Source organism: Amblyomma americanum, chromosome 9 (assembly GCF_052857255.1).
Source record: "Amblyomma americanum isolate KBUSLIRL-KWMA chromosome 9, ASM5285725v1, whole genome shotgun sequence".
NCBI classification, from domain to species: Eukaryota; Metazoa; Arthropoda; class Arachnida; order Ixodida; family Ixodidae; genus Amblyomma; species Amblyomma americanum.
The window spans coordinates 62,119,034-62,190,565 of NC_135505.1; the positions used below are offsets into that span (position 1 = coordinate 62,119,034).

Here is a 71,532-nt window from a genome sequence, read left to right on the forward strand (position 1 = left end):
ACTGAGCTACGGCGACGGCTGTCCAATCTGCTGCTTTCGTGGGTATTTATGTTTTGCGTGTAAGCGAACCTTGAGAGTGTTCACCAGTGCCACCCTCGTCCATAGCGGTGGACGGAGCACATCCTGTAATACCGCAAGTGTGACGTAGAACGTCTTGTACGGCGAGGGCGGAAACTGTGCGAGAGCCCTCTTATGCTACCTATGGCATCAAGACTGCCAGAACCGAGACCCCCGTTAAGCTATTAGCAGACAAGGCAAATGAAATGAGGGGCTCGTTTGACAAACATATTAAGGAAGCCAACGGTCACCGAAACCAAGGTGCATAGGGGAATGTTTTTTTTTTAAATTTCTAATGCCAATCAATTGTTTTAAAGAAAGTTACTTATAAACCAGCAGAAAAAACAACCATGCCGCCGGTGGGATCCGAACCCACGACCTCCGAATATTTCGACCCAATTCCGATACAATCGAACAGCGTCAGTCGCACTTCGCCTGAGCTAGGCAATAAAAATTGTTTTCAAAGATCAACGTGTCATTTTAATCCACAGATCGTGCCACGGATGCTTATGCAGAGCTGTTTGCAAGGCTGTAACGCGTATGCCATACACATGCTGTCCGCCACCGCCGGTCACCGCGTTCAGTACATGAAGGCTTTCCGTTGTGGCGTACATGGTACAAAGACGGCCTGGTTTGCTGCAGCTTGTTCACATAATTAAAATCATACACACGACAGAGCAAGGAACACGCAGACAAAAAATGGGCCCGCATTTACAGTATACGACCAAACACGAAACCACGTTTCAAGAAAACACACGACTGGCTGTGGTTGGCTTTGGCTATCGTTAGCTTTTCGCGCAGCCATAATGAAACAAGCGCATGTCATAAGCAATCATCAGAATAAAAAATAAATTTATTATATTACATTAACAATTTTATGTTGCTTTTTGCTGGCATTTCAAGTAATGTTCTTTTTAATGGTTTTAACTACTGATCGTCACTAGGTGGTTGGTTGCAACAGATCGGCACCACGTGACTGCATCTTGCGCGCACTTTTTTCGGTTCCAGCGCTTGAACTAGGCTCCTTTGTTTCTGCGCGGTCAATGTCATTGTGAGCGAGCAAGTGCTGCGTTACTACCGCGTTGTGTGCGACGAGTGAAGGCAAGTGGAGGCGCTCGTTACTCCTGCAACACCTTGTTTCCACGTGTGAGTAAACGTGGTCCCATAGTTTCAGTTTGGCCAATATGTCCGCGGTCTCACATATCACACGTGCAGTATGGCCTTTGAAAGTTCAATGAGAGGAACTCTGTACGCCGTTCTTTTTTCTCAGCACTGCCTTTGTGTACGCTGCTGAAGACGCAATTTATCTTGTTTATTTGCTGTCGCCGCTAAGGCTGTCCTGGCCGAGAAGTCTCTTTTTGAGTGAGTTGAGGTTACGCAGCAATGGAAAGAAAACGAAAGGCCATTGACGCGCTTTCGCGAACTCAGATGCATCGTAGACTTGATGCCCTCATTCAGCCATTAGTTCTTGAGATCGACATAGAAATAACCATACGAGAACAGAGACCTTCTTGTGAAGCAGCACAACATAAGCCAGATGATCGCTCTGCTTTGGTTATTGAATTCGGCGCGAGCTCCTCAGGAGATCGTTCCAGCATGGACCGCAGAATGGAATGTGTAGACACACCACTAGGACAGAGTGTGGTCACTGCTCATGACGAATTGGAACCGCAACCGGGACGTTCAAAGGCTCTGGTAGTGTCAAGTGACAGCGAGTTGAGCGCGCATGAGTACGATAGCCGATATTGTGTTCACGAAGAACCGGGTAGATCAAGTGTTGTGGCACCTAGTCGTAGCGGGAGTAGTGAGAGTGAGACTGAATGCCAGTTTTCTGAGCAGCGCGCCGATTCTGCAGAACAGATAGCTGATCTTTTGGGAAATTGGTCGTGCGAGCACAATGTTACACAGGCAGCCCTTTCCTCACTTCTGAAAATATTAAAAACGCATGAATGCTTCGCGAGCTTGCCATCAGATGCGCGGACGCTACTGAGAACCCCACGTTTTGCCGAAGTTGAGACTTCAAAAAAAGGGTCATATGTCTACTTTGGTATTGTAAAGAGCCTTGAAGGCATGTTGGCAAAGTATTCCAACTTGTCTTGGCTACATGCATTGGTTTGATGTTCTATATTGATGGGCTTCCAGTCAGCAAAAGCTCCCAGAGCCAGTTCTGGCCCATTCTTGCAAAGACTGATGACATTCCTGGCACTGGTGTGCTTTTGGTTGCCTGCTACCATGGTAACCAAAAGCCTCCATCACTGTGTGATTTCCTGAGTCCTTTGATCAGTGAATTGCTGCAGCTCCTAGAGAGGGGACTGTTCATTGATGGTTTTTACTTCGCTATAGCTATTAAAGGGTTTGTATGCAATGCACCTGCTCGTGCATTTGTTTTAGGCACAAAACTACATTCTGGTTACTATGGCTGTGGGAAGTGCCAACAGAAAGGAAAGTATGTTGAAGGTAGAGTTGTGTTTCCAGACACACATGCATCATTGCGAACAGATGTGAGCTTTGCTGACAAAGTGCAGGAGGAACATCATGTGACAGAGACACCACTTTCTGCACTTCCAATTGGCCTTGTATCTCATTTCCCACTCCACTACATGCACTTAGTTTGCCTGGGAGTCACAAAAAAATTGATACTGCTGTGGATGAGAGGCTCACTAGAATATCGTTTGCCTTCATCAGCAGTTGAAAGAATCACAAAATGGTTACTAGAGCTGGCAACCATTCACTGCGAATAGTTTGCCTGGAAGCCACGCTCCCTGAACTTCTGCATGTGGGAATCACCATACTTTCCAGTGATGCTATGTGCCAGGCTATTGTGACTATGCCAAGGAGTTGCTCATCTGCTTTGTCTCATCGTTTAAACCACTTTATGGTGAGCACAATGTCTCTTATAATGTGCATTCCTTGGTTCATTTGGCTGATGATGTGGCCAAGTATGGAGCTCTCGACAACTTTAGTGCATTCCCTGCAGAGAATGTTATGCACCACCTGAAGAAGCTGATAAGACACTCACAGAAGTCACTAGAACAGCTTGCTAATCGCATTGCTGAAAGGACGGCTGCTGGCACATTGTTCATGACCAAGGAGCCTACTTACCAGACAGTGCTGGATTCACAGATGCACTGCCGTGGCCCCTTGGCCAAAAACTGCTGTGGGCCTCAGTTCAGCATTGCAAAGTTTCCTCTCTTCACTTTGGAACATCACCAGGAAACAATGCTTGCACCATGAGAGATTCAACTGCCATCATGGTCGAAAATTTTGCATTGACTGCCATGGTCACAAGGTTGTAGTTGGCAGAAAATTGGAGATTCTTGGCGACTTCTTCACCACGCCATGCACATCTTGAAATCTTGGCATTTTTATTGTGAAGGAAACTTCTGGCCCCCTTCTTTCATTGCGGCTCTCTGATATTAAGTCAAAGTGCATCTTGCTGCCTCTTGAGTGCCTGGAGTCTCAGTATGCACTTTTTCCTCTGATCCATTTGACTCTTTCATCCACTCAGCATATATAATACCCTTGGCATTTTAGCAGCTCTGCTTGCTCATGCATCCATTCTTCATATACATCTTTCATATTTTAGTAGCTTTTCTTGCTCATAATCTACTTTGTGTGTTGGCTCATGCATCTGTCATGCTTATATATCTTTGCATTTTAGCTACTCTGCTTGCTCACAATGTGCCATGTGTGTTGATAGGAAATGTATGCTGTTGTGAGGTTTGTCGAAGGCAACAGTGTCGCAGTGGTGGCTACCAATTGGCTTTTGGACAATGACACAAAATGTTCCAGGCCAACCTCAAGCACAAACATCCAAAAATTAGTGCGAATGCGGTCCCAGCTGGACTCTTCTGCAGATGTGTACAGCATCGAACTTCTTGAAAAAACAGGTATGCAATGTCTAGTGCTTTTTGAAAATCTTAGATTCTTTGTAGTGGTTTCAGCAAAAGTTAGCGCTGTGGCACACATACTTGCAGTGTACATTCCAGTTGTGCATATATGCATGTAATCAAGTTCCACTGATGCAGTGTCCTTCACAATGCAGAAAAGACATTTAAGAGGCAAAAAAATATGGAATGCCTGCAAAAAACATGGGAGTCTATGGGCTTTGCATTGGAAGCATACATGCACAGCATAATAGATAGGAAAATGCACCAATGCTTATGCTAGCTTGGCTTCTTGTGTAGAGACGTGAAGAACAAGGCACCGGTTTAGTTTGGGAACCAAAACTTTTATGTGACTCAACATCTTGCCCAGCATGTCAGTAATAGCTGCTAGCTTCCTTTCAATATGTAATTAGATATAATGTGTTGGTATTACAATAGCTTGTTAAGAGCGTCATGCCTAGCAGTAGTCTGCACTTCACGGGGCACCCATTTTTCCAAGCATTTCACCCAAAGAACCCAAGCACCAGGCGAGAGCAAGACTTGTAAATATTGTAAAGCCAGTGAGTAGGCAAGGTCAGTGGGTCAAACTTAGCACCTACCTCATGTGAATCAGATAGGCAGACCACTAAGCCATTGCTGTCTGATGCTATAGTAGAATAAATTGCTCGTAATTTATAGCAAAGTGTTTGTCAGTACACTACTTGATGAAGGAAATGAAATGCTTTTTTTTAGAAAAGTATGACAAAGCACGACAAAAACTGCGTAAAGCAGAAGATACAGACCATTTGGAAACGTCAACAGATCAAGGTATGTGCTTCTGTTTTCTTCATTTGGAGTAAATTTTTTTCTCACTCTGAATGTCATTTTGATAGAAAAAGGGTGAGGCAAACGACGAAGATTCTTGCTGCTGTCCAGCTCATCTGATGACGACGAGACTGGAGCTCAGTGTTTTAACCTTCCGGAGCCACCTTTTCGTCTCCAAAGGTAATGGTTATTTTGTTCTACTGTAACAATGGCACCTATTATGGAAACTTTTCCAGGAGTCCACAGACGGAAGAAAGTGACAGCATGGGTAAGTTCGTAACACATCTATGAACGTTTGTCATATCTCTTAAAATAAATTAAAATCAAATTGTTGTTACATCACATTCATTGAAGCCGGAAGTTAAAGAATACTGTCCAGTGTTCTGCTTACCTGTGATGGGACCAACGAAAAGAAGACAGGAAAACATGGAAGAGAAGTACACAGAACAATGCTGGACTAACAATCACCTGTTATAGTTAACAGCATGCTGCTTAAGTACTCATGAGATACCAGTACATGGATGAGTTCGATTCCATCCTTTCGTTTGTATTTGTTTCATAGATATTCTGGCTCTTCGCACAGTGCCCAAATAAGGCCCTGTAAGGCATTTCAGTTGTCTTTGTGTATGAGCATATGCAACATGTGCTCAGGACCAAGGAAAGCATTTTGCTGAAGTCTTTGTACCTACACTTTGCAGGGAGCCATTCTTACTCAGAATGCCATTCTTACTGCATAGCCAGCCAAGCCAACCTGGTAAGATCTCGTATGGCAACTCCGTGCTCCCTATTAGGGCAATGAGAGTATACACTGCAGGGATTTTTTCTTCATCATTTAAATCATTTTGATGCCTTCGCATTTGTGTTTCTTTGATCCAGACTTGACACGGGAGCTTGTGCAGAGTACCCTTGGTAAGCTATTGCCGGCATATTGGTTTGGAGAGCTGGTTCGCTGAAGCCTTAGCGCATTTGTTCTTATGCTTTGCAGAAAGCCACACTCATTCACGGCTGCCACAATGTTCTGGTAAGATGCAACGTGTCAGCTCCCTGGTTCAGTGCAGAGGAATGTAGCATCGCCTGCGTGTCTTTTATCTCATTCATTCCTTTGAATTGTTTGATGTCTTTCCATTTTTATTCTTTGATCCCCCCGCAGGGGGGCGCCTGCAGCTTGCAGGTGTCGCGACGGTGAGTGCCGACACCGCGGGTTCCCGAGCATCCGCAGGGACATCCCCGCAAGGGGATGATGGTGAACTGTGCATCACCACGGACCCGAGCACCCGCGCCTCGCCGTGCGTGGCATCGCCGTGTCCGGGGAAAAGGGGATCCTGGTGGTTGAGCCGATGCCGAGCGTTTGGACCCTTAAGGCCCCTTGGCAAAGGCAACACACCACTTTGGCCCCAGCTTCCTGCAGACGGCACCTCCGGCCTGACCCGACCGGGGAGAATCGGCAGTCGCCTTTTCCTATCCTCCTCTTCATCTTTCACTTTCCTATCTCTGTCTCACAACTCTCCTATATCCTACTCACTTCTTAGTTTTTCCTTTTTTCCTGGCAGCGAGGGTTAACCTTGTGTGACCAACTACCCTGAGTTGCGTCATATTTGGTTATAGTTGAGGTGTACAGCTGGCGTGGGCAGGACTTGCTATCAAGTTCCTGTCCCGTCCCCTTGTTGGACTCCGTGGTGGGTGGCTGGCACCATGACCGAAAAACAAAGTTTTTTTTATGGCTCCCCAACTTTCAAAACCTGATCGCTCTCTCAAAAGAGGGCGGAACGAGGCTGACAACTTCTTTCAAAAAAGAAAAGTAACTTTCCCCAAATATCATGTGATCCACAGTGAACAACAAGATAAACAGGCAAGAATAATATCCCCCTTCCTTGTGTCAAAGTGCTTGACTTAAACCCTAGGCATTGGCTATAAGCTGTCAAAAATGGCCAGCGGCGACTTATTGCTCGAACTGTGTGACAATGTCCAACATTCTAAGCTCTCCAACCTAACGTCCATAGGAGAAATCCCGGTCTCCGTGACTCCTCATCGCTCACTAAACACTGTCCGAGGCGTAATATCGGAAAATGATTTTCTTCACATAACTGAAAAAGAAATGCTCGAAGGGCTCATCGACCAAGACGTCATAGATGTCCACCGAATCAAAATCCGGAAGGACAACAAGGAAATAGACACAAAACACATGATCCTGACGTTCAACACCAGCACCCTGCCCGACACAATCGACGTGGGATATTTGAAAATCAATGTACGACCATACATACCAAATCCTCGCAGGTGTTTCAACTGCCAAAGGTTCGGCCACGGCTCACAGAGCTGCCGCGGTCGTAAAACTTACGCAAAATGTGCCTCTAACGATCACCAGTCTGATGTATGTGATGCAGCCCTGTGCTGTGCAAACTGTGAAGGAGAACATGCTGCATACTCCAGGGCGTGTCCGTCCTGGAAGAAAGAAAAAGAAATTATCACCATAAAGACCAAAGAAAACATTTCTTTTAAAGAAGCAAGAAGGCGTTTTGCGCTTACAAACACATTCTCCTTCACAGCAAAACAAAACTTCGCTGATGTGGTGCGCAGGGGCGTAGCACCGCACAGCACTCCGGCACCTGCCAAGGCCGCTCCCACCGAGCCTATGGCAGGGCCATCCACGCCCCAGGCAGGGTCAGCGAAAGCTGCCCTGTCACTGCCAAAGCAGGGACCGCCGGTCTATGGGTCGGCATCCCGCAGGACCTCCCCCCGTCGGGAGAGGCCTGAAACTAAAAAAAAAACGGGGTTGCGTGGTCCTCCAGCACCTCTGTTGAGGTGATGGATACAACACCCACTCCGCCTCCATTACAGCGGCAGAACAGCTCTGTTGAGCGAAAAAAAGACAGGCCCCTCATAACGGGCCCACCACATAAGTAAAACTCCTTTCATTTTCTTTTAAAAACACAAGCATGGCTTTTTTAATTCAATGGAATTGCAGAGGACTTATGCGGAATTATAGTGACATAACACATATTTTAGGGTCAATGTTACCCATAGTTTTATGTCTTCAGGAGACCAATCTTGGTCCACAACATGTGCATATCCTGAAACATTATCAAACTTTTAGACGCGATCGCGAGCAGGCAAATCGACTCTCAGGAGGCGTCGCAATTGTCGTCCAAAGCGGCATCCCTGCTCGAGAAATAAAGCTCAATACAAAACTAGAGGCGGTTGCAGTCAGCATCGTCAGCTATAAAACACTAACAATCTCTTCCGTATACATTCCTCCACATTTTACATTAACAGTCCATGATCTAGAAGAATTGATAGTTGAACTTCCAGAGCCATATCTGGTAGTTGGGGATTTTAACGCTCACTCCCCTTTTTGGGGAAGCGAGCACTGCGACTCTAGGGGGCAAACAATCGAAGATTTTATCCTCTCAAATAACATCTGTCTTTTAAATACAGGAAAAGCAACTTATTGTTGCCCAAGCTCAGCAAAAATGAGCTTTCTCGATTTAGCTTTCGCATCACCATCGCTTTTTACCGATTTTAAATGGGATGTTTTAAATGACCCTCTGGGAAGTGATCACCTACCTATTATCATCAGCCTCTCATCGTCTACTGCAGTCATTCCCACAAGACCACGGCGCTAGAAACTTCACCTCGCCGACTGGTCACTTTTTACAGAAAGTGCCACTCTAGATAAAGAATTTTCTGAAGACCTCAGCATAGATGAAATTAATGACAGGTTTACTACATGCATAATATCTGCTGCAACACTCGCTATACCACAAACAACAGGACTCGTACAGAAGAAACACAAAGTATGGTGGACACAAGAATGTACATTTGCAAAAAAACAGCAAAATAAAGCATGGGGCACCCTGCGTCGGTACCCCACTGCAGAGAACTTACTCACTTTTAAGAGGGCCAAGGCGAGAGCGCGGTACGTGTGCAGGAATGCTGAGAAAACCTCCTGGCAGAAATATGTGTCCTCTATAAATAGTTCAATACCATCAAAGAAAATGTGGGACAAAGTCCGTAAATTCACTGGTGACCGTACTTCCTTCACACTTCCACTTTTGACAACACCCGGTACACAAACATCGTTGGAAGAACAGGCCAATTTATTGGGCGAGCACTTTGCTGAAGTCTCAAGGTCGTCCCACTACGCAAACGCATTCCAGAAACACAAAGCTATAGCTGAAAAACAAAAACTTCCATTCGGAACAGGCATGCAGGAAGACTACAACCAGCCCACTACGCTCCAGGAATTAAATAGTGTATTATCTTCCGGTAAAAAGACGGCACCAGGCCCAGACAATGGGCATTACAATATGCTTGCCCATCTCTCTGATACAGCCGTACAGGCACTGTTAAAATTCTTCAATAAAATATGGATGACTGGCAGAATACCTGAGGAGTGGAAGAAAGCAGTAATAGTACCTTTTCTGAAACCCGGAAAATCACCAACAAGTCCTGTCAATTAAAGACCAATAGCCCTCACCAGCTGCATTGCTAAATCCTTTGAAAGTGTAATAAACATTAGACTCACCTTTGTACTCGAATCTCGGCAGCTATTAGATGTTCATCAATGTGGATTCAGAAAAGCATGCTCAACCACCGATCACCTTGTCCGCCTAGAGAACAACATACGGGAGGCGTTCATCCACAAGCAGCAGTGTATCGGGGTCTTCTTCGACATGGAGAAGGCATACGATACCACGTGGAAGTTCGGCATCCTCCGCGACCTAGCAGAGCTAGGTATCCGAGGCAGGATGCTGAACTGCTGAAACGACTTCCTGGCTAACCGCACATTTAGGGTCCGCCTAGGAACAACTCTCTCCATGACTTTCACCCAAGAGAATGGCGTACCCCAAGGTTGCATTCTAAGCACGACACTCTTCGTAGTAAAAATGAATTCGTTAGCCAAAGTAATACCCAAGTCCATAATGTATTCGGTTTATGTAGATGACCTACAGATAGCATGCACCTCCTCCAGCATATCGTCCTGCGAGAGACAAATACAAATCACACTAAATAAACTAGCTGCTTGGGCAGAGATAAATGGGTTCAAGTTCTCTCCTCAAAAAACAGTAGCTGTTTTGTTCTCATTGCAACGAAGCCTACAATTCAATCCCAACCTATACTTGAATCAAGCCACACTACCAATTAAACCAGAACATAAATTTTTAGGACTCACTTTTGACAAGAAACTCCCATTTCTACCACACATTAACAACCTTATAAAGAAAGCATCCCAAGCCCTCAATGTATTAAAGGTGCTCTCGCAAAAACGGTGGGGGTCCGATAGAACATGCCTATTACACATCTATCGCTCTCTGGTACGCTCCAAGCTGGACTATGGGTGCATAGTATACGGTTCAGCAAGAGCATCCTACTTGAAAAGACTGGACCCTGTTCATAATCTTGGTCTGCGACTATCAACTGGAGCATATAGAACATCCCCGGTAAACAGTCTTTATATTGAAGCTAATGAGCCTGCACTAGAGGATAGAAGAGTCACACTGACATGCGCATACGTCCTAAAAACCCGTACTCTTCCTAAACATCTCTGCCATCCCATTGTTACCAAGTGCCCATCCAAAAGATTATTTAACAATAAACCACAATCCATCCGGCCACTAATAATGCGCTTTGAAGATAAATGTGAAGAGTTAGGAGTACTGGATGCCCTGCCGAATATTGCACAAAAATATGAAAATTTACCACCATGGTACAACCTGCCTTCAGTGTGCGACTTCACACTGACACACTTACATAAAAAGGAAATGCCACATCAGCTCATACTACAAGAATTCTTTGAACTACAAGAAAAATATGACACCTTCACTGAATTTTACACTGATGGCTCAAAAACAGAAAGTCATGTTGGATGTGCAGTAATTCAAGACAAAAATGAAAAAATGATACGACTGCCACAGTATGCATCGGTTTTTACTGCCGAGAGTTATGCAGTCTTTGTAGCCGTAGACCAAATAGTAAAAGAAAACATTAAAAATAGCGTCATTTACACCGATTCACTGAGTATGCTCAAAGCGCTGCACTGTAGAAACGCCGCTGAACCCATTATAGGAAACATCATACATAACATAATTAAAATAAAAAAACAAAATCATAACAATATATTCTGCTGGGTGCCCAGCCATGTTGGAATTGTAGGTAATGAGAGAGCAGATGCATGCGCAGCACAAGCTCGAATTGATCAAATAAAACAAGATAACATACCACACAGAGATTTTTTGAAACTAGTGCACAGTAAACTCAGAATTAAGTGGCAGGCCGCATGGAAAGAACAGGCAAACAACAAACTGCATTCTATAAAACCCATTTTAGGAGAATGGAAATCATGTAGACATCAAGAACGTTTTACTGAAGTTATTTTATGTCGGCTATGCATTGGGCACACACACCTTACACACAACTTTTTACTGACAAAACAAGACAAACCTCTCTGCGAAATGTGCGGCGATGTACTCACTGTAAACCACATTTTAATTTCATGTGGAAAACTGGAACAACTGAGAAAAAAATATTTTACGACACTCTACAATGAATACATCCCATTGCACCCCAAGTTGCTTTTAGGTGATCAAGCACTGGTTGATCTTTCAAGTATTTTTAAGTTTCTTAATGAAGCCAATGTTTTAAACAAACTATAGGTATAAAAAGTGTAACATTTAACAAGAACCTAACCTTGTGTTTGGCGCATCATAGCCATAGTTGCTTTTGTGCCATTAAAATCAATATAACTAACTATTCTTTGATCCAGACTCACAAAGGTCTTCATGGGCTGCCTCGGATAAGTTCTTGCTGGCAAATTGGTCTGGAGAGCTGGTTCGCTAAAGCTTTAGCGCATTTGTTCTTTTGCTTTGCAGAAAGCCACACTCGTTCACGGCTGCCACAATGTTCTGGTAAGATGCAACGTGTCAGCTCCCTGGTTCAGTGCAGAGGAAGATTAGCATTGCATGTGTGTCTTTTATCTCATTCATTCCTTTGAATTGTTTGACGTCTTTCCATTTTTATTCTTTGATCAAGACTCACTGCAAAGGTCTTCACGGGCTGCCTCGGGTAAGTTCTTGCTGGCAAATTGGTTTGGAGAGCTGGTTCGCTGAAGCCTTAGCACATTTGTTCTTTTGCTTTGCAGAAAGCCACACTCATTCACGGCTGCCACAATGTTCTGGTAAGATGTGACGTGTCAGCTCGCTGGTTCAGTGCAGAGGAAGATTAGCATTGCACGCGTGTCTTTTATCTCATTCATTCCTTTGAACCGTTTGATAGCTTTCCGTTTTTATTCATTGATCCAGATTCATCCCAACTATCTCTGCAAACTGCCTTGGGTGAGTTCTTGCTGACAAATTGGTTGGAAGAGCTGGTTCACTCAAGCCTTGGTGCTTTTGTTCTTGTGCTTTTCAGGTCATGCTCGTTCATTGCAGTCACAGCGTTCTGGTAAGATGTGACATGCCAGCTGATTCATGGCAGGGGATTAATACCACTGCATGATTGTCCCGTCTCATTCTTCAATTTTCATTTCTTGATGTCTTCTTGCTTGTGCTTCCTTGGTGCAGATTCTTTGCGGGGCCTTGTGCAAAGTGGCCAGGGTAAGTTTTAGCTGGCATTTTAGTTCCTAGTGCATAAGTTCATTACCGGAGAGCTGGTTTGCTCAAGGCCTAGTGCAATATTCTTGTTCTCGGTAGGAAGACTCTCGCTTGCCACAAGACAGCCAGCCAGGCCAATACGTTATGATGCAGTGTGCCAGCACCCTCCCTTATTACAGTGAAATGATGTCAAACCAGCATGTTTTCTTTTGTTTATCCCATTGCATTGTTGCATTTATTCTTTCAATTTGTCTTGCAGTCACAGTTTCACAACAGGGAGTGGCACAAAGTGCATGAGGTAAGCCTTGAGAGGAATGTTTAAGAGTTCAGCCATGTGTCTGGAATGCATGTAGAGATCTGGTTCATTGTTACTCTACAATTTTCTTTTTAAGGAAGCTGTGCACATGAACTGATGGCTGGACCTCACTTTCTTGGTAATGCAATGCCTCAAATATCTGACCCCATTTATTTAAATTCTTTGGAAAGAGACCAGTTTATTTTTCTTTTAGACGAAGCATCAAGAGACCCCTTAACCAATGTTTCATCCGAAGGAGGTAACATACGCATCCTAAGCACTGAATTTCTGCACTGCTTTAATCAGTATTTATTGCCTTGGTAAAAACAACTTGCATGATATATGTTTGTTCTATTTTATGCACAAGTCAGCATTCTAAAAATGGTGTAGAGTTTGTTTTAAACTGCATCTTGCCTTATTGTACTGAGATGTTCACTTGCAATGCGAAAATTTGTATAGGTCCTGGTTGCATCAGAGTCACCGCAGGAAGTCAAATGTTACTTTTTAGCATGTGTCAATCTTTTCTGATATTGCATTATTTTCTTTGTTCAAATTAATAATAGAGTGCTTGCTTTCTGCCTGTTTCTTATACTTTCAGGATATGATCACGAAAGCTTGGCAGCCATGATCAGAACTGAAATATCAAGTGAGGGCATTTCATTAGTGCATGTTCCCTGCTCTATTCAAGCAGTTCATTTAAGTGGCCTGTGTAAGATTTTTTTGCTAATAGTTGATAGTGTAACTGTAATGCTTTCACTTTAAGTAAATTCAATTTTCAGTTATTAGCAGTTTGATAGGTCTTGTTTAAAATGTTTAATATACTGAAAAAGCTCAAAACTGTCAGCGAGTTCCTCCTGGCAATTTTCCTAATCACTTCAAGCAAGTTACTTAATGGCTGTATCACTTTTTTTGGGCCGATTAGATTTTGATGTCAGTGAGGCATAACTTACTTGATGAAAATAATAAATTTGGTTGATGTGAAAAAGTACAAATAGCTGTAGCTAGGTCATACTAGTGCATACAAAGCTTTCATCAAAGTTATTCTTGTAGTCGAGTAAAAAGAGATCGCAGCCTTAAAGTTTGGTATGTTTTAAATGTTTCAATTTTTCTTTTTCATTGCCAACACGTACAATTCTAAAAGAAATGGCATTTCTAAAAGCACAAAATGAGGTCATAATTTCATTATTTGGTCAGGGTGAGGTTGATGTTAAGGAGCCTGCACAGTACAGTTACCCTTTGATGACTGTAAATGATGTGGAGGAGGTGGAGAAGAGCCTGAAAAACTCTGAGGCAGCTCGCAAGCAACTGGTAAGCAGGGCATGGATTCCTTAATATTGCACAAGGTAATGCTTGGTTATTTTGCAACAGTGCAAGGTTCTCTCACACATCGGTGGAACCACTGTGCGCAATACTACAGCCAATATGCTGAAGCATCTTCTCCATGACTCCGTGGGTGTTAACTACAATTTATACGGACAGAAGGGAAAGAAGGCTTTAGTGAGCATGGAGCTCTTCAAGGTTATTGTTGGTGAGTGATTAAATCTGCACTTTACAGTTGAGAGCAGTTAGGAGCATTTGTCTTCAGTGCAGCTTTAGGTAGTGGTATTGAATTTTGCTCCTTTTTGTTGTCCTTTAACTATACAATCAGCCAGTGGGTATTGTTTTAGTTGGTGCTTCAGAGCCGTGCAGAGCTGCTTGTAGTCCCTGTTATTGTGTCGTATAGTTGGTGACGACTGTTGAGCTGGTATAAAAATAGCACAACACTTCCTAAGAGGAACAGATCAAAGGTCGATAGCTGCAAGTGCACTTAATGCGAGTCAAGAACAGAAAGTCGGTCTCAGCCATGCTCAGTTTAAAGAGAATGTCTATCTGAAACATGAGTCATTATACTAAACGTAGAAATTGGCATACACTACCATGATTTGTTAGGACATCCCTGCTCGCATCCCGTGTAGCGGATAGTGATAAGGCAGTATGCTGCAGGCAACAAACAGAACACAAGTGCCAGAAAAACTCTGGCAAGGGCACATTACGTTTTAGCTTTGTGCACAAATATTATTAAAAGGCTTCTTGTAGGATATGTTTATCTGTGTAGTTGAGTTATTTACCTCGCCAGCTGCTCATATTAAAGAACATTATTTTACGGATATTAAGAGTTTTTACTGTTCACTTTTGGTGGTATAATGCATTTTTAAGGCTGGAAGCCCTACTTTCTTGTAACCTGATTTAGTAAAAAAAATATCAGCAGGGTAACTAATCTAGGCTAAAGTATGCCAATTACTTCTGCAATATCTGACTACTGCAGAGTGAAAATGAATAGATGAGGAGCACTTGTTAATCATTTCTACGGATTCTTCTTTTCACAGACAGGTTTCATCACTACAAATGCAAGAAGAGTATAGTAGGACCAGCTAGTATTCCTTTTGTCTGTCACTTGTGCAGTGAGGGTGAACAGTGGGCTTAGACATACATACGGAAAAGCACAACAGAGCTGAGAAAAGCAGAATGGGCAATTCATGACAGCTGCATGCAATCTATATTTTGCCTGGCGAAAGCTGTGGGGTTAGTATGTTACGAGAGTAATCTGCCTGTATGATTAGTTTTTCATGTTTGTTTTGCCTTTCTTAAGGCAATATGAAGATATGTTACAGCTTATAATGTGACGTACCTATTGTAGAGTCTGTCCGGAAAAATCCCAACACGCATTCAGCATCAGACATGGATGTGCGTTCCGCAGTTATGGCTTGGCTCAATAACTGCCAGGCACGTTTGAACACCACAACGAAGAGGTAACTGCTTCTGTGTATCATAATTTATTGCTCATCTGTCCGTTTTTCGGGATTTGTCGTGGCCAGGCTGCATTTAAAAGTGTTCGGGATAAACCTGTTCACAATATTATGCACTGCTCAAAATCGGGGATATCTAGATAATTTATTATTTGTAATTACTGCAATCCCACAAGAAATTTTTCTAGGGTGGGCACAGGAATACAAGGAGAAAAAAAAAATAGAAGTACAGGTGTCAAATGTTCAGACAATAATCAGAAGTAACAATAATAAACAACCACTCATTGGCAGTAAAAAAATAAAATAATAATATAAAGAAACATACAGCTTCAAGCAGTCAGTATCAAATGCGTTTTAAACCAAATGGAAAAATATAACGTAATACAGCAACGAAGTAGTTTTTAGCAAAACTTAGACTTCTAGTCAGTGATGCCAGAGATTGCTGTAAAATTTTGTCATTATTAAGCCAATTCCACTCTTTCACTGTGCTTGAAAAAAGGAAATATTTAAAGCAATTACATGGGTAAAAAGGGGTAATGAACCAAACATGGCTCATGTGCATGTTCATTGGAAAAATAGGCATTTATTGTCTTAGTGGGATTTTAAATTTCTAAATGGAAAAAACTGAACATAGGGTACCACAGAGCACATAATTAACTGCCATTTGCTACTGCATAAAAACTGGGTTAATACTGTTCTTGGCAATTTAAGCAATTTTCAAAAAAATTTCCAGACAAATTGGTGACTTCCGATAGCTCTGCGTCACATCCAGTTGTGTGCTGTACTACATTTCGATGAAGTATAACAAAAGGCAGGTTTGCTTCTTCAAATATGTTTCTTTTTTGTTTTGATATAGTGAGAGTTTATTGAAGAGAATTAAAACGTGTCCTGGTTTTGTTCATTTTAGTTATTGCTGACTTAAACAAAAGAAATACCTAAAAAGCTGCTCAGTGTAAAATTAAAATGACATAAAAAGAATATTACGTCCAGTGTAGTCGTTTCAGCCATTTAAACAGGATGTGAGCAAAGCAAGATGCTTGTCTCGAGTTCCAGTTAACAGCAGAGGGCAGTTTGTGTGTTTATGATTAGCTATAGTCAAGACCTGGTATTTTCGATGTTCCCCCCCCTTATGTAGTGCCTCTTCCAGGGGTCTTTAAGGGTCAATAAATAAATGATGATGATGAACCTGGCTACCTGTGATGCTTGGTGCTTTGTAGCATCTGCCTGTGGGCTGTGCATACTAAACATCGCTTTGTTGAAATGCGTGCAAGTTGCCTTCCTAAGGACACAATAACAAGAAAAGTCTTTCACATTCCACAAAAAAAATATCGTGTCAGTCTAGTTTGGTATTTAGTAAGTGGTGTTCATTTGGACTTTTTCAAAGTTTATTCTTATTTGCTTTAGGACTTCCAGTTTCCAAGTGGATGAGTAGGTGCCCGACAAGGATGTACTGCAAGGCAGCAGTGTCATCGTCTGCACAAGTAGTGCAATTGCAATTCTTCTTACTCCAACATATACTCGACAGTTGCAGCTGAGCTTCACTTTTGTTTACATCAGGTAAACCAAATGTTTCAAATGCTTGTCATTTTTATTTATTCACACTCTTCCGCATCTAGGCAGGCATCGGGTTGTATTGTCGGCTCTGTGCCTTCATTTCCTTGTGGCTAATAGTGGCCTGCACCATTGTGCTGCTGTAATGAGGAGAGTTGCCTGCTAATTCTAATGAGCATTTTATAACGATCGAGCAGTGAATGCGTAAAACGATAGCTTTTTTTGCCACTTTGATATTTGCTGTGTGTAAATATTTTTTGAGTGTCCTAGTGGCTGTTCCAGAGTGCTTTTATAAGCATACATTATGCATATACTTGCTAAAACTATTTTTCTGCTCTCTCAACAACAGATGGTTTTCCATGTGGTGTTTTAAGGTCTTTTAGAATAGTGCTTGTCGGTTTCGTTTATTCTGTAATAGTGCTTTTTTTCTGTCATAAAACTTGGTTGTATAGTCAGCGATTTTCGTACTGAAGTGAGAATAAAAAACATTTCTGTAAGTAATTTATGGTGCTGTGTTTTACATGTTACTGAAAGGGATTGGCAGTTTGAAGTTTAATGCCATCGGCTTGAGGACCATGGCGCATTACTCTCATTATTCTTAAAAGTTCTGCTTGAGATTGTTTTAAAAAGAGTAGAAGAAAAATAATTGGGCCTTTTAACCGGTACTAGCCTTAGATACCATGTATTGAAAGGGCATTGTAGAAAATGGGCTGATGGTAGAGATATAACAGAAGCAAGCTTCATGTTCTTCAAGACAGACAAAGGCCAAGGGAGTAGGCATAGATCAATCTGCCTTTTTCACAAGATGTGGCACCCTCTGGAAAGTGGCAAAAATTTGTCTGCTAGTGGTTGAGAACAAACGCACGTTGGAGAAGCCGCGATCTGGTTCCACCAGGCGCCAACTGCACCTGAGTGGCATGAGTGTGCTTGACAGCTGTCGCCTACGCCTGTCACTAACATAAACTGTTCGTGCACGATAGGAGCCAGTGGTTCATTTTCAACCAGTGGGAGCTGGAGGAGGACAGGGGCGCATGCACAGATCGGCCTTGTGAAAAAGGCAGATTCCATCAGGGAATTTATGCTTTAGCTTTTTGTTCCACCTGTTTGGGTTGCACCTCGTTACTGTGAGACTGTTGTCTATGACTATATTGTGCCCATTTTTTTAATGCAGGTATTCCGATTCTTCCAAGGCAGTGCCTGCTTAAGACCATGCAGTGCAAGCCTCCAGTGCAAGTTTGTTGCATCGTGGACTGCTGGGGTGTCCAAGATACGAGCATCTCACATTAAGTGGGAGTCTGCATCTATTGTGTTCAAGCTTGCTAATTCTGCATCAGTGCTTTTAATTAAAAGTCTAGAACTTCTTCTTCTTGCGTAGTCTTTTAGGCAATAAAATTTGTTCACAAAAGTTAATGCGATGTGATAGTCTTCTTACCATCAGTCACACATAGAGCAATGGCTCCACTGGTTGTACAGGTCGTCATTAATTTGCCATGTATTGGTTAGTTTTCAGTTACTTTGCATGTCTACATAAGTTGTGACTAAAGCTGTTCTGCCTTTGCCAGGAGCCCTTGTGACAACACTATTTTTCAGGATAGCGTATTCAAAGGCTCTTATGCAAAATGATTTTAATTGGGATTTTTTACAAGTGCCGATATTGTACAGCCACCTAAATCGTTAACTAGCTAGCGTGATGGCCATTTTTCTGCGCTCCTGCATGTTACAAAACAGTTAACCTGTGAGGAGATTAATCAAAGGCTCACCAAGCCCTTGCCTAATGTTGACCTATCCACAAGTTTGATCCATGCAAAGGCGCAGCTACGGCAAGGAAAATAGCCATCGTGCACGCTAGTTAGAGATGTAGGTGGCTGTACGCATGACTAAATTTGTCATATATGCCTGAATGGCCAATATGGTCAGGATCAAACCTTGCTTGGTTGCAGGAATGCACCAAATGGTGTATGTATAACAAAAAAACGAATTCTAGGGCAGGGCTTGAAGAGGGCTTGAAATGTTCTTGCAAGATGTTTTTTAGCCAACTTTTAGCGTCACGTTAGCACAGCTACAGGGAGGCTTCAGGCTTTCCACAGCTAGATAACATCTACACCTAGGCGTCTACAAGACTTGGGCGTGGTCTTGCTGAGAGGTTTATTAGACCTCACCTAGTTCTTTTTGCGTTACATGGGCCGGGCCAGAACTGGACACCGCAGCCTCCCATCGCTCGAGGTCTCTGAGTTGCCAATCGGCTGGTGGAAGGAGCTCAGAGCAAGAATAAAGAATGTGTGCAAAATCCGCTTTCGGAGCGCCGCAGAGGGTGCATACTGGCGTGAACAGTCCCGGGTGAACCAGGGCTAAGTGGGAAGGGGAGAGTAAGGTGCGGGATTGTAGCTGTCGCCACGTCACATGCTGCAATTTAGTGAGAGACTTGTGCGGAGGGGGATACGTTAGCCGTTGCTCACGGTAGTGTAGAGTGATCTCGTGATACGCGACCAGTCGATCTCGAGCGTCTCCCCAGGCTTCGGCGGCTCCTGCTCGGCTGACGAAACCTCGAGCTAAAGAATGAGCCGCCTCGTTACCTGGGTGACCGGCGTGGGGGCGGGAGGCGTATTTCCGTTTGCTAGCTGCTGCAGACAAGCTCAATGTTGCCCACGCCAACGCGCGCGCGGAGCAGCTGTTGCCATGACAACTATGTACAGTACTCACGGATTGAAATAGGACATTCGGAGCGCAAGCCAAGAAGTGCCACGCAGGCATGTGGTAAACCACAGGGCGGCTCGTTGGCAACTGGAAGGAACAATTCTGCTTTGTAGATGTTCTCCCCCTCGCGCCATACCACAATGCACCACCTTGGTTCCATGAGCATCTACGGGCGGCGCTCCATGAAGCGACGGCCACGCGCTCCGAATGTCCTATTTCAATCCGTGAGTACTGTACATGCCATGGTTGCCTACGCCAACGCGCACACGGAGCAGCTGTTCACATGGCAAAGTGTGGAAAATAGACGCGACGCCGGTAATTGCAAATGACGGCGCCACTTGCGGCGACTATCAGACTATGAGAGTGCCGTTTGGACAAGCTTAATTCAAGGTGGGTATTTTTTTCGCTTTCATTCTTTGCCTCGACGCCGGTGAGGCGGTGAAGCAACGATGTCTGCCGAAAGGGTGGTATGGGATAAGTTTAATGAAGCTGAGTAGTTTATCTGGGACAACTGTGCTGTCCGTTTTTTTAGTGCGTAAGAGACTACATGGATGCATGGCGTAAAAGAGTGCTGTTTGGGCAATTTATCTGGGACAACTAGGCTGTCCGTTTTTTTTTTTAGTGCGTTCCACGACCACAGAACAGTTTACCCTGTGGACTTCCTTCTTAGAGCGGAACAGAAAGAAGTGAAGAACAAGGTACCGTGAATGGTACAGGTAAATATTGTTGCGGGAAAGAATATATTTAGTTATTTACAAAAACGAATTAACAGCTACGGGCGGCACTCAGAACGCAGCCAGAGATGAGTTCTCGTCTTCTTCCTCGTTCACTCGCTCAATGTCGTCGTCGTCTACCCGCTGCAGGACCCCCGGCTGATGAAACGCCGTCTCGGCGTTAGAGTGGTGGCGTAGGAGCGTCGTGATAACCCAGACAACACTGAAATATCCTGAGGACATACTGAGGATGTTTTTTTGAGGACATTCTTTATCCTCAGGACATCCTCAAATGGTCCTCAAGATGTACTAGAAAGGTCCTCATGTCCGGCCTCAGGACATCCTCAGAATAGCCTCAAAAGGACAATTTCTGATGTTTTGAGTACATTCTGAGGAGGTTATAACTGGTCAAGCTGCATAAAAAAACGCGAAAATTTTGTGCAAATAATTTATTCATTAAATTCCTCAGCTGCTTGCTGCCATTTGGTGTTATCTCGGTGTGCTTCACGGGCTCCTTTACTGCTCTTCGGAGCTGCGACTGTCTTCTGTGGTGCCTACAGAAATAGAGATGGAAAATCAGAGATAGAATATGCATTTATGAGGACACACATTTACAAAACCAAAACAAACATAGTAGAGCACCGGAGCAGAGGCAAATCATGTTATTATTTTGCATGTTGTGCATCCAAAAAGGAAATAATTCATGCAAATAATAAATACTTGCACATAAGTAAAGTGTATATTTGGGAAGAAAGGCACACAAACATCCAGCCATATCAAGGTGTGTTGTTGGGCAAGCTGGTGAGATATTCAGAGGGAAAACAGTGCAAAAGAAAACACACAGGACAAGAAAGACAAACTCGAGCGCTGACTAACAACTGAGTGTATTTCGTGCGAGAGCGAAATAAATACTTGGAAAAAATGACAAATGCGCAGGCGCAGGAAAGGAAAAAAATCAGCCATAGGTGAACTGGTCAGTCGATCATTTCGTTAAGCTATTCACTCCCTTCCTCTTTACATTTATGTTTTCATAAAAGGACTCCGCACCAAAACAGGCAGCAAACAATACAAGACAAGCGCTTGTTCCTTCTCTCTTACTGCATGCTGTCTGTTTTGGCACTAGGTCCTTTTACGAAAATATGCACCAACTAGCCCCTCAGCAAGCATTACATTTCTCTTTCACACATTTCCTAAAGTAAATAGAGAATTTCTCGTCTTTTGTGTACAAATGCCCCACTGACATGAACCAGAAAACTGAGAAAACCCTCAGTAAAATTTAATAAAATCCCGCCAATAATTCTGTAGCACACATAAATAGTACTGGCCAAGTTGAAATGCAATGATGAGAGATACGGCTTGAAAGCATCCATTTGGAGTTGGAAAAAGATAACATGCCACCCGCCATAGAAAAAGCCTTCAGCTTCTGCCACTGTGGCATAAACTCATGGTTTATACAGTCAGTTATGCTGATATTTCTGAATGAAAGAGGGGAAAAATAATGGCATCGCGTTTAAAAAAGAGTTTCAAAGCTTTGCGTGAAACATTCTCTAGTGGCCAGGCACGCAGACTAGACAGTTGTGATGCTCTATATATGCCAAGCATTGATGATCGGCATGGAGAGGAGTACAGGTCCTCGAGCTGAATGAACTTTCTTCCTAAACGCAAGGTGGTCCAGTTGGCAGATGTGCAAAGTTCTCGATGACAATTATAGATCCATCTTGCAGAATGCAGCAGCTGTCCTCTTGCCAGGGGCAAGGACTACACTGCCTGGCAGCTTCACTTTTTTGAACTGAGGCCCTTGACATGGAGCAATAAGGGGCCCAGACTCATGTTGTCCAGTGAGCAGTGGGAAGTTTGGCATCTGCTGAGCCTCCTTCAGTACAGCTCCTTGCTGTGATAGTCTGTTAGAGAGCTGCTCAAGTGGTCGCTCTGGTTTTCGGAGCAGTCTTTTCAGAGCAAACATGTGGTTCTCAAATGGGAACGCACTCCATGAATCCAATGGCCCCAGGTGCTCAACATCGGATGCCAGATGGCATAGTCCATGCACATTGTGCGAAGCATGCTCCTTGCCATATATCTTCGTAAAGCCTTTAACAAAATTGTTCAGAAGCTGCCCTGCATACTGCACTTCACTTTTTGTGCCATTAGGCATTGAAAGAATGGTAATAGCAACATGCAAAGCTAGAAAATTCTCTTACATCTGTGATGGAAGAAGCGATGACAGGAGCACGGGTCCCCCATACAGCAAAAAGAAACGAAACTCTGTGGCCTTCCAGCGATCCAGATCTGTGAGGCTACGAGGCTTTCGGTTAAGTTCACAAGGAACAAACGGTGCGGCCTTGACATTTCTCACTGACAGTTCAATGCGGACTTTGCTGCCAAGCCTTATAGCTTTCGGGCCACGGAACCACAATACAAGCAATTTGTGCACCACGCCTAGGCAAACGAGGTGCATATAATCTAGCGGGACATCCCTCACAATGTCTATTGGCAGCTGCTCTACAATACTGCTTCCAGTATGATACTGCTCCTGCGACCTCTGCCTAAAACTGCAGTCAGTTCTCAGCTCACTGCTAATGTTTGGAAAACAGACTCTTCCTTCAATGTACGCACCCTTAACAGTGCACTTCGTGCAGCTGTAATAGCCCGTGTGGTTTTTGACTCACAAAACAAATGCCTTTGCAGGCGCATCACACACAATGGCTTTTAGCTTTACAGGTATTGTGAAAGCTTCAACAGCAGTTCCTGTAGATAAAAGAACATTTAGCTCTTCAACAAAGCTGTATAGGAACTCATTTGCATCTCTCGGCTTGCTGTCACCGAAGAAAACACTCGTCACAAATGGTGCCGCATGATTGAGGTTGCTTATGCGGCCGAGAATTGTCCAAAACTGGCCTCTAGAACTTTTCGATAATGGTAGGCCATCAATATGAAAAGTCATATTCAGTTCCGGCGGCAGGTCTCGACACTGTCCCAGGATTTCCCGTATTCCTGCTTCTACACCGAAGTGGCGGTACTGGCCTTCCGAAATTTCGGAAAGTTCATTCGATTTTTTCGGTGTCTGTAGCAGCGCTCTCGCCGATGATGGGAGAGAAGAAAAACACTTGTGGCTGCGGAGCACTTTCAAAAGTGACGTGACAGCAGCATGCGATGACCCAGACTCCACTGCCCAAGTTTGAAGCTGGTGGCGGAAAGTCGCTACGTCCTCGTCAGCGCGTTCATGATCGGCTTCGTAATCAAACCTGCCGTCAACCTGAGGACAAAGGTCCTGATCGGAGCTTAAATCTACAAAAACCGATGAGGTCCCAGCTTCAGCATCTTGACTTGTGAGGTCTGGGGTCGGCACATCCTCAGTATCGGGCACAAAACGTTCGGTCACACACACATCACGCTGAAGCTGGCTGCACTGTTCTGACAATGGATCAGCACCAGCTTCGGCACACGCGGGGAGCTGCAGGCTAACGTCAACCCGTCTTTTCCTAGTGCGGCGAAACTTTCGCGCACGACTTTCCGTTGACATCGTGCAAATCTAAAAGGCGTCACTCACTTTTCTGAGAGGCATCCATCGCGGAATAACACGCACGTGCGAGTAGCGTGCGTGCTTCGCCGTCACGGTGATCGATCACGACGTTGCGGATGCAGGCTTGGCTTGGCTTAAACGAGAAGCGGCAACACACGGTAATGATGATGTTGATCGTGCGATGCGATGTTAAGAGGCAATAAATATTGCGGAACGATTGACTTTTTGAAAAAGAACATTTTTTACTGAAATAAAAAACACTGTAATTTGCCTACCCAGCAACACACAGACGGGCCCCCGGATTCAAGCCCGCTTTCCGTGATCGGGCTAAAATCGTGCTCCTTCGCCAAAGGAAAAGCTAGCGGCATTGCGTACAACACGTAGCCTTGCATGAAGGAAAACGATTTGCAGAAGCTTTAATTGTGCGCGATAGCGTCGTCACATGAAAAAACGGCAATCACAACTACGGTAGACCAGAACTCATCGATTTTCTCAGGACATGAACCAGCAGCGATGCGGGTGGCTGAATACGGCGTTGCACGAGCCTTACCGAAACCGCACCTCAAGCTTTTTTCTCTGTCGTTGGCACGCAGCAAGCGTTCTCTGGGCTGCAGTTAGAACAATCGTGCATGCGCGGTAGTCACCTAAAGGCGGTGGTTTCTCTCGTTTCCGCGTGCAGCAATTTGCGGTCTAAGCGCGCTGTCGTTGAAAAAAACTGCATGCATACTGTCAATGGGATAAAACTTCAGAGCGCCGTCGCAGTAATGCATCACAAATAAAACTTAATGGAAGTAAATGCTTAGAAATCAAATTTCACACACACACACACACACACACACACACACACACACACACACACACACACACACACACACACACACACACACACACACACACACACACACACACACACACACACACACACACACACACACACACACACACACACACACAAGCATTATTTTTCTGATAATTTTCATGCATGCGTGTTCACAAACATATGTCCTCAAAATGACATTTTGAGGACCACGAAGCCGCTGGTATGACCTGAGAACATCATTCTGCGAACGTTCTGAGGACAATCCAACCTGGGACATTATGAGGACATATTGAGGATGTTTTAGAGGCCCCGAGGACGTTTGGACCATTTGAGGACGTCCTCAGGATGTTTGGTGTTGTCTGGGAAGGTTTGAGGTGGCATACATGGACGACGTCGGTAGAGGGGCCAGAGGACGATGGCGAGGACGCAAGGGGAGCAGTTTCATAGTTCACGTCGGTGACTCGGCGCACTACACGGTAAGGGCCACGGTAGTGAGAAAGGAGCTTCTCGGAGAGACCGACGCTGCGCGACGGCATCCAGAGAAGGACGAGTGATCCGGGGTGATATTCGACGGCCCGGTGCCGGCGGTCGTAGGCGGACTTCTGGGAAGCTTGAGAGGCACGGAGCCGACTACGGGCTATTTGGCGAGCCAGCGTGGCCTGGGCGATGGCGTCCTGAGCGTAAGCAGTGGTGGGGACTGAAGAAGGCAGCATGAGTGTGTCTAAAGGCAATAGGGGGGGCCTACCAAACAAAAGGTAGAAAGGGGAATAGCCTGTTGTGTCATGCCGTGAAGAGTTGTACGCAAATGTCACATAAAGCAAGGCTGCGTCCCAATCGCGGTGGTCCGATGAGACGTACATGGCTAACATATCGTTGAGCGTGCGGTTGAACCGTTCCGTAAGCCCGTTGGTTTGTGGATGGTAAGCTGTCGCGAGCTGGTGCTGCGTGGCACACGAACGAAGAATGTCGTCAATCACTCTGGACAGAAAATAACGACCGCAGTCGGTGAGCAGTTGACGAGGGGCGCCGTGGTGAAGAATTACGTCTTGGAGAAGAAAATCGGCGACATCGGTAGCGCAGCTGGTGGGCAAAGCACGCGTGATGGCGTACCGAGTCGTATAATCAGTTGCGACAGCGATCCACTTGTTACCGGAGAGGGACGTGGGAAAAGGGCCAAGGAGGTCGAGGCCAACACGGTGAAAAGGTTCCGGAGGTACGTCGATGGGTTGTAGAAGACTGGCAGGCAAAGTGGAGGGCCTTTTCCGGCGTTGACACAGGTCGCAAGTGGCAACGTAACGTTTGACGGAACGATACACACCAGGCCAAAAGAAGCGGTGCCGCACTCGAGCGTACGTGCGGGACACGCCAAGGTGGCCGGCTGTCGGCAGATCGTGCAATTCCTCAAGGACAGAAGAACGTAGATGTTGGGGTATGACGAGGAGCAGCGGAGGACCGTCGGAGCGTAGGTTGCGGCGATACAAAATGCCATTCTGGAGCACATAAAGGTGCAGAGACGGAGACCGGTTTGCAGAGCGGAGGCCATCAAAGACAGGTTGTAAAGATGAGTCGTTGCGCTGCTCGTTGGCGATATCGGTGAGAGCAGTGATAGCTAGGAGGCAGGGTAGGGTCTCAGCGTCTTCGAGGTCAGGTGGCTCCACAGGGTATTGGGATAAACAGTCAGCATCCTGGTGGTGACGACCGGACTTGTACACGACAGAGTATGAATACTCTTGAAGGCGCAAAGCCCAGCGACCAAGGCGACCGGTGGGATCTTTTAGTGAAGACAGCCAACAGAGAGCGTGGTGATCAGTGACGACAGTGAATGAGCGGCCGAACAGATACGGGCGGAATTTAGCGACAGCCCAGACAAGGGTAAGACACTCGCGCTCAGTAATGGAGTAATTTTGCTCTGCGGCGGAAAGTAGGCGGCTGGCATAAGCGATGACGCGATCTTGGCCCTGTTGACGTTGGGCTAGCACGGCACCGATCCCATGTCCGGAGGCGTCGGTGCGAATCTCTGTGGGAGACGAAGGGGTCAAAATGGGCTAAGATGGGCGGAGAGGTTAGCAAATGAACGAGGGAGGAAAATGAGTTTTCTTGAGCAGGGCGCCGGATAAAGGGGGTGTCGTTCTTAAGAAGGTCGGTGAGGGGGCGAGCGATGCCGGCGAAATCTTTGATAAAACGTCGAAAATACGAGCACAAGCCGACAAAGCTGCGCACATCTTTCGACGACCTAGGAAGAGGAAACTCCTTCACGGCTTGAATTTTGACTGGATCTGGGCGTACACCAGAAGCATCAACCAGGTGTCCAAGAATAGTGAGTTGGCGGCGACCGAATTTGCATTTCGATGAGTTCAGCTGGAGTCCGGCGTTACGAAACACTGTCAAAATACTGGAGAGGCGTTCGAGGTGCGTGGCAAAAGTAGGCGAGAAAACCACAACATCGTCTAGGTAGCAGAGGCAGGTAGACCACTTAAAGCCGCGAAGAAGGGAGTCCATCATTCGTTCAAAGGTAGCCGGCGCGTTACAGAGTCCGAATGGCATGACTTTAAATTGGTATAAGCCATCAGGCGTCACGAAGGCGGTCTTTTCACGGTCCTTTTCATCTACGGCAATTTGCCAGTACCCCGATCGAAGATCAATTGAAGAGAAATATTTGGCGCCGTGGAGGCAATCTAATGCATCATGGATCCTCGGGAGAGGATATACGTCTTTTTTTGTGATGCGGTTTAGGTGCCGGTAATCAACGCACAAGCGCCAGCTGCCGTCCTTCTTTTTTACCAGGACAACTGGACAAGCCCAAGGGCTTGACGAGGGCTCGATGATGTCTTTTGCGAGCATCTTATCGACCTCTTGATTTATGACGGTGCGTTCAGCGCTGGACACGCGGTACGGACGTCTGTGGAGAGGAGCGGCATCACCGGTGTTTATCCGATGCGTCACCACAGAGGTACGAGTCAAAACACGGGCATCAAAGTCGAAGATGTCGCGAAAAGATGATAAGAGGCACCTAAGATCGTGAGCTTGCATCACTGGTAGGTCAGAACAGATCATGTCGGCGTAGTCATCCGTTGGTTTCTCTGGTGATGTTGCCGCAGGCAACAGGCATTGATGAGTGGAAGGTAAGCAGCTGTCCACCACTGATATGACACATTCGGCAGCAGGGCACAGCGTGGCGAGTGAGATGCCTTGCGGGAGCGGTTGGATAGATGAGCCAAAGTTCAGAACCGGAAGGTACGCACAGTTTGCCGACATTGTAAAGACAGCGTGCGCAAGCGCAATACTTCGCGTGAGGGCAACGTCAAGGTCCGGAGTGACTACGTAGGGGCCATCAGGGACAGGGGGAACAGATGAGAAAGAAATGTAAGTTGCGGCTTGAGGCGGTAGACGGACAAAGTCGACAGCACAAAGACGAGGTACAACTTGGGACGGCGACTCAGCAGAAAGAGGAAGGTCAAGCTGGACAACACTGGTGGCGCAGTTGATGAGGGCTGAATGCTCAGACAGGAAGTCGAGGCCAAGAATGACGTCATGAGGGCACTGGTCCAGAACAGAGAATAGAACGGCTGTATGGCGGCCGGATATGGTCACAAGGGCTGTGCATAGTCCAACCACAGGAGGCGTTCCGCCATCGGCAACGCGGAGAACGGCTGTGGGTGCAGGGGTCAGTACCTTTCTGAGGCGTCGTCGTAGGGTGGAACTCATGACGGACACGTGCTCGCCCGTGTCGATCAGGGCTCTCACAGGGACTCCATCGACATGAATAGCGAGCAAATTTTGGTGTGCGTGAAGGGCTAAGCGAGGATTTTGGGACTGGGGCTGTACTGCAGCATCACCTCCAGACACTGCAGCGTCTAGTTTTCCGCTTGCGAGCATCCGTAGAAGCCAGGAGAGGAGCGACGGCGTAAAGGCGAACAAGACTGCCGACGCAGGGGGGACGGGGAGCGGCTGGAGCGGGAAATCTGGCCGTCAACGGTAGCACTGTGCTGGGTTGGAGGGGGCGTGAAGTGGCGGGGCTGGTCATCGTTGCGGTGAGAGCTTAGATGACTGTATGTGCTACGACGAGACCAATAATTGCGACAGTGACGGGAGATGTGGCCAATGCGGTGGCAGAGGAAACAAATGGGTTTGTCGTCGGGTGTCCGCCAGTCGTTAGGGTTACGGCGACGTGGACCGAAGTAGGAAGGTCGTTCAGGAGCAATCGCAGTGATGTCGGGTGGTGATGAAGGATGCACAGGGCTGACGGGCTGGAGACCAAGGTTTGCAAGCTCTTGACGGATGACGGCTTGTACTATCGAGATGGTGGGCAAGTGGTTGTCGCCATCACGGAGAGGCAGGGAGGCAGGGGACATAGCTTTGAGTTCGCATCGAATGATGCGGGTCACATTTTCTGGAGGCGCAGGAGTTTGCCGGTGCAGCAGGTCTTCACATGAGGAAGTCGCAGCCGTGTTGGGGAGGTGTGTGTACGGCTGACTAATACGTCTGCTTTTAGCTTCCTCGAAGCGGCGACATTCCTTAATAATGCCGTCGACTGTAGTGCAGTTCTTGCAGACGAGCAGGTTGAAGGCGTCGTCGGCGATCCCCTTCAACACGTGACCCACTTTGTCAGATTCGGGCATGTTATTGTCAACTTTGTGGCAGAGGGCCAACACGTCCTGAATGTAGGAAACATAGGATTCCGTAGACGTATGAGCTCTGGACGCAAGCTCCCTCTTAGCGGCGAGCGTTCGGCCGAGCGGCCGTCCAAACAGCTCGCGCAGTTTCTGCATGCAGACATCCCAGCTGGTCAAATCATCTTCGTGAGTCTCGTACCAGACGCGGGCGGTGTCTTTTAGATAGAAGATGACATTCGCGAGCATAAGAGTCGGATCCCAGCGGTTGTACATACTCACGCATTCATACATGTTGATCCAGTCGTCCACGTCAACGTTGTCGGTGCCAGAAAATGTCCCAGGGTCACGAGGGGAAAAAAGAACGAGCGATGGCATTGCCGATTGTGGTGTTTGCTGGGAGGCGTCTTCGGTCATGGTGAGCGAAGTCAGCTGGCGGCCGCTGCGGAGCTCCGTCTTCGGTAGGCGTAGAGGAAAGCCGCACCTCCACCAAATATGTTGCGGGAAAGAATATATTTACAGTTATTTACAAAAACGAATGAACAGCTACGGGCGGCACTCAGAACACAGCCAGAGATGAGTTCTCGTCTTCTTCCTCGTCCACTCGTTCAATGTCGTCGTTGCCTACCCGCTGCAATATTCTAGGTAATGCTTTGTTTTATTAGAAATTTTCCACAACTTGGGCTATTTTCATCTTGTTCAATCATGCAAATGTTTTAGAACCTCCTGGTATTTTCTGGCTTTAAAAGCCGTGAATAATACAGGTAAATATTCTGGGTAATGCTTTTTTTTTTAGAAATTTGCCACAACTTGGGCTATTTTCATCTTGTTCAATCATGCAAATGTTTTAGAACCTCCTGGTATTTTCTGGCTTTTTTTGGATATGCCCAAAATTTGGTGCCTACGCACGCATGCAGTTTACTTACAAAATGAGCTGGTGATGACAACACCTGTAGTTCACCTTTTGGCGTTCTCCGTCTTATTAAAGCTCAGTTTTCGGCGACAGCAGTTCCTTTGACATTAGAATATCATAGTCTGCCGAGTAGCAGGTCAACTTTAATTTATCCTCAATGTTCTTTTAAGTTTTGTTTGATTTGTGCCCAATCATAACTGAAGCTTATATTGTGTGTAGTTATGCAGCATTCATTTGGGGGCTGAAATTTTTCAGAGCACTTTAAAATTACTCTCAAAAGTGCACTTTCTCCTTAAATTATTTAGTTAACATGAGGTTCACGATTGCTATGCACTGAGAGAGCAATAAAACTTGTACATTGTACAAAGATTTCTTTTAGATGTTGATTCTAAAGCTGTGTAAGTGAGGTTGTATATTGACTAATAATAAGCTGGTCCATCTAAAAACCAGATCTTTCATATGCGCAATTTCATATTCCAGAGAGCTGTGGCGTACAAAGTTTCTGAACGGCAAACACTGAAATATACACCTCATTAGTGTTGCTCCCAGCTTCAGTGTATGTTGACTCGAGATAGATTGTTCGAAATGTAGGTGCATGAAACTATATCCGAAGGGAATTTAGTGAGGAAACCACTTCTCGGCATTTGAAAGGGTCATACACATAGTGTAACGCTGAACAAACTTGCAAAGGCTTAGTCCCGTTTTGAGCTCTGCTAATTTCCCTTGCAATTCTACATGTATGAAATTATATGCATTTAAAAAAAAGATGAGGCCATGCATGGTGTCAGTGAGGTCATTAATTGTTTCATTCTTGCTGAGATGGCCGCTTGTGCTGCTAGCTAAGCTTTCTCCAACCGCTACGAATTGCAAACATGCTCATGACAGAAGAAAGTTGGCACATTTTGTATGTGCCAGTCAGAGTCCTTTCATACATTGCACAAGCAGTGTACTTTATTACATAGATAAGCTTCATGCAGTTACTATAATCTGAACTGCATGAAAAGGTTCATGTATTGTGAACATGGTTAAACAAGAATAAAGGGAGGACAGTAAATGTCATACTGTCACTCACTTTCGAAAATGACACTTAATTTTAGTTACGTCTTGTCTTCTCTGTAGTGAAACATAAGATATTAGAATACACGGATCACCACATGGTATTTAGCTAGGCCTGCTATGTGATTTAAAATTCAATTTATTTTCTCATGCTGTTTCGGTTTAGGCAGCCGAACAATGGATATGACATCAAAGGTCGTATAGGTCACTGCTTCTTCATTTGTAGTCATTCTCGCTCTTGAGACAGGTTGGTTTTAGCATTGCAGTTAATGAAAACAAAGAAGGAGCAGTTATATTGCAGTTTTTTTTATGCCGCATGTGGCGTACACCGACCTTTGATATCACAACCATCTCCTAGCCGCTGGAATCAAAACAGCATCAAGAGGAAATTCGATTGTAAATTATTTAGCGACTCTGATGTGTATGGGGTGATCCATATATACTAATGTCTAACGCATCGTTTCAAACAAGAAAACATGCAAGCAAAGATTTGGTGGGTATAGTCCTGTAAAAAAAAACAGTGAAAAAGCAAGAAAGGAAGGAGGAGAAATGAGAACTACACACACACACACACACACACACACAGCATTTGAAGAGCAATGAAGAGAGGAAGCGAGTGTGTTCCATGCCTTACCTGCATTATGTTTCTCACGTCAAGAAAGCTTCATGGCACTTTTCCAAATACACATACTGACTATAAATATGAGAAAAATGTGGAGATAGTGCAAAGACAACGACGACATTCTTGAAAGAACAAAAATGAACAAGGATACTGTACCATTTTCACTATGAGTTCAGGCTCTCCTATTGATTTGTTGTATTCCAACAGCATTTTGTGAATGAAGATTCATCTAGGACCACTCTTTATTTCCAGAAATGAGACCACTGCCACTCGGAACAGTGAATTGCAAAAGCTACAAAGGAATAATTTCAGAGCATATTAGGAAAAATAAAACTGTCGCAACAAGAAACACACTGACATCAATGGCAAATATGTTGAGAGATGTTTAAATGAATAGACTCTTTTGGTACAACCTTTGTCTTTCGTTCCATCAACTAACGGCCACAAATTTTATACCTCCTCTCGTAATCTTGCCAAGGAGTACCCAAGGTTGAGATTAAGAGCTGAAAGAGTTAACAAAAAAAGACATAAGCAAACACAATGCGCCTCACGGCCATCAACAAGGCCCTTTATTCCAACTTGCGGCTCATTCAAAAACATCCCCTTTGGTAATACTGTCTGTGGGGCTAAGTTGGTGCATGGTTTTGAAAACAGACGTGCAAAACAGACAACGCTGGGGGAAGATAGACGAAACAAGTGCAACTGTTTATTGACCTATTGAAGCAAGTGAATATATAGACAAAAAGGCAAGAGCAGAGAGGGACCTACACATGCGCACAAGTAGAAACAAAAAGGTAACAAATGGCTATAGAAAAAAATGTGCCTCCGCACATATCTAAAAAGACACTTTCTTTTCTTCTGTCAATTGTAAGCGAGGGTGTGCTCACATAATCTCTTCCGCCTTTGTTGATGTGGAATGCCTCTATAAGTTCACAGGCTGTATATCTTTGCCCCTGTTTAGGATTCTTGTTTCCTTCAGCTTCGCCTGGCATTTTTTTTTCTTTTTTCCTGCAGGCTTTACAGTAATGTTGTAATTAAGAACCCGTGCCATTCTTTAATGCGTGATTATGGTCAGCAAGGCTATCATTAATACATCAGCCCGTTTGGTCAATGTAAGATTTCCCACATGTCAGCGGGATCTGATAAACTGCGCCCGCTACACATTTCACAAATGGCGTCACATGCTTTTTCTGGCATTCTGCTTTTTTGGTTTGTTTGAATCCATTTTGCCACACAAGGAGAACAGCTTCTTGGGGGTGGAAAAACTACACGAACTTTAAACTTTGCCGCAACATGTTTCAGATTGTGTGCCATCTTATGAATGTAAGGAATTATCCCAGGTTTAGTTTTCTGTTTGGCAACATCGTTTTTTGCACTGTTATTACACTTTTCTTTTGTTAACCTTTTTCAGTAACTTTGGCAACTGAGCAGAGTAGGATAGCCAGCTTGAAGGGACACAAATTGGAATACAGGCCGATATTCGCCTACCGTGTGGGAGTATGCCCATTTGGCAATGCACTGTAGTATATGCAAGAAACATGGCTGCTGCCCTGCCCTTGAAAACACAGTGTTCTTTGCAAAGGCAGGAGGTAAAGCTGAAAGGAAGGTAACTGAGGCTTTCATATCGCCAAGAATGCCGACAAAAATATATGCGCATGCCATCTATCTTCATCATTATCATCATCAGCATGACTGCGCCCACTGCAGGGCAAAAACCTCTCCCATGTCTCTCTCATTAACCCTGTCCTTTGCCAGCTGCAGCCACCGTATCCGCGTAAACTTCCTAAACTCATCCGCTCACTTAACTTTCTGCCGTCCCCTGCTACGTTCGCCTTCTCTTGAAATCCACTCCGTTACCCCCAAGGACCAGCAGTTGCCTTGTCTTCGCATTACACGCCCTGCCCAAGCCCATTTCTTCCTCTTAATTTCGACTAGGATGTCATTAACCCGTGTTTGTTCCCTCACCCACTCTGCCCGCTTCTGGTCTCATAACGTTACACCTAACATTTTTCTTTCCATGGCCCGCTGTATTGTCCTTAACTTAAGCTGAACCCTTTTCGTTAGCCTCTACGTTTCTGCCCCATAGGCGAGTACCAGCAAGATACAGCTGTTGTACACTTTTCTGTTGAGGGATATTGGTAAACTGCTATTCATGATCTGAGAGAACCTGCCATATACGCGCCACCCTTCTTATCCTAGTTATATCCCTCTCATGATCCGGATCAACAGTCTCTGCCTGCCCTAAGTAGACATATTCCCTTACCACTTCCAGCATCTCGCTTCCAATTGTGAACTGCTGTTCCCTTGCTAGGCTATTGAACATTACTTTGCTTTTCAGCATGTTAATTTTTAGACCCACCGTTTTGCTCTGCCTGTCTAAATCATTGATCATGCTTTGCAATTCATCTCGTGAGTGACTCAGCAAGGCAATGTCATCAGCAAATCACAGATTATTTAGGTATTTTCCATTAACCGTTATCCCCCGCTGTTCCCAATTCAGGCCACATGATGTTATAACCCTTTTTTTTGCTGTAGTATGCAGTCTCCCCTTCACATTTTGTGCATATACAAGGTGTCCGATTTAATTCAATACAAATGGTTTATTAAACATTGCATTTGCTGTACACCACAGCTTTGGAAGTTGAATAATCAGTGAGGCTCATGCCTCAGTCAAGTGCAATGTAAATAATAAATGCTTATCCATATAACACTTTCAGATTGGCTTTTTAAATCCTGCATTTAGGTCATATCTATAGCGAATAACATGGCACACCCTGTATACCATGAGTATTCCGCCCAAACATATTCTTTAAGAATAAATGAAGACAGTGAAATGGCTCCATTGCGCCATCTTCTGACAATATGTCAATGCTAATGGCAATTGCTAGACTTTATCAAGGCCGGAAATAACAGCAGCATTTTACCTGACGGACCATAACAGGTGCTGGCACCACATCGCTGGAACTCCTTTATAAAAATTTATTTCTCGCCAACAAAATATATTTTTCTAGTTTTTTTAATATGTGAAACTAAGTGGGTTGACTATTTGGCTAATTTTTTTGTCTAGCACCGTTACCCACATAGCGTTTTCTGGTCCTCAATGTGGCCGTTTCCGCAGAAATCTCTGTACTTTTTACTAAATTACAGAACAACGCAAGGTTCAAGTTTAATTCAAACAGTGCTAGATGAAGGTTTCAGGCAAAACTCCAAAAAAGTTTGCTTAACTTTAGATTCCAAGTTTAGTTTAAAAAATGCGGAAATCTTTAAATTTTTCTCCTGTTAAGCACTTCCATTTTAAATCAAAATGGCATCATCCATAGTTTATTTTTTGAGGCATGACGGCATCTCAATACCAGACTATGTGCAGAGATAAACTTTGCCGACAAGGACCGGTTCCTGAACAATAATTCTTGCAAAATGCCAGATGACGGTGATGTCTTCCACTTTGGAGCATGATATATGGAGAAAAAATTTTTTTCTTTGAAAGAAGGTCTCTACACTTCTGTTGGGACTGGTCTTCCATGAATTTTCTCAGCGGAATCTAAAATACCAAGAATTTGGTGCATCTCCTTTCGCATGGAATGACTCTGCTGTCCCCAATTTAATTCTTGAAATCGACTGGGAAGTACTGTAAAAAAAATTGTTTCATGAACCTCGGTGGATGTGAATAGTGACGAAACATTCAAGAAACGGGCAATTTTCTCTGTTAAGGTTTTCTGCCTAGATACATGCCTTACGGAGCATACTTGTCCCCAACAGTTTTATGTTTTCTGGGCCACTTGTTTCGTTGCACTCCTAGGACCGCAGTGCAGGTCTAGACAACCGTTTTTTCAAATTTATGAATTTTAAACTTGTATGAAATTGTCTTCTCACTTTAATATGTCAACAAACACTGAATGTCAAAAATTCAAAACAAAAATTTGAGCTTTGCAAAACAAGAATTACAAGAATGACTTCACCCTGCAAGAACAATAAATGTTGAACTAGCCTTCTGCCATATATTTTCTTAGGTTTGCAGGTTTTAAGAAAAATATATTTAGGAAAATATTGTTCTGCACATAAAACAGTGACATTTGATGAGAGCAGTCATAAAATTATTTTTAAATTGCTCAAAAAATTTCATGTAAATACAGCTAGAAATAAACTAAATTTTGTTGAAAGTTGTGTCCCTTAAATGGAGGTGTGGGACAGACTGCTGGACATATCATGCTGACTTGAAATCCTATTGTTTACATCGAGTGCCGTATTGCTTGCTGCATTGCCTTTCTGACTGCTTCTCGCATTTCCTTGACAAGTGCGAGTGAACATTGAAAATGGGCAAGGTGCCACCTCTTTTTGACGCAGAGTGGCACATGACCAGAAATGTTGTTTGAAGTAATGGCCATTTGGCAATCACTAAGTGCCAGCAGACTGGTTGGAAATATGCAGAAATCACTCTTGCTTGACACTTCAGCAGCCGACCATGATGCAGGAATACTTTACTGTGAGACTGTTTATTGCCATGGGTGCACTCCAGAAACGCCACTTTGTAGCACTCTGTATGTAGCCACTGTCTGCAAGTTACCACATCTGTTCTTCTATCGCCGAGATAAAGGTGACCCCCTGCCATCATTTGTATCCAAAGAGTCTCCCTGTGCATCACTCCCACTATAGGGGCAGTGTTTATCATGCTGTTCGTCTTTTGATACAGCCACATTAGAAGATGCATGCAATGTTAGTGGGCTTCCTCATAACAGGAACATTGAAAGGACTCTCAAAATGAACACTGAAGCTTGTTTGGCTGGTTGCTGTTTACTTCAGAAAATTTTGCATAATACCTTTTCTGTGTGCTCAACCTACTGCCCTACCATTTCTGTATTTTTTTTTGTCATAGCAGGGATGGGGGACGTTCCTTAGGAAGGCCATGCATATCATGCGAAACCAGGTGGTGTTTTTCGAATACTGCATGGTTATAGAGGCATGCCTCGTTAATATGGTACTTTTGTCCCCCGTCAAAACTGTCCATAGCAAATTGGGAGTAAAAATAAAAAGAAGGCATTTATTCAGATATATACACTGGGATTACAGTGTGCTTTTCTGCATAACAACAAGCAGTGAATTGCAAATTATAATCTTAGAAACTTGAACATTTTCCCGGTCGCAAAAGTTGTACTGCGGTGCGAAGTGCCTCATAGGCCGTGAGAGACATGATGGCAGGATTCGCACTGGGTGTCCGATTCTGTGTTTGCTGTTGTATCCACAGTGGCCCTGTAGACAACTTGCTTGTTCACCAGTTGTTCATCACTTCCTGGTCTACTGCATCAGCTGCAGGCATTCCTGAAGACTCGCGAGGAGGATGTCATTGAAGCACACATTCATTTGCCTGTGAGGAATGCGATTTCTTGGCTGCTCTGTGACAACGATGGTGAGCCAATGTATATGTGGGCTTTGTTGGCTATGCAGAATCTTTCCAGGTTTGTGTGCGTTTGCACCTTTTGTACTGGAGTTATAGGTTCCCTGATTCACCAATCTGTTTGCATATGGTTCTGTGTTCATGTTAGCTCCATTTGCATGTTCCCTAACGAGATTCCAATTCTTGTGCAGGATGTCTGCACAATGGCAAACACTGCACTGCTGAGTCGAGCCGTTCCCGAATCTGGCAATATCGATGCTAGAGTCTGTGCGTCAAAGCTGAGGTAAAGTGTTGAATCTGTCTAACTATCAAAGTTTAATTTCGGTTTCATTCCTCACTGGTCGGACTAAATTAAATTGTTCTTGCTGCTTATACTTGTAAATTTAGAGCTTTGAACTGCTGTTAAGCTCAGTTTCTCTGCGCTTAACCGCAGTCATATCTCAAGACCAAATACCGCTCAATTTTCACCGCAACTGTTTTTCTTGTGGGTTTTTTTTTCACGAGTGGTCATCACACTGCAAGTGAACAGCTTTGTTTTCATTATTTCTTTAGTGGCTTTGTTTTCTTTGCAGGCGCAGGTTGGTGCAACAAAGGTTGATGAAGCTTCCATTCTTTTCTTTGCAATGTTGAAATGCTTATAGAGGTGATCATTTGAAAATTTATTTATTTTCACATCCTGCAGCCTCAGGTGAAACTGTGGCGTGAGGAGCGGAAAAAATATGTACCCCAGTGTGTCCTTCTGAACACCTGCCCGATGACAGCAGGGTCTAATACACTGAATATTGTGCAGTGGAATTTTTTCCTTGCATATTTCTTTACACTTTTTTCCCAGAAGTGGTTGCCCTCATCCTACAAAGTCATGCAACTAGTGCTGTGCAGAAAAAAAACACTGACATTAGTTTGCTGCCAGATTTTCAAGCTATGCAACAGCTGAAATGCCCTGGGGACTATACCATGAAGCTTTCAGCAACACCCGCCGCGGTGGCTCAGTGGTTATGGCGCTCGGCTGCTGACCCGGAAGTAGCGGGTTCAATCCCGGGCGTGGCGGCGAAATTCTAGAGGCCCGTGTACTGTGCGATGTCAGTGCACGTTAAAGAACCCTAGGTGGTCGAAATTTCCGGAGCCCTTCACTACGGCGTCCCTCATAGCCTGAATCGCTTTGGGACGTTAAGCCCCCATAACCCCTCAGCAACATTGACCGAAACGTAGTTAAGGTACTGTGCTTCTGCTAAGTGTGCATTCTTTGAGGACCTGATGCCAACATGGTGTGAATGTGACATTGAAGAGATGTCTTCACGATAGCTGTCTTGACAAGTTTACGGTGGAATGAATTGTATGGAAGCAGTCCTTTAACAAAGGCACTGTCTCCTCATTGCTCTTCAGAGCAACCAAACTGCCATATATATTGCCAAGAGAAAATCGAACAGCGATTCAATGTCAAAGTAGTTGTTTTCTGTGCCAAACTAGCTGCAATCGTTGTGCCAGATGCCTAGGCCAACCATTTCTTGCACGAATAGAATGCGGAAAAAAAAACATAAGATCAGATTTTTTCAGTGCACAGGATTCATTGTGCATTGGATCCCGCTGTCTTAGGTGCGGTTTCTTTAACGGCAGACTGGGGTACATTTAAATGATTGTAAAAGTCAGAGAATGGTGGCTTCCTTAGCTTTCATTGCAGAGTATGCAGATGCCAACATATCTTTGACATATTGTAATGGGAAGAAGCATATCTGATAACCCGAGAAATTGTCTGAACAGAAATAATTCAGTCTGAAAAGAGAAAACTGCACATTTACTCTGGCCGACATTTTACTGCAGAAACCTGCCGTCATGATGATGATTCTTATTCATTCACAGTGCTAGCACTCTTTACAGCATAAGTCTGTGCAAGAGTGCGAACAGTAAATGGCAAGCAGCAGCAGCAGTGCATCATCCTTTCCCCTGTATTCATTGTCTGTGTACTTAACCAAAAATGAAAATTACGGTTACTGACGCTGCAAGACCAGGCCCCTTCTCATCAAACAAGCTATTTCCTACAATGTACTTCGCACCAAGGCACTGCGAGTTTTCTGTTCGAAACATAAGTTAAGGACCTGCACAACAGAGTCCACACAACTTTCTGCACAGTGCGGATGTCAGACGAGTGATGTATTCCTTCCAGTCCTCATAAATTAGCAGTCAAACCACACCTTCGGTCACATGCAGCGTCACACTGATGTGGATGTTAGTTTTCTGTACAGTATGGTACACTGTTAAAGGGAACATGCGGTCGCGTGAAGTTGACTTTCCGTGAGGCGCTGCTGAGGAAAGCCGGAAAGAATGCCGAGCTGATTATGGTCTGGAGTTTTTTTTCGGCATTCTGTCCCCATGCATGGATTACCTCTTCGATTACCTCGATTACATCGGTTACCTCTTCTTGCTGCTGAATTGGCTTTTTCCTATCTGTGGTCCGTTTCGTGCGAAATAAGCAACATTTTCTGCAGACTAGATTATCCATGCAATGACACCATTTTTTTAAACATCAACCGATAATCCTTATCGCATGCTTTGTAGCGTTTCCAGCACTCAGCCTCTCTGTAAAAGCGTTTTTTCTTATTGTTTCGGCGATGTAGGTGCCGATTAAACCAAGGCGCAGTGTTAGTGCATGAAGCTGTCAATAAGAACAGCATGTTTATTACTGTTTATCAACGTGTACTGTACGCGTGAAGTGGCATATGAACCAAGTCACTCACACATGGATAATCTAGTCCGCAGAAAATGTTGCTTATTTCGCACAAAACACGACCACAGATAGGAAAAAGCCAATTCAGCAGCGAGAAGAGGTAATCGATGTGTTGTGGGTGTAAAAAATGAGATCCATGCATGGGGACAGAATGCCGAAAAAACTCCAGACCATAATCGCGTTTCGTGCGAAATAAGCAACATTTTCTGCGGACTAGATTATCCATGTGTGAGTGACTTGGTTCATATGCTACTTAACGCGTACAGTACATGTTGATAAACAGTAATAAACATGCTGTTCTTATTGACAGCTTCATGCACTAACACTGCGCCTTGGTTTAATCGGCAGCTACATCGCCGAAACAATAACAAAAAACGCTTTTACAGACAGGCTGAGTGCTGGAAACGCTACAAAGGCTGGAAATGCTACAAAGCATGGGATAAGGATTATCAGTTGATGTCTAAAAAATGGTGTCATTGCATGGCATCAATTTTTTGGGAAGGAAGCATTCGAGTATTTTTTATTTATTTACACATACTGCTGTCTCTTCTCATAGAGGCATAACAGAGGTGGGCTACACAGCATTTGATTACAATAATGTCAATAACATAGTTAGGCAGTTCTTTTTGAAATTGATTATTTAGCAATGCACGCAGATCACCGTCCAAGTTATTCCATAATTTAACATTCTGTGGACCTTGATATGCCGGCCTGTTGACATTGCAGATCTGCAAGCTTGAGCCATTTTTGCAAGCCACCCAAGACAAACACATTAGGTAAAAAATTGTGAAGCGTAGTAGCGATGTCATTGTTAAAGAGTGCGGGAAGACGGGACACATGAAAGGAAGACAAGCAACACAACCACTGAAGCAACTGAATCATTACCAACTTGCACAAACAGAAGCTTTAATTTAGTGGTGATATGTTCACTTTTTCAAGAACTGGTGAGCGGTTTCAGCAGCTTTACATCGTACCAGTCTTTTTAGTTTCCATTTACCCACTGCAGTATGTTTTTTCACATTCACACTGCTCTGATATAACTACCAGCCCTTCTGACATGTATGATCCTTACAAAACTCAGTGAAATTTGGGTGCACAGAAAAACCCATATACATGCGCGATAACCCATAGCAACATTTCCAAGGCAATCATGAGGGAACATGCACGCTCTGTTCACTGGCATAATGCCAGGCAACTGGTACACAAGGCACCAGCACACCATTGAAGTTTTTCCTACACAGCCACATTCTGCTAACTTTTGAGGCTGACAAAACAGAAGATAGCAGTGCAGCACAAGGTCATGACTGTGACTCAACATTTCTGGATGATAGGATTTAAAAAAAAGTGGCCATGGAAAAAGCTGTCAAACATGCACATAGCTAACATACAACAGAAGAGAACCATACATTGGTGAGTTGTTGGTATACCATGGCAACAGCAGCACCACAAGGCAATGGCACAGGATCAGCACAGCCCCCTAGTTCTTCTGTCGACATCTTTTGTTGCTTCTTCGACCACAGATTGAATATTCTATATCCAGTACTTCTCATGATAACCTGATATCTTGCAAATACTTTAAAAAAATCTATATTTAGAATGAACTAAAGCACTTGTACCCATTCTTGAATTACTCATAACATGCTTCAAGATTTTTTTTTTTTCTGGGAAGAGGGGGGGAGGCAAGATGCTGGCAGAAAACTTCAAACATGTTTGTTACATGGTTTTTCAGCAGTGCAGGGGACAAAGGACGTGACAAGTGCACAGACACGGCGCTGAACTTGCAACTGGTTTATTGAGGTGATTTCCACTACTTAAATAAAGTGGCAACCAATCTCAAATGAAAAGACAGATACACAAAACAGATCGACGAAAATGACAATTCCTGAGCACAAGTCTACAGTGGCAAAAGACCAGCTGCGCACGTTTTTCTATTCTCATCAAGGAAACCTAGTTCTTTATCATACAGCTATTGATCAACGCTTACACATTCATCTTTTAATTTATGGATTTCACGAGTGATTTTTGTTCTATTACCCGACAGCACTCGACACAGATAATAGAACAAAAATCACTCGTGAAATCATTGAAGCTCATGAAATCCATAAATCCATGAATTGGGATTCGATCAATTTCGCTGGCCTGTGCACGAGAGCACTATGCTGCTGCCGCAGACGAACCCGGCTCGCGTTAAACTGCAACACACGCTCGCGCTGTGCATTGCATGTCGTCGTCTTCCATCAACTAAAACTACTATAGAACTAATCTCGTCGCCAGAACTGCCGACGACCTAGCAAAGCAAAACCATGAGACAACCAGGCTAAACACGTGCTTTCACACATACACTCGGTTTAACTACGTTAAAACCCTACCATTTCCCCCCCCCCCCCCCCCCCCCCCCCCCTGTGTGGCACCCGTTTACTATACAGGGTCACAGTGGCTGAGCAGCTCGCGCACTGCGCTCAGTATTTCTAAGAAAATTAACTGTGTGAACTCGCTTAATTGAACAGGTCAGGCCTGAAGTGATCAATTTCGAATCGCGTCACACGGAGGTACTATCGGCAGGCAAAATTTACGAGGTGGGAGTGTACGGGGAAGATTGGTTTCTGTGGAAAAGAAATGGCGCAGTCTCGCATCTTGGCGGACAACTGAACCGTGCCGTAAGGGAAGGGTAAAAGACGGACTGAGAGAAGAAAGGAAAAAAGAGGTGCCGTAGTGTATGGCTCCGGAATGATTTCGACCGCCTAGGGATGTTTAACGTGCACTCACATCGCACAGCACAGGGGCGCCTTTGCGTTTGGCCTCCATCGATAACGCGGCCGCCGCAGTCGGGTTCGAACCCGGGAACTCCGGCACAGTAGCCAAGCGCCACGTAAGCCAATCGCTCGAAGTGTCTGAATGAGGGGACTTGTATTCGCCACACGCTGGTAGCATTTTTAAAGCACTAGGTCGCGAGGAAGCCCCACAATAACTTTTCTGCCCCGAGAACACGCACCCCAATAACTTTTGCTGCTGGTGGTACATACATTTACGCGGTATGAACTCGACTATGTCCGATAGGATTACGCAGCAGTAAAAGCCTCCGAAAAGAAAAGTGACCATAAGGTACCTAAACTACTGTTTTCCGAAAAGTTAGTACAGTACTAACGAAGGCCGTGTAGGTAGCCGCGCAGCACGGAAAGCTCACCTGAACTGGCCCCGACGTGTCATACTTGAATACTGCAGCATAACTTTTTTTGCTTGCGCTTAAAAATGCACTCAGTGTTACAACAGACGCAAGAACAGCAAGGTAGATGTATACTGGTAGCGAAGGCTCCATAGACGCCCATTGGTCCAAAAAATGGCGGCTCATGGGCACTCCAGCGCCCCCTGGATTTTGGGGGGCAAACTACGCAAACGTGACGTAGAATGACGTCACGCATACGTATGCTTTTGGCGCGAATTATAAAGCGGTCTTTCTGTAGAAACCGCGTTTTCGAGCCCGTATCTCTCGAAGGTTGCTGCCTTTCAGCGCGCCCCAACCTTTGCCAGTCAAATGTGCTCGAGTTCCTGCTAGTTATGGCCTTGTTAATGTGCAATTGGGAACGCAATGAAAGTGACTGGTAAAGGAGGGGCAGCATAGAAAGGCAGCAACACTTCCAGACACTGGCGAAGCATGCATGATTCGTAGTGCAAAGCAAATACTGGTGCTAGTACTTTTGAGAGCTTTTGAGTACAGCAAGGTATGATGCACAAAACACTGGCTCAAGTGCACAGTTCGCAATAGAGTGTACGGCAAGTATGGTTTTCATAGTTTCATATTCATTGTTTATTGCAGCAACCAAACAAATACAGTCACAAAGCACACCCTTGGCACACAAACAAAAATACATGTCACAGGCAGCACAAGCAGTATTGTTTAAGTTGGCTAATCATCTCAATAGTCACAGTGCAGATAGGAAAAAGCCCTGAAGTGCCACGAACGTTGTCAGGAAATTGAAAAGTATAGAAAACAATGCTACGACAGCTTCAATTGAAGCAAACATAACATGACATAAGTAGGCGCATCAACACAGACCATAGAGCACACTGGGATTATTCTTCACATTTAATTTCTTCAGCTGAAAGAATATAGCTGGTGCGTTTACATCTGCAAGGCAATGTTAAAGCCAGCTTTAGCACCCTCAAACGTGCTCAACGTAGGAGCAAATACCATACATTGAAAAAGACATGAAGCCAAGTACGCACGAACGGGTTACAGCTATGAAACACGAGCGAACAGCCCGGCGAAACCATATCGAAGCTATCGCGCATACCTAGAGCAGACGACACACCTGTGAAAGTCCAGCGGGAATCGGTGTAGCGTGACACCAATGGTACTATCCACGCTGTCGCAGTGTACCGCCTTGGTGTACCACGCAGCATCGTTTCTTCACATGCCGCAAGCTCATCTTGAAATGAAGCGCTAAGCGCTTCAAAAGAAGAGCGCGAAGCGTGCAACGACGGAAAAAGACTTCGCACTGGCCGCACGCCGAAGGAAACGACAAAACCGAGAAAACTGCCGCAGCGGTGCAGCGGGGTGCAAATCTTACCGAACGGTGACAAAGAAGCGACGTGCAAGGACGACGAAAACTTCGCAAAAGGAGCATTTTGAGACCGGCGAGCTAAATTTATACGCTTTACCAGGCACGCCATCGCAGACAGCTGGCGATAAGAAATCGCCACTGTGGCCGGGTTAGCCGGGTATCGAAACAAGGCCTGCAAAGACGCGCTGTAATGCACCGCACACTCATGAAAAGGGGGCAGGTCAAGAGTGTTGCAAAAATACAAAATTTGCCAGGTTTTAATAAAATGACTTACCTCTTTCATAAAACAAGGTGCTAATATATTTTTTCGTTTCTATTGGCAGATTACATTCCAATTTTGTAGTTTTATCATTTATTTATATGAGTGTTTTGCCCCCCCCCCATCCTCTGGTTGTGCTGCAGTCGCGCTAAACCACTTTTCGGCCCAGCCTTCGCCACCACTATAAATCCGCCTTGGCACCGCTGCGGCAGTTTTCTCGGTTTTGTCGTTTCCTTCGGCGTGCGGCCAGTGCGCAGTCTTTTTCCGTCTTTGCACGCTTCGCGCTCTTCTTTTGAAGCGCTTAGCGCTTCATTTCAAGATGAGCTTGCGGCATGTGAAGAAACGATGCTCCGTGGTACACTGCAACAGCGTGGATAGTACCACTGGTGTCAAGCTACACCGATTCCCGCTGGACTTTCACAGGTGAGCTCTTGACAGTGTCGTCGTCTCTAGGTATGCACGATAGCTTCGATATGGTTTCGCCGGGCTGTTCGCTCGTGTTTCATAGCTATAACCCGTTCGTGCGTACTTGGCTTCATGTTTTCGGGGATATTTATGTACTACACTGCAGGGCACACACTTTCAGTGCTGAGGTGTGCGAAAGAGGCCCGCATTTTTCTAATTTATAGTGAGTTTCATGCAGCTGACTATCACCAACGTGAACTTCACACCGGGCTCTCAGGAGCAACCACGTGCACGCTACTGACCGGGAGGCCCATTTAGAACAAAGTTTGCTACCTGACAGCTCCGAGTACGACATTGTTTAGTTTTGCAAAACTATGAAGCCAATTTGAGGATCCCCTCGCAGCTGGGAGTATCGAAACTCAGCCTCGTGTATGTGCGCGGCTTTGAGGAGGCTTTAACTGGATTCGCTCAGCAGGAGTTATTGCCAGCCTTGGTATTGCTGTCCTACATATACATGACTGTCAGGGTAATTTTAAACGCACTTCACTCTCGTCACTCGTTGAGCTTAGAAAAGCAGCTAGCCGCGTGGCATGAGGATGAGCGTTACCGCACTCTGGGGCGCAGAGAGCTTGGCGCGAGCATAGTTCAGATGTAATGCAAGTATAATTTACTGCAGTTAGCAGTGACAGGAATAATGACGCATTGGCGTTTCGAGTATGCGTATTCCTTTTGGCGCAGTTGTATCTAACGTGCATGTTGCATCACGTCCAGGTGCCGAGCGTGGGTGCAGTTCTGCCGCAACGTCAGCCTGGAGAAGAAGGCGCCGTCGCAGCTACGAGAACTCGGGATGTGCTCGAGGCACTTCGAACCATCTGTGTATCTGACGTCAGGAAGGCTGCGACACGATGCTTTGCCTACTCGAGCAAGCATTGCCGGTAATTTTTGTTATCAAACTTTTAAGGCATTCGCCGCCCTTGAAATGTCAGGTTTTGTGAAAAAATGAAATTTTTCCTTTTTGTCGTAACCGTAAACAGTCTAGCGTCTTTTGAAAAACGAATTATGTGTCTGTGTTGTGGCTTTAAAAATTACAGTAAATTTTTACCTGCACCCTGCTAAGCGAAAACGAAAATGGAAGTATCGCTTTCACGTGAGCACATATAATTATATACATATCGTATATATATATATATATATATATATATATATATATATATATATATATATATATATATATATATATATATATATATGTAGGTTGCGTTGGCTCCGCAGAATAAAGATTTAAGAGAAGTGGGCACTTCTACAAAGACACTTTTATTTATCAACGTTTCGACCGCGGTGCGGTCTTCTTCAGGACTGTAGTGGTCTCGCGTCGGATGGACGTTTTAAGTTTGTGAGCTCAAGAGGAGGGAGAAAGGAGTGTAACACGCAAATAGCAACAACGGTTCAAAAAACTGAAAAAAAAAGAAAATAAAGATGGGGGTGCGGGGAGCAGACCGGGACAATATTGGGGGAGGAAGCAAAAAAAATAGAAATAAAATAAAAAAGGGGGGAAAACTAGTATAGTAAGGAAGGGTGGGGTACAAAAGGGGATGGCGAAACGAGAGAAAGGGAGAGGAAGACGGTGCGGGGGACATGGGCAGCACGGAAACAAAACACAAACAAAATGCACAAACACAAAGGGCGCCGCTGCAGATGCGTGGCCAAAGAGGAGCCGCTGCGCAAATGACACTGGCAGTGACGAACAGTTATATCTGACATATATCTGACATATATCTGACATATATCTGACATATCTGACATTCTCCTCGACCTCATAAAACACAATGAAATCTCCCCGAAACTATGCAAGGCACTCACGGCTACCCATCCTTCTCCTGGGCGTTTCTACATGCTCCCTAAATTACATAAAGCCGGTATTCCTGGACGGCCAATAATTTCAGGAATCGGCACTCTCACAGAACCAATATCAAAGTACATTGACACTCTAATTAGCCACATTCCAGCCACACATCCATCCTACATCAAAGATACAAACCACTTTCTCCGCCAGATAGACAATATAACATTACCAGAAGGAGCCTTTCTTGTGACCATGGATGTAACATCTTTATACACAAACATTCCCCATGCCGACGGCATTGCAGCCCTTTTAGAATCTTATGAACAGCAGAAACCTCATGAATCTCCAAGCCCAAACGTGTTAGGAACACTAGCCAAAATTGTGTTAGAATATAATAGCTTCGAATTTGATCATCAATATTATCTGCAAGTAAGTGGCACCGCTATGGGAACAAGAATGGCCCCAAATTATGCCAATATCTTCATGCATCATATAGAGTCAAAATTTCTTTCTTCTTGTACAATCCAGCCGTACTTTTACAAGCGCTATTTGGATGATATTTTTATAATATGGACAAACACAGAACAACAACTTATCCATTTCATTGACAGTTTCAACTCCGTGCACCCAAACATAAAGTTTACTCACACCTACTCAGCCAGTCAAATCAATTTTCTTGATGTTGACATTCTGGTGGACAAGGGGTCAGTTCGTACAACCGTTTATAGAAAACCAACCGACTCACAAAAATATCTACATTTTCAAAGCGCCCATCCCCGTCACTGCAAAACCAGCATCCCTTATTCGCAGGCCCATCGCTTTCGAAGAATCTGCTCTAACGACCTAGACTTTAATGAAAACTCCGAACACATGCGCAACGTGCTCTTAACACAGCGCTATCCACGTTCCCTTATTGATGACGCCATAAGCAGAGTTTCAAATCTTAACCGTAGTCAAATACTCCAGGGGCACCAAATAGATAACCGAAATGATTACACTACAAACCTTATCCTCACATTTAACAGTAACGCACCGAACATAAACAGAATTCTTAATAAGCACTTTAACATTCTCCAGCAAAGTCAACGACTATCGAAAATATTTACATGCGCACCCCGCGTGATTTACAGGCGTGCCAAAAACATTCAGAACCACCTAGTCCACTCCAAGGAACACAAAACCCCAAAATATGGATGCCAGCCCTGTGGTAAGGGTCGCTGCAAAGTTTGCAAGCACATGCAGACTACGTGTTCCGCAACTAGTACGAGGTCAGTTTTCCAGCATTCAATCAACGGTAACTTTGACTGCGACTCATCAAACATTATTTACCTTCTTGAATGCACTTTGTGTAACCAGCAATACATAGGACAGACAAACACTGCATTCCGCATTCGATTTAACAATCACCGCGCACACGCCAAGTCTCTCCCAAACCTTCCCCTATCCAAGCATGTAAACGCAGAAGGACACCCATTTGACCAACTAAAAGTAACAATTATTCAAGGGGGCTTCAAAAACAGGCGAGAACGTGAACAGCGTGAGTCCTATTTTATCCACAAGTTTAATACTATTCAAGAAGGTCTTAACGAAAAGCCTGGTACCCTTTCTTTTATTCACGACCTCCAAACAAAATAATACTACACTTCTCGTTAATTGGCTAACTCAGATATACCTTTTATAACTCCTAGTGTATATCCCAGGCAATCATACCCCTCCTTACTTACACTATCCTGCCTCGTGCAGTATTGATAAGTTTTTGACGTTCTTTCCTTACATTTTCCGACAATCTGAAATCTTTGCACACAGCTAGCCCAGCCCTCCTCCCCTACAAACAAGTATTCCCGGCGAGGTCGGTTCAACGACCCACCCACGGAGAGGGTTGCACCGTTCAGTGAAACCCAGACCCCGTGAGTAAGTTCTTAGACATGTGCTCGTTAACGTAGCCCACTCCTTCCTTAACGTTCTAGCCCTCGGCTCACCGGAAATTAGTGAGACCCCCAAAAGGCGCCTGGTTTGGCCTGTTCGTCACTGCCAGTGTCATTTGCGCAGCGGCTCCTCTTTGGCCACGCATCTGCAGCGGCGCCCTTTGTGTTTGTGCATTTTGTTTGTGTTTTGTTTCCGTGCTGCCCATGTCCCCCGCACCGTCTTCCTCTCCCTTTCTCTCGTTTCGCCATCCCCTTTTGTACCCCACCCTTCCTTACTATACTAGTTTTCCCCCCTTTTTTATTTTATTTCTATTTTTTTTGCTTCCTCCCCCAATATTGTCCCGGTCTGCTCCCCGCACCCCCATCTTTATTTTCTTTTTTTTCAGTTTTTTGAACCGTTGTTGCTATTTGCGTGTTACACTCCTTTCTCCCTCCTCTTGAGCTCACAAACTTAAAACGTCCATCCGACGCGAGACCACTACAGTCCTGAAGAAGACCGCACCGCGGTCGAAACGTTGATAAATAAAAGTGTCTTTGTAGAAGTGCCCACTTCTCTTAAATCTATATATATATATATATATATATATATATATATATATATATATATATATATATATATATATATATATATATATATATATATATATATATATATATATATATATATTCGTTTTACGTCTCTTGTATGCACTGTACACTGTATGTGAGGTTCGTGACAAATGTCCAACATAGCATAGTATTAGGTTTGTGCTTGTGGTAAGCTAATGGCACAAGCTTAGTAGGCGAAGGGTGCTCAAGCGAATTTCTAGGCGCGGGTGCGGAAAAAGTACACTGACGGTGTGAATACTCTTGCCTGATATTTCCGGTAAAAAAAAGGATAATGGAAGTGGGATATTCGATAGTCTGGTATGGCAAAGGGCTCCAAAGGATCTTAACGTGAGTCTGTCAGTCTTCCGGTTCAGGCTGTTTGATGCAGCTAGCCACTTCAGCAACGGAAACCAGGCGACTCTACATGTTTTGCAGCAAGTGGGAGTTGAATCTTTCATATTCACCGTGAAACCTTGTCTCATGAACGGTCCCTGTCGTGTCCAGAGGTAATTCTCGTCCTTCCTTTGATAGCTCAAAAAAAGTGAGGGGGAAAAAAGGGTGAGCCTTCCTAAATGTTTGATGAATTTTAGTACTCCAGAACTTTGCTTTCTTGTATGCAGAGCTTCTTTTTTCATCTTCAGTCTTATCAGGATGCAATCTTATGCCGACTTGGGCAAGGTACGCTTGGTGAAAAGCTTCTCGAGATATTGTGTGCTCATGTGTTATGTATCAAAGCATGCACTGAACGATTATAGAAATGCACTAATAATTGTTTGTGTTGTTGCATTTTTCCTCAATATTCATGCTAGCGAAAGCCAATGTTTGTACAGGTTTTTATTTTTTGCGATAATTTCTTACGAATTCATTCTTGTTGCATCTCATTGCGTAGGCCATAGGCGGACCTGCATAAATCTGTAAACAATATGGGGCACATTACTTGATTTGCGAGCTATCGTTGTTTGTGTGACAGGCGAATTTCGCACTCTTCAAAGTAAAACATAGCATATGAAAATTGCAAATGATTTACTGGTACTCCACAGCTGCTGATGACATCAAACTAATGTGCCTAATGATTAAGGGTGGTAAACAGAATTTTATTTCATTGGATAAGCATTTTTCTTTCTAGAGTGATGACAATGTGAACCGCATGCTGTGGAAGCTATAGTTCTCTGGAAATTATTTACTATAAAGGTACTGAATTCTCTTTTCTCTCCGCAATAATGTTGGCATTTCAGACACCTCAAGCGAATGCAGCAGCGACATGAACTGTTCACAATCTCTGAGCGAAACTTCGGCATCAGTGCGCCGGGCTGGAGAACCAGGTGAGCAGGGTTGTATGCATAACTGACATAAATCTTTTGAAAATGGTGACGACTGAAAGCTCATTGGACTGCTTCCTATGATAGCTGCTGTCTCCGGTGAACCTGTTTCCAAGGGGTACGTCCAGAGTCGGTCGTCCCAGTCGCTGCTACTCTTCCAAGAAGGTGATTGTTATTTCGTATCTGCTCGAACAGCCTGAGGAGGTATGGCTCAGAAATATGCTACAATTCCTTGTCTGTGCGCTGTGCAGATGCAGATGGTGCCAGCCCTACTGGTTCTACGCTGAACCAAGATTGTTCCCACGCCATTGGCTTCATAATGGTTCAGTGTAAGTGTTAATTCCGCCTGTGGCGCTTAGTTATTATTTGTGCATTGTTGGGTTGCTGGCTTCCCTGTCAGAACTGTGCTGTCACTATATTTTGTTCTTTATATTCTGTGGGCGCAGCTGACCACACATATGCAGGACCAAGCACTGAAGCAAGCGCTTCATCTCTGGAACCTGGCACGGCAGGGGTGGCCGCAACAATGTCAGCGAGTACTGATCTGTCACCAGGAGCTCCGTTCAGCAGTTCGCCTCTTTCTTATGAAGGTTAGCAATTTTACAACGCTTTCGCAATATTGCGCACTTTTTGGTGCTACAGGACTACATGCAGCTATGACTAAACCCGACGTAGCAACTTATTGCTCTTCCGTCGACTCTGTACGTTGCAGGATCTTTCACCAGCCCCATCAATGAAAGGCGGCCACTGCAGAAACTTCGAGCCAAGCTCAGGCAGCTGCGTAACCGCAACAAGAGGCTGCAAGGACTGCTGCTTCAGCGCCGTCGCATGAAGACCACTGCCGAATTGGTAGATAGTCTGCGTGAGCATTTAACACCAGCTGTTGCTGGTTTTGTTGAAGCTCAGTTAAAGATGCACAATGTCAGCAGGTTTGGCCGTCGATGGTGCAGCCAAAACAAAACCTTTGCTTTAGGTTTATACTTCCACAGCCCAAAAGGTTACAGATATTGCAGGAAACTCCTGAAACTTCCATCTCTTAGGTCACTGCAGCTGTGGCTTGCACGCGTACCATTGAGGGTTGGATTTTATCCTGAAGTTTTTGATTTGATCGAGAAACGGGCAGCGTCTTTTCCACGGCAAGACAGGGCTTGCACCATAATTTTTGATGAAATGCATGTTTCAAAGGAGCTGTCGTACAATCCAGTGTCGGACAGATTTGAAGGCCTTGAAGAGTACAGTGCAGCACAAGGTCCAAATCTTGCAAACAAGGCGGTTGTGTTCATGGCCAAAGGAATATGTACGCCGTGGAAGCAGCCTCTTGGCTACTTCTTTGCAGATAAGGCAGCACCTGCAACTGTTCTCTATGACCTCCTCTTCAAATGCCACAAAATGTTGGTTGGAGCTGGATTGCAGCCTGTGGCTGTGGTTTGTGATCAGGGGAACCAAAATGTTTCTCTGTTTTCGAAACTTGTGACCCCTGAAAAGCCGTACTTAAGTGTGAATGGTGAACCGCTTTTCTTTATTTTTAATCCACCGCATTTGCTCAAGTGCTTGCGCAATATGCTCTTCAAGTATGACTTCAGGGTAGGCAGTGACACAATTAAAAGCTCGTACATACGACAGGCTTATGAGAAGGATCGAGAAATGCAAATTCGGTCCATCCCAAAGTTGAGTGCCCGGCACTTTAATTTAACTTTTGCTTCGAAGATGTCTGTGAAACTCGCAGCACAGGTATTCAGCAATCATTGCGCTGCTGCATTGTGCTCATTGGTAACATTCCAACAGTTGCCATCAGAGGCTATCCACACAGCCAGATTTGTTGAGAGGATTGATAGACTCTTTGACAGTCTAAATACTTCACAGAAGCGGGGAAAGTCTCCGTATGCATCTGCAATTTGTGCAGGATCTGTGCATGAAGAGTTTTTGGAAGAGTGTATTGCAGTTTTCGAAAACATCGAAGTTCTAGGCTGTGCGCGGCAGCCTCTTTGCATCCGTGGCTTCTGCCAAACTATGAGGGCTGTGCTGCTGTTATGGAACCACCTGGCCTCTCGCTATGGTTTGACATACCTCCTTACCAGGCACCTGAACCAGGATGCACTTGAAAACACCTTTTCTATTGTTAGGTCGAAATCTGGATCAAACAGCAACTCGTCTTGCCGGCAGTTTCAAGCAGCATTTAGGCATCTTTTAGTTAACAACCTTTTCAAACTGTCGGAAAGCAGCAACTGTGCTGAAGACATGTCTAGCCTTCTAGCCACTCTCCCAATTTGTTTATCTAAGTCTGCTCCTTCTCTCTGTACAGCTGCCACATCTTTGCCAGTTGCAGTAGAAGTTTTGCCATATGATTATCAGTCTCCAATACTAGAGAACAACATTGTCTATTTTGCTGGCTGGCTTGTCTACAAGTTTATGAATGATCACAGGTGTGTTACAGGGCCACATACGTGCGAGGTGAGGCTAGAAAATGCCGCCTTTGCCAATCAGAGCCAAGTTCTCTTGTACTTAAGTGTCAAAAATCCTGGAGAAGGTGACTTTGGGAGCCTGTCAGTTCCTACACCCTCGTTTGTAGCTTTCATCAATGCTTGCGAGCAGGTTTTTGTCGCATCTAGTGCCAATATTGTGGGAAAAGAACAAGTAGGGCATGATCTGTGCATGTTGCTTCATGCCAAGGTAGAAAAATCGCTGACTGTGTGTGGTGATGACGTTTATGATGGTTTGTTTGCCCTGTTCGTCAGGGTGAGGCTGCATTGGCTTGCACGCAGAAAAAATCTTGAACTGCACAGTCAAACTACTAAACGGAAAGCCACGAAGCAAGCACTGAGGCTAAGCAAATGAAAAGGATGCAATTCCCGAGCTGTTGGCTGAATATTTTGTGAAGTTGCAGGCTATTATGCAGCCTTTGCAACAAATCAGCTTAGTCTGGTTTAACGGTTGCAAAGGGTTTTTTTCTGGTTCACAGCCTGGTTTTATTCTTTTATTTTTTACTTGTGTATTTTGATTTGCTAGGATGTGACGTGGTTGCTCACAGGGGCAATGGTTTAACAATGTAGCATCTTTCATCGTTCATTCCACTATGTCGCTCTTTTAGGGTACTTTTATGCCATGTACAGCCTGTTCAAGTGTCACCTATGTACTTGTGCAATATTGTCAGATAAAACGCCATACCGATAAAGCGAATGCCTCTGAAAGGAGACTTTCTAGGCAATGGATTAACCTAGTTTCCGTGGCGCTGGGATTAATTTTTCCACCTGCTCGCCCCCCCTGCAGTTCCGTGCTGGCAGGTATAATGAAATCAACCATTGTCATCATAACTACCACTCGGCACCACTGGCTACCAGGCCACCTTTTAGCAGGCTAGTTGCATCTCAGAGTTTTTAGTAGGATCTTTGTCAGCGCAACGAATAGAACAGCGCTGGACTTTTATCTGGCTATATTGTAGCATACAGTACACTGATTACATGCTTTACTGCCCCGTGAATGTCCTTGCACTTCACTGTACGCTGTACTTCATGTGTACTTTTGTTGACGTAAAATTACTTCAAATTTATCCGGCTAACGACTAGAAGTACTCTGGAGATGGTACGCCGGCTCAATGTATGGTATTTGCTCCTACGTTGAGCACGTTTGAGGGTGCTAAAGCTGGCTTTAACATTGCCTTGCAGATGTAAACGCACCTGCTATATTCTTTCAGCTGAAGAAATTAAATGTGAAGAATAATCCCAGTGTGCTCTATGGTCTGTGTTGATGCGCCTACTTATGTCATGTTATGTTTGCTTCAATTGAAGCTGTCGTAGCATTGTTTTCTATATTTTTCAATTTCCTGACAACGTTCGTGGCACTTCAGGGCTTTTTCCTATCTCCACTGTGACTATTGAGATGATTAGCCAACTTAAACAATACTGCTTGTGCTGCCTGTGACATGTATTTTTTGTTTGTGTGCCAAGGGTGTGCTTTGTGACTGTATTTGTTTGGTTGCTGCAATAAACAATGAATATGAAACTATGAAAACCATACTTGCCGTACACTCTATTGCGAACTGTGCACTTGAGCCAGTGTTTTGTGCATAATACCTTGCTGTACTCAAAAGCTCTCAAAAGTACTAGCACCAGTATTTGCACTACGAATCATGCATGCTTTGCCAGTGTCTGGAAGTGTTGCTGCCTTTCTATGCTGCCCCTTCTTTACCAGTCACTTTCATTGCGTTCCCAATTGCACATTAACAAGGCCATAACTAGCAGGAACTCGAGCACATTTGACTGGCAAAGGTTGGGGCGCGCTGAAAGGCAGCAACCTTCGAGAGATACGGGCTCGAAAACGCGGTTTCTACAGAAAGACCGCTTTATAATTCGCGCCAAAAGCATACGTATGCGTGACGTCATTCTACGTCACGTTTGCGTAGTTTGCCCCCCAAAATCCAGGGGGCGCTGGAGTGCCCATGAGCCGCCATTTTTTGGACCAATGGGCGTCTATGGAGCCTTCGCTACCAGTATACATCTACCTTGGCTCTTCTCGCTAGTCAGCGCGTTATGGCACTGCAATCGGCACCGCAAACTTCAGCGCAAGTTTCCCATAGGGCGTTCATGGGGCGTAAAGACAAAGCTCGCGCAGTCTACTAAAAAATTAGAAACGCCTACATTTATCGGCGCAGGCAGACTTCGTAGTCATATCACTTCTCTGCACGTGAATAAGGAGTTTACTGTTGCGGAAACAAAGCCTCCAGCGGCTAGGTTATTTTGCCACCTGAAATATATCACACTGTCAGCATTGTGCTCTTCGAAAAGAACGTACACCACTTCGTTCCTTTCTTGCTTACCTCCCTCCTGAGCAGCTCGTCGGCCGAAAACACAATGGTGATGACATCTTCGTCCTGACACTTGTGGCTGTCGAATGGGCAGGTGTGAAAACCTTCCTGGGCGCACTGGTCGTAGCAAGGCTGGCAGAGACTGTGTGCACACGGAAGCAACATGGTCTTTGGGCGCACCAATCCACAGGCACCGCATATTCGATTCGGTGGAAGAGGCTTAACGAAGAGCAGTGGCCTCCAGTCCAGTTCCGTGAAAAACCCCACCAGCGTATACTGCATGCTGCTAGGCGCGACGTTCATCGCGAACATTCGGTCTGCCTAGAACTGAAGGAAATGCTTCCTACGCGGCGCCCATGCACGCTCTTATCTGCTTCCTTTCTCCCGTTGTCAAGGCAACAATCACGGATTTCCAGGCTGTCTCTCGGTGACACCAAGCCGCCGCGCGTGTTGCGCTGGGCGCGGATAATCAGTTCCGCTGTGACTACCGGTTCCTTTACTTGTTTACTTGAGAACATTTAAACGGGAGTTCCCTCCTATTTCATAAATGCTACTTAATAATAATATACTGATCGCAATAAAGCACCAGTTGTGTTTCTGATGCCGTTTGCTTTGGATACCTGCTGGAGCTGCCACAACTGTGGTAAAATTCGCCAAGCTCATCCTAGATTGATTTTTGTCAATTTTTGAATAATATGGATATTTTTGGTCGCGCTTTTTTGTTAAAATTCCGCATATCAAAATGCTTCTTCCCTTTCCACCTGCATGCAGCTTTAATCCTCCTGTAACTTGGAAGCCTCGCACATTCATTAAATATGTGGCCCCTAAGTTGCTTATAATGCTTTTGACAACCCCGGTCTAGATATTATGCTGGTTTAACACAGCATAACTTTCTGCATAGGTCCACAAGCTCTGTGCTTTAATGCACGCGTGTCTCCAACGGTAAGAGCCTAACTGAAGCTTCAGCTATTTTTTTGTTTTCATGCGGTTGATGTGCACTGTACGACATAAAGCCATTCCAAACTTTTCGAAATCACTATGTGCGGCTATAGCACAATTTGTGCTAATACAACCAGTTCGGTTTCAGTGTAAATAATCCCATTCTGTGTTAGTGAGATATTGTAGCAATAAAGTTCTTACTGCCGGCGGTAAACAGCTAGTACAAGAAATACATGGGCGGCTTACAGTTGCTTTGACTGATAGTCATACCTATTTTTATATAATTATTTTACCAATTAATGCGCCTGGTCCAGCAAAATTCCGAGACCTGCATCTATCTGTTCTATTCTTCCGCATTTTTGTCAGTTGCACGTACTAGGCAAAACAGAAAACTCAAATGAGAGGGCTGAACAGGCTAGCAGAGACTGCACTGCAACCGATGATGCCAAATTTTGTTTTTAAATATGATTGTCTGCCAAAATCACTCTTAAGACAGCGACCTGGCTCGTCCTGACTACGCCTACTGCAGGGCAAAGGCCTCTCCCCTGTCTCTTCAATGAACCCTGCCCTTTGCCAGCCGCGGCCGCAGTATTCCCGCGTACTTTCTAATCTGATCTGCCCGCCTAACTTTCTGCCGCCCGCTGCTACGCTTGCCTTCTCTTGAAATCCACTCCGTTACCCTTACGGACTAGCAATTACCTTCTTAATGTCTTTTAGGCGTCGCGATTGCTGTGCTAAAGAGATATGCAACTGGCAAGTGCAACTTATAGAGCCTACAGGTTTTGAAATCTAGTGTGGACGATAGACACTATCACGCACGGGAGTTCGTGAGACTCATAAAAGGGCACGTTCTCGAGCTCCACAGAAACAACTTAGCTGCCGGGCATGTAAAGCTTTTGGCAGGCCTGATTTTATACATAATATACTGTTTGATACGTCAAGTATTATCTGTATAATTATGTCTGGACATTCCCATACAATCAACGCGCCAAGTTGAAGTCGCAAGCCGGTGTATTACAGTCAAGAGGCCTATTTTGATGGTTCGATAACAACAAAGGACACGGCGCGAACGCTAATTTACAGCTGTGGGACATCTTTGCCAATCACTCTGAGAAAGGCAAATGGATATGACCTCGGGTGAGGAACCCTCCGTCATTTTTGGAGCGGCATCGCCTCAGCGTGAGCCCTACTTAGGTGCCCGTGTCCGTTTTTTGTTGTTTGCGGGTTAAAGAAGAGAACGCGGTATACATAAAGGTAACGCTATTTAGAGTGTACAATGAAGAGTAGCCCTACTTAGGTGCCCCTGTCCGCTTTTGTTGTTTGCGGGTAAGAGCAGAGAATGCCTGGAGTAGGTTGTTAATGGCTGGTTTGCTCGTTAAGCGCCAGTGCTGGCAGTGGTGTTAGAGCAAAGTTCCGCCAATAATCCTGGAGCACTTCAAGCGCCCGCGGCAACTTTGTCTTCACTAGGGGTCGCAGCAGAGGTCACATGGGACATGCAGCTCCTTCTCGAAGGCAGACGCGGCAGCGTCGGGTCACCCTAGTCAGCAGTCAAAATCAGGCACGCTCGAAAAGTGTCCGCTGGACAAATCCCTGGTCACACATCAGAAGTCTAGCTTGAAATAATAAGCAAACATATTGCTTGTATTTAAGTGGTGAAACGGTAAAACCATATGGTACTCTTTCAGCTATATTTTAATACCGTGAGTAATCTGCTGACATTTACTGGCCATATGGGTTGTTGTCGCTATGAATATGGATAATATCTTGCTTTGAATGCTGAGCTTCGGGGGTGGTCTTCACGTGCTTTGTAGCGGCATAGGAAACTAAGTCGTGTTCTGGTGTACTTTCTTGGTGGTGTCGTCTCTGATGCGAGGAGCTTTTAGCAGGAATAAGCCGTCCTAAGTCGTTATCGTAACCCTTTTTGAATTTTTATTTCCCAGAATCACGAAACGCCAAAATAAACAACCACTATTCGTACTCTGGAATGGCAAAGTAACAAAATAGTAAAGAGTAAGAGTGCGTTGAAGCACAACACAAATATGGCCCACAAATACACCAACCTGCCTGACACCCCAAACGCATTCTTATATAAAGGCTATAATAGGTGTTGCAGCAAGTATCAGTACTGAGGAATACGCGTTTTCAATAGAGGCTGCCGACATTTGAGACTCTCCAGGTGTCGCGAACCAAGAGATATAATCCCTAGTTCCCTTAGATGGAAGCGGTTATCGTTGTGTTAACCCCACAAAAAAAGTACTCCGCACTAGGCGCATGATATCTGTTCTCAAGTAGCCTTTCCCCTTAATTGAACACTTTTGCTCGTTGCAGCAATGTATAATATTTGAAATAAATTTACTCTAAAAGGTCCGTGAAGATGTCAAAACATACTTTAGTTGCATTTCCTCATTCAGGGCTAAAAAGGTAACACTAAAATCATCAGTCGAAAAAAATAATGATCAAACTACCCCCCACCGATGCACACTGTATGACAACTTTTAATCAAGAACTATCACAAAGTGCAGTAGCTTGGAAGCTTTCCTTGCTTCGTGCTTCATTAAAGTGGGAATTATGGCTGCACTTGGAACTTTACCCTGAGTTCATCACGCTGTACGTAACCGTCATTGATCAAGTCGTCGAGGTTGAGAGAAGAAGTTGTGTAAACAGCAGCAGTGCTACTCTCGTCCGGCCTTTCACTACCAGAAACATTGCTGGAAATAGTTTCGTTGATCTCGCGTTCTGCCCATTGAGTTGGGTGCAGGACACGCAGCTTGACTGCTTTCGTGAATGGCCATTGTACAATATCGTCCATGTCACCCACGTTAAGGCGGATCCTTGCATGCAGTGTTACGCTTTCACCCTGTTTTTGAAGGTACACTCCAGGTGACAGGTAGTAGCCGAGCAGATATACTTTATCGCCCTGGTATACGGCGAAGCCATTCTTTAGTGCTGCTTCTCGGAGTGATTGCACACTTTTGACGAAAAAGTCGTAACGCGAGCCCTGCACATTAGTGTTCCGGAGCATTTTTACGATTTGATTAATTAGTTTCTTACATTCTGTCACTTCCTCCCTGACCTCCTCCATGAGTCCCCCGATCTGGGAAACCCTCTCAAGCTGCTTTCCTGCATTTATTCCCCGCTCATCTTCCAAAACATTTACTAGTCTCTTCACACTTGTGGAAAGAATTTTCAAAGTGCCATCACTCTCAAATGTATGTTCTCTGGTTTCATCGCGCAACGCTGCGAGTGCATTCAGACATTCTCTCTGACCTTCACGGTGTTCACTCGTCATTCGCGCCACCTCTCGTCTCATTGTTTCCTTGACGCTGTTAATGCCTCTCTGGAGCTCGTGTCTCAGTGTCTGATGGCATTTTTCTACAGCGCAGGCACTTTCCGTTGCTTGGTGAACATCTTCGCTGCTGTCAATAAGCCGCATGTCAGGAATTGCTTTCAAATCACCCCTTGGTCCTTGTAAGGTTTGTGTGTCTGACGTCAGGAGCGCCGGCTGGCCTTTGTGCCTGGAATCCCTTCCATACTCGGGTGGAAGGGGTGTCGCCGATGTGCAGTACTCGGACTTCATGTGCGCACAGATGTCGTTGTGGAGGACGGTTGCCGAACACTTGCGACAGTAAACGGAGTGGTGTCCACATCCAGTCTGGAAGTGCTGGGCAATCTTCGAAGCAGGTAATACGGCTTCGCAGCCACTTTCTTGATTCCAACACTTCACCTGGAAGGATACAAATAGAGAAACAAATACATATATTTGAATATCTACAATGTTAGGGGTGAAACCAAGGAGACGAAAAAGTCGCCTATGACTGGATTGACCGAGGGGCGCAACCTAATTCGTACTTAAAAAGCGGCAGCAAGAGAGCACAGCAACCACAGCAAAATGACTATCCTGCAGGGCTAAAGATTTCCTTGAAAGAATTATAAGTGATGATTGAAAAAATAACAAAAAAGCATATGCACTGGCATTGCGAAAGAAGTAGGAAGAAATCAATAAGAGATTTTGCCCGCAGGACACACTGCGCAAATTAAGAAGTGTTGGTGTATGAACCCAAGCTATTGACTATCCCAACTCGTGTGAAAAGCTGGACCATTCTGGTTGGACGCGTTTCGCGCAATGATCTTCTATGTTTCTTCCATTTTGAACTATTTTCTGCTTTACATGTCAACTAAACGTTCGCTGTGCAACATACTAAATGAGCTGACATTTCTAGATGATCTGTTTAGTGAGAACTAAACACTTTTCTTTGACTGGAAGTTAACTGTACAAGATTTTGCTCACTCCTCTCTGTCTATCTACCTTACCAACAGCTGCGGGACATTCGGCAGCAGATTTGAGTGTGTAAAAAGAATAGCGTGCGAAGGTAAAAAGCAACCAATAGTCAATCTCATGGACATTCGCGTGAAAACTTAGTTTGTGCACCGCGTTGTAAAAAAGTCTGATTCACACTTCAGGAAATTCTGAACTTTAAACAAGCTGCTTAGCACTGTAAAATTTCAGCTGCACTTGTTTTTTTAAAAGTGACGGCATTCGCAACTCTTGATGTGTCGCAAATTGTAAATTATTGTCGTTTCGACGTAGCTCAATCTATCGAGCAATACTTCGTAAGTTGCAAATAGACGGTGTTCTTCTCGATATTCTCTAGAGCGCATTGTAGAGGCACGTAATTTCCACTCGAATGTTAGTTTAGAACAGTGCACCACATTCATGTTCCACTAGACATGACCTTTATTGCTGGCATACACAGCGCATGGAAAAACGCATAATTCGGCTTTATTGGCTGTCTGGTTTCTCCCCAAAGGAACCCTTCCCTTATGAGCGCATACCTAACAAATGTCAATGACTGTTATTATTGCACACTGCACTGGAAGCTTCTTTTGATCCCCTGCCCAGTCAGGCTTACATTAGGTTTGTACGTTTTTTTTTCAGTTATACCGGTTTGGTGTTGTTTATTCGCTTCTTTGTATTTTTTTACAAAGTTTCTTTCTGCAATGAAAAGCCATGCTAACAATTAAGCAACAGGGACTTCTACCCAGAGCCAGTGAAATAGGTAGATAATCTCGTCCGTTAAAACCCGAAAGTAAAGGCTTACTGAAGGGCCTTTACGCAATCATAGGTTTTAAATTGAGGGTCCTCACTCGTACTCAAATTAAGTCGAAGCTTTGTCATGCGATCTTCAACCGTCCGATGTAGGATACTTGGAGGCTGCCCGTAATCGGTTACGTACTTTGAACCACCCACTGAACAGGCGTTGCTTCATTACCGGGTCATGGCGTTGTCAAATTAACGAAAGCACTTAATTGTTCGGGTGCCTTAGTTACTAGCGTGTGTAAAATTATTCCAGAATTTGAGAAATATTACGCGTTATTATTTATGCCTACCTCCCATCATACGAATCCTGGGTACGTAGTGCCTTCTTCTCCCCTGTGCAGCCTCTGTCAGGGATTGCCTTCTCTAGAAGATGTGGCTCGTTATGTTTAAAAGATTTATAGGAGCTTAGCTATGTGCAGTGACCACTTGCAAATAGGTCTATTCGCGAAGACCTTTCAAAGTACATTTCTGTTCTCTGAGGTCGATATAATCCATTCGTCAAAAGACTAGAATTGACCAAACATTACTTTACGGGATTTAATTCTGTGGTTGCTTTATTAATAAAGGAAATAACGCTTTTTCCTACTCAAATAAAAACAATGTGTCGAAGTCCTACTAATCAGTTGAACATGCTAAAAGACAGAGCAACTTCTGCGGATTGCTTTACTTGCATGCCTTCATCGCACCACTTGCCACAAAAATTGTGTATTGAAGGTGAATTAGCTGTAATGGTTCCATTTTTTTGCATTAAATGTATAGTACAAATTGTATACCAAAAGTGTGCTAAGCGGGCGGTGCTAGTTTTTGTAAGAGGAATACCCATGCTTTTACACGCTACCAGCCACATATCCAGACCCTCCCGAGATTTTTGAAACGGAACGACTATCATGCAAGAAAAAACAAACAAAACCCCTCTTACTCATGAACCCTTCACCTACCTCTCTGCCGAGCAGCTCTGCACAATCGAGCTCCCTGAGTTCGACGTCACGATCCTCGCTCAGGCGGCCGTCAAGCGGGCACACCCGTGCTTCATCCTGCGCCGAGCGGTCGTAGCAAAGCTCGCAAAGCATGTGCTTACAAGGAAGCAAGGCGGTTCTCTTGTGTACCAGTCCACAGGCGTCACATACCCTATACCCTGGAATTGGCTTCACGAAACTCAGGGGTCTCCAGTCGAGGTCTGAAGAGAACCCGACCAGGATGTACTCCATTATTTCAGGAGCCTCGCTGCAGCGCGATAGCTAGCTTCACTACTATCAGCGCGACTGCGATTTTTGCCCTAGGATTACACGCGCTCCTAAGATATTTCCCCCTGCTTTTCTTTTTTCCCCAGCTGTCGCCATGACTACAATCGCTCCGAGGTCTGGTGCCTTTTGTTGGTCGCAAGGCAACGTTTGAAAAAAGTTCCTCTTTCAGCGAACCCAGTTGTCTTACTGGCAGAGGCAGATATCACTCAGGACGACTTGTGCACAATTTTTTTTGCGGTGTATTTCTATGAACACTAAAGCTCAGTTAAGTGCATAAGAATATTTTTCCCGTCTCAGTACTCGAAGAGCATCGAAACGCAGGTCTGTCTGGTGTCAGTGCATCAAAAATCTCACAAAGACAGACCGCTAGGGTGGTATGCGTCGTGCATCGTCATGTCTACAAGCCACTTTAGAGTCGTCGGTAAAATTTCAATTGCACTATGATGAGCACTTGAGAGCGTTCACAACCGATGCACACGGAGCATTTCTAAGGAATTTCTCTCTTTGGTTCATTGGAGTGTTCCAGTTATGCTGTCCCACATTTTGATCGACAAAAAACTGAAGACAGTAGGTGAAAAAAACTTCTGTGTAGTTTGAGTCATTACAGCTTTATTTACAAATATAGTAATGCCTTATGGTTAAGACAAAAGACACCACAGGGACTACGGAGGGAGCCCTTCGAGAAACGGGAACGTCAGATGGTCACGTGGAAGAGTGAGCTCCTTTGCTTTCGTCATTCGCAAATTCAAGGACTTCGTACTGTCATTACTTTTACTGACACTAATCCCATTCTCGTAGTGTTGTGGTAAAATATATTTTTCGTCATATCTTTAGATTAAGTATAAATGAGCTCTAGTCTTATACTGTGCTCTAAATAAAGAAATTGGAATGCAGCTGAAACGAACCACCGCATTCTGAAACCCAAATATATCGAGATTTGTTTCGTCGTGTTTCTCTAAGCTGGAAAAATATTTTACTGATTGCGGCAACTGATTTTGTTCTTTTCCGCGATTTTCTTGGAACTTCTAGCCTAGATAACTTACATATTGCCGAAATTAATATACGCAGCAATAGCAGGGATCCCTTTATCTAAAGGATAACTTGAAATGGTTCCGCGGCGAGCAGTTCAACAACGTCAGGTCCACTGATTCCCCATCACAACTCATGGCTGACAACCATATCTTTACCTTAGAATCGCGAAGAGCTGTAGCATGACTTATTCATAATAATTGGTTTTTAGGGAAAGGAAATGCGCAGTACCTGTCTTATATATCGTTGGACACCTGAACCACGCCGTAAGGGAAGGGATAAAGGAAAGAGTGAAAGAAGAAAGGAAGAGAGAGGTGCCGTAGTGGAGGGCTCCGGAATAATTTCGACAACCTGGAGATCTTTAACGTGCACTGAAATCGCAGAGCACACGGGCGCCTTAGCGTTTTGCCTCCATAAAAACGCAGCCGCCGCGGTGTGGTTCGAACCCGGGAACTCCGGATCAGTAGCCGAGCGCCCTAACCACTAAGCCACCGCGGCGGGTATGTAGCACGACTTAAATTTTTTTCACGAGATATTACATATTGCTGGAATTTAATGCCTGGCCATACATTCAACCATCGTGCCACGCGTGTCAAGGCACCGTCACGCTCATAAATTGCGGCTTTTCCACGCACGCAATAAATTGTTTTAAATTCCTTTTTCCTCGTACAGTTAGTCAGTGGAATTACCTCCCCTCTGCATTTTTTTTTGCACTGAAAATTTTGACGAGGCGCTACTCATGTATTTTGTGTCATACTGCTCGGTACTGTGTTTCTCTCCTTCCTTCCGGTTATATTTATTTTGCGGGGCAGTGCATGCAAGTATATTTCTGTTGACATTACGGGAGGATCATCATTCTACAAGACTGAAATACGAACTTCTTCATTTCTGCTCTCTTTTTGATTTCCTGCTTCACATGCCAAACAGAAAAGATATGTATCACTTGATGTTAATAGAAAGAAAATATAGCACATACATTCCCACCTGCTTGGTCTCCTGAGACCGCAGTACCTGTAAATAATATCCATGATAAAATTAATTCCCAACGCGCTCATGTCAGTACATCACGCTGCTCAGGTTCATTTCACTATTCATTAAACGAATTTACTCACTGCATTGTAAATGAACTTTTTATAGCTTTTATTTTCTCTTCATTGGACTTCAGTGTGAGAATCTCGTGTGAGAAATATCCTTGTGCGCATTGTTTTCTAGAAATATTTCAGATTGCGGTAGTTACATCTAATGCAGCAATTGAGCGCATCAGGCTTATGCCTAAAGCAGAACCCGTACCATCCCACTATTAGGCTGGTCTCCCTGCCAAGGTTCCGTTATCAAATCTGTGTCTAGGTAAAAAAAAAGCCTAGACGTGCATTGGAGTTATTTGCATCAAATGCGTTGGCGTGTTGAAACACTACGCTTCTAACATTGCGCCTATAGCTCGGGGTGCTTCAACACAGCATGTCTAGGGTTTGGTATCGGTGCTCATAACAACCAGGAACACAGGGTTAAACCTCATGGATGTCTACAGTGATGAAAACATGCAGAGCGCAATAACCCTCCCTTGCTTCCTCGTCAACTTTATCACCCAACAGATATAAGCTGCACCTTCAAAGCTCTCAAAAACCCTTCAAAATATGAGGAACTGTTGCAAGAACCCCTAAACGGTAAAAGTCTGCTGAGGGAAGTAGATAAGAATGGATCATAAGAATGGATCATACTGTGTTCCGCAAAGCGGAACCGGGTTCCTCGTTTTAAGCATTTTCCCTACTGATATGCACTTCACCTCCTAAAGATAGAGATAGATAGGTAAAGAGGAGGAGGGGAAGGCAGGGATGTTAACCAGAAAGGGGTTCCGGTTGGCTACCCTGCACTGGGGAACAGGTATTGATTGGGGGACTAAAAGTCGTCGTGTGTGTGCCTCGTCTCTTCGCTGTGTCCCGTCTTTTGACTGGTTTTACTCCTGAACGAAATGAAAGACGTACAACTACCTTCGTTCAAGCGCAAAAATAACTTCGAAAGAACCTAGGTTTATAAAATTCTGAGCCAACATATTACGAGCAGATTTTATTCCTCAGGACACGTGCAGATAAGAAATTTTCATCGGTTGTGAGTTACAGTACAGGTTACAAAAACAATAAGCGAGAAGGGAACACCAAGCAGCTAAGTGAAGCATAAAGAAAATTTTAATGATTAGGTTAGGTTAGTCTGGCCGGCTCTGACGCATTAAGCGCAAGACAGGAACGTCCGAATTTGGGTGAAGGCAACGTAGAGCGGCATTTTTAGCGCACTGGAAGATAACTTACATAACAACATGCGCAGGAAGGGGAAAAGGCTTCAGGCATCACGCATTTCAACCAGTGTCTTTTTCAAGCCTACGTTACTTTTCCTAATTCATCTGACGGTGTTGCTTTCAAGCATGTATACAATGTGTGAAATATTTGCTATGGCAGTATGCACTGCACCGTGACAATTACAGCGACACTATATATCACGTACAGCACTAAGGACGGTAGTCCTTTCCTCGGAGAGAGTCAATTAATCCCTTCAGCTGTTTAGTTCCCCTTCTTCGCAATACACCACTTCACAAAATTGCTGGTGCAATAGTTAGTTTGAAAATTATTTACAATTATCGAATTAGGAGGACTTCATATTTTTTTCTGGTTACCATCGCACACCGCGACAATCAGAACAACGTTATCTTAAGAACAGAATACTGTAAAATTACTGAGCGCCCAAGAATTCGAGAAATTCAGGAGAGCTGGCCATCTGTCAGCTGACAGAACGCGGTAGGATGTATATTTTTAAAACAAACACTGTTGCACTTCTCGAGTGCTTTCCTCTCAAAAGGGGAAAACTGTAGCCGGCCGAAAACTACTCGTGCAATCTGGAGGACTAAAAATAATCTGGCTTAGCTCGACCGGATATGCTGTCCCGAACTTGGCGACAGATATTGGCGCAATACATCCTTAGGAATAGTGAAGTAGGCAAAAATCATGACAACGGCTGCAGACACTACGCGTCATTTAGCGCACATAATAGGCTCTTAGGCGCACTTCGTGCACAGTTGGGAGCGCACGCTAGCGTACATTCTAAACACATATCGGGAAAGGCTAATAGTCAGTGTCTTTAACTCCATAAATGATCTTATGTGAGTAAAACTAGCAGCGCGAAAGCTTTTGGTCCGGGGCAATCAATGGGCGTCCACACCCATATATATATATATATATATATATATATATAGCACTTTTACAAATATTTCATTCAAACCCAGCTTTTGCAATTCTTTACAAAATGAAAATGGTCGTCATATTATCGAGTTTTTTCCTTAACAGTTCCCGCAATGGTTTCCTTAATGGTTACCGCAACTGTTAAATGAATACCCGTATATTTATGGACGAAATCAGAGACGCTCCACCGTGAACTGTAGTGCGTTTGGAATGCTATTGATTCGCAACTAAATGTTAGAAAACACATCACAGTTTAATTAAAATCTCCTCATTCTACTCAACTAACCACTTTATTAGGAACTATGCAGAGAGGCGATGAAGAGGACCTATGAGTCTTAACTCATCACATATTTTCGTAAAAGGATGATAGAAAAGAAAATTACGATAGTCGAGAAGTACGTTTTACAATATTCCTTCCGCTCTGCTTTGCAGGCCTTCCAGATCGCAGTCGTTTATGTCGACGTCACGGTCCATGTTCTGATGTTGGTCTAGGGGAGAGAGCCGAGCTTCGACCTCCGCTGACTGGTCGTAGCAACTCTCGCAAAGCGTGTGCGTGTAAGAATGCAAGCCGGTATTCTTGCGCGCCCCACCGCAGCCACGGTAGAAGCAATATGTTGTGATAACTACTAAACATTTTGAAAAAGGATGCTGTTAAAGAAGAATAAAAAGGTGCAAAAAAAAGGCAAAACTGAAGCTAGCATACTCCTGCGCATTATTCAATAAGCTTAAAAGATGTCAGTGTTTACAGGATGTTTGCACAAAATTCTGCATTTTGATCGAACTGTATTTTAAGCATTCTTCTGGCAGGTATTTCAGCCTGCGAAAGGTGCATCGACTGCAGAAATTGATCGAAACATGCTTACGTCTGTATTCAAGCGAGTACTACCCCTATAATATGCAGATTACCTTGTCAATGATTCGCAATCATTCGCAATGATTCGCAATCACAGTTGCCCTTACTTGTACATTATGTAAATAGTCTTTGTATAAATTTTTCCAAGTATTTTCTTCCTCCGGACGTCCTCGTATCTTCTCCGGCCCAGTCACGCTACCTGAATCCCGACAACTGGTGGCAACGGTGGTATGCTGCTACCTGAATTCCAACAGGGTGCGAGCATGAAAAGGTCGCCGGGAAAAGCCTTTCAACTTTCGCGCGTGATTGGGGCTCATCTGGTGCGTGTAGAAGTGTATTATTTGGCGTAGGTTTTCATGACAGCACAATGCAGTGATTAAGCGAGTTGATGGGCTTTCCTCGGAAGGTGCTTCAGAGCCCCTTTAAACCTGGAGTGACGCGCTAGCTACAGTAGTGTGGCGAGCTGGGCGAGTCGGTGCATGATTGCAGAAAAAACGAACAGCCCAAAGGACGCAGACCAGCGTCGTCCTGTGTTCCTGTTCTGTGTCTCCGTACTTTGCGCTGGTTCCCTTTCTGCGATATCTACAGATGGCTGAGTGGAACTTGCTCAGGAAATTGGAAAGTCCCTCTTTCGCCGCTCCGTGTCTCTGGGCGTTCCTTCTTCAACTACGTCCCACTTGACACTGCGCATGCGCGCAGCTGTTGCAGCTCGGGTTCGCCCGCGCGGCGCTGCTCCGCGCCACGTGGCTGGTCACGTGACCTATCACGTGACCATATGTTAATGGCTGCGCCGCCACTGCCACACTGAAGGTTCGAAATGCTACCGTAATGTAGCTATCGCTACAAAAGGCGGAGTAGGACTATTAGGGCAGGCCCTAAGTATGCGACAGACATCTGCTTTAGGGCGTTGGCATAATTTGCTTGCCGGATCATACTCCCCAGGGGTCATGAGGGGACGCGGGAAGGAGCTCGGAAAAGTGTCTGTCTGAATTCGTCACCAAATGACTTGCTCCGCATTACTGAGTGACTTTTGAAGGGGGGAGTAAACTAGCCGAGAGCCATGGTAGTGGAGTGTAGTTTCATTGTATGTCTCCATGTGGTCTGTTGCACTGCGCAACGTGGGGAGGCCATCCACCGGCCGGTCGACTATTCCTCGGGCGGGCGCGATTATGTGCGGCCGACTTCCCCACATGTCCGCAGTGTGCTGGAACCCAGATCAGTCTAACTAGCCGATTAGGTGCTACAGCACTGTTCAGGACAAGCTGCGGTGATGTGTGAACCCGTTGTTTGGCAAAATTTCGTATGACTGATTTAGAACCCGAGAATGTATTGTGCGCTTAGGGGAGGGGGTCTGAATAATGGCGAGACCTATAGCTGCATCTTCAGCCTCTACCGGATGCTGAATAGATTGAGAGTTAAAGCTGAGCAGGGAATATGATCCCGATTAAGTACTGGGATGGCATGGGCTGAAGTGGTAAAATCCACCGCAGCGTCTACGTATGCGACTGCTGGATCTGCAGAGTGATGCTTATTAAGGGCTGCTGTTCGAGCTGTTCGACGATCTTTGTAATGCCCAGAGTGGGTCTTTTTGGGCACAGGTGGAATATAAACATCTTTTTCTGTTTCGAGAGAGATGTTAAGCTGATACGAAATTAGGTCGTCGCGGGCGATTTTGAGTCTTTTCAGAAGATTCTTCCGGTAAGTGTTTGAGATAGGCGATAGTATTGCCGCCTGAGTTGATCTTCAATGAATTCCGCTATAGTGTTATGTACACCTAATTTGAAAATTTTTTGTTGGAAGTTGAATTCTGGAAGGGAAGGGCCGCTTTACTTATGCATCTGACAATTCTATTTATTGGTTCCTGGTTTTGGAGCGAGATACAGATAGCGGTGAGTATAAATAAGTTTGGTGATGCGGAAAGCCTGAGCAGGGCGTCGTGCTTCTGCCTCTCTCATTCCTGTGTCCATTAAAAAGTCTGCGAATGAGTTAGTGGTAGAGGTGTGTCGATCTGTTCTCCTCAGGTAGCAGCGCTCGGCGGCCCTCAATGTGTGCGGACTACTGTTGCGACGGCCTGTGACTTTCAGTGTATTTGTCATTGGTTGCCGTGCTTACTACGGACCGTACTGCTCTACTTCTTATTCCTTTACAGCCCCCCTCATCCCTGCCCTCCACTGGAGGGTAGCCAACTGGAAATTCTTCTGGGTAACCTCCCTGCCTTCCGTCTACCACTATGCTCTCACTCTTTCTCTCTACGACTGAGCGCAGTGGTGTTCTGGACATCGGGGCGGAGTTATTTAATGGTGGCTCTGCTGAACCCGTCGTTCGTGATGAGCATATCCAATACCCTAATGAGAGGTATGCTTGAGACTCTAATGTATTCAAGTTTGGTGGTAATGGCCGCTGTATTAGAATCCAGGTATCAGTGGCTGGTGAGGAGAGTTCTGAGCGTAGAGATAATGCTGGCGTGCCTACACGAATAGAGCTTTTCGAAGTGAGAGGCCGTATTAAACAGTTAGCTTAATTGTGGTTGAAGTTGGACGACCGCTAACTACAAATGCGAAAACACACAATCCGTACCAGGGGTTTGGAAATTGAAGCCCACAAACTCCCAAAGAGTAAGACGGGGTTACAACACAGCTTAACTACAGTACCCAAATACACTTACCTGATATAACCCTGTGTAAATGCTTATAAGACTACTATTACCGTTATTTCCAGCCACCTATAAGTAGGTCTGTCAGTAAGCAAGGAATTAAAATCGAAAATTTCTGCCTTTTTTGTAAATCTGTATCTGTGCAAGGCACAATCCAAGAGTGTCAACGGAGAAATACTCTTTTTTGGAAGCGCTAATGTGTACATATTCAACGTGGAAACCGTATAGTGCACTCAATACTGTAGTGTGACTTACTCAAAAAAAATTCCGCACTTATGAGACGTTCGCTTGAATTTTAGCAATGTCAATTTTATTTCATGAAATTTGGGTAATGATATGTTTAATACAAAAATCAAAAACACAGTTTCGTTCAATATTTCAAGGATAAAAAGGAAAAAAAAAAGTGAAACCGATCGAAAGCAGTAATGATCTCTAAACGTTCAGCATGCCTCACTCTAGGATAAAAGGCTTTCAATTAAGAACTATATACCGTGTCCAAGGAACTCTCCTCAATCCTCGCTTCATTGCAGCAGCAATCACTTCTGCAATTGAAACTCTACCCTTAATTCATCACCTTCAGCGAAACCCTCACTGATCAATTCATCGAGTTTGAAATAAGAATCGGTATAAACAGCAGCAGTACTATTCTCGTGCGGCCTTTCACTGCCCGAAACATTTGGAGAAATAGTTACCCTGATCTCACGGTCTTCTCGCCGAACTGGGTGCATGACACGCAGCTTGACTGTTTTCGTGAAC

At 44.6% G+C, this 71,532-nt stretch overlaps 3 protein-coding genes, 1 long non-coding RNA gene and 1 pseudogene across 5 annotated transcripts; 3 read left to right on the top strand and 2 right to left on the bottom strand.

Moving 5' to 3' along the window:
* Window positions 1-2,948: 2,948 nt before the first annotated feature.
* On the top strand, window positions 2,949-6,108 carry LOC144104921 (uncharacterized). Its single transcript, XR_013308659.1, has 7 exons — window positions 2,949-3,947; window positions 4,677-4,751; window positions 4,817-4,928; window positions 4,985-5,016; window positions 5,447-5,502; window positions 5,625-5,657; window positions 5,734-6,108. It is a non-coding gene; the product is annotated as an uncharacterized LOC144104921 (long non-coding RNA).
* On the top strand, window positions 5,594-13,355 carry LOC144103379 (uncharacterized). Its single transcript, XM_077636113.1, has 8 exons — window positions 5,594-5,657; window positions 11,686-11,810; window positions 11,887-11,922; window positions 12,047-12,079; window positions 12,156-12,188; window positions 12,308-12,340; window positions 12,597-12,635; window positions 12,730-13,355. The coding sequence occupies exons 1-8, from the start codon at window positions 5,594-5,596 to the stop codon at window positions 12,748-12,750; spliced, it is 384 nt and encodes a 127-aa protein (XP_077492239.1). The 3' UTR covers window positions 12,751-13,355.
* An 11-nt stretch (window positions 13,356-13,366) lies between these two features.
* LOC144104920 (uncharacterized) lies at window positions 13,367-18,378 on the top strand. Of its 2 annotated transcripts, none has more exons than XM_077638152.1 (5): window positions 13,367-13,940; window positions 14,001-14,160; window positions 15,310-15,421; window positions 16,832-16,975; window positions 18,141-18,378. In XM_077638152.1, exons 1-4 carry the CDS (start codon window positions 13,776-13,778, stop codon window positions 16,848-16,850), a joined length of 456 nt encoding a protein of 151 aa, XP_077494278.1. In that variant the 5' UTR covers window positions 13,367-13,775; the 3' UTR covers window positions 16,851-16,975; window positions 18,141-18,378. The 2 variants fall into 2 exon arrangements, with proteins under 2 accessions (XP_077494278.1, XP_077494277.1); XM_077638151.1 differs by having other exon boundaries at window positions 13,373-13,940; window positions 16,823-16,975.
* A 2,718-nt stretch (window positions 18,379-21,096) lies between these two features.
* On the bottom strand, window positions 21,097-23,107 carry LOC144104918 (uncharacterized; annotated as a pseudogene).
* A 35,150-nt stretch (window positions 23,108-58,257) lies between these two features.
* On the bottom strand, window positions 58,258-62,968 carry LOC144103819 (uncharacterized). The gene is made up of 2 exons (XM_077636520.1): window positions 62,709-62,968; window positions 58,258-60,396 (listed from the first exon to the last, which is right to left on the bottom strand). Exons 1-2 carry the CDS (start codon window positions 62,838-62,840, stop codon window positions 59,239-59,241), a joined length of 1,290 nt encoding a protein of 429 aa, XP_077492646.1. The 5' UTR covers window positions 62,841-62,968; the 3' UTR covers window positions 58,258-59,238.
* Window positions 62,969-71,532: the final 8,564 nt, after the last annotated feature.

Coding starts and splice junctions, on each gene's coding strand:
- LOC144103379 (XM_077636113.1), top strand. CDS start 5,594: ATGCCTTCGCATTTGTGTTTCTTTGATCCAGACTTGACACGGGAGCTT. Junction 12,189..12,307: donor ATTGCAGTCACAGCGTTCTG/GTAAGATGTGAC, acceptor TCCTTGGTGCAG/ATTCTTTGCGGGGCCTTGTG. Junction 12,636..12,729: donor AGTGGCACAAAGTGCATGAG/GTAAGCCTTGAG, acceptor TTTCTTTTTAAG/GAAGCTGTGCACATGAACTG.
- LOC144104920 (XM_077638151.1), top strand. CDS start 13,776: ATGGCATTTCTAAAAGCACAAAATGAGGTCATAATTTCATTATTTGGT. Junction 13,941..14,000: donor AGGCAGCTCGCAAGCAACTG/GTAAGCAGGGCA, acceptor ATTTTGCAACAG/TGCAAGGTTCTCTCACACAT. Junction 14,161..15,309: donor GCTCTTCAAGGTTATTGTTG/GTGAGTGATTAA, acceptor TACCTATTGTAG/AGTCTGTCCGGAAAAATCCC.
- LOC144103819 (XM_077636520.1), bottom strand. CDS start 62,840: ATGCTTTGCGAGCTTTGCTACGACCGCTCGGCGCAGGATGAAGCACGG. Junction 60,397..62,708: donor CAGAGCTGCTCGGCAGAGAG/GTAGGTGAAGGG, acceptor GTATCCTTCCAG/GTGAAGTGTTGGAATCAAGA.